This window comes from Caretta caretta, chromosome 8 (assembly GCF_965140235.1).
Source record: "Caretta caretta isolate rCarCar2 chromosome 8, rCarCar1.hap1, whole genome shotgun sequence".
In the NCBI taxonomy this organism is placed as follows: Eukaryota; Metazoa; Chordata; order Testudines; family Cheloniidae; genus Caretta; species Caretta caretta.
Genome location: NC_134213.1, coordinates 10,684,402 through 10,756,490, shown reverse-complemented (window position 1 = coordinate 10,756,490; position 72,089 = coordinate 10,684,402). Strand labels below are relative to the sequence as shown.

At 42.6% G+C, this 72,089-nt stretch overlaps 1 long non-coding RNA gene across 1 annotated transcript; it reads right to left on the bottom strand.

Moving 5' to 3' along the window:
• Positions 1-35,687: 35,687 nt before the first annotated feature.
• LOC142073072 (uncharacterized) lies at positions 35,688-68,104 on the bottom strand. Its single transcript, XR_012669760.1, has 3 exons — positions 68,063-68,104; positions 43,051-43,156; positions 35,688-36,668 (listed from the first exon to the last, which is right to left on the bottom strand). It is a non-coding gene; the product is annotated as an uncharacterized LOC142073072 (long non-coding RNA).
• Between the last annotated feature and the right edge of the window lie 3,985 nt (positions 68,105-72,089).

The window sequence follows — 72,089 nt, the reverse complement described above, 5'->3', positions numbered from 1 at the left end:
CCTACACAAATACAGAAAATCTTCTGCCTAAAATCAACCCAGATTCTTCTCTTTCAACACTTTTGTGGAGAAGCATATGTTTATAAAACAGTGTGTAAAATGTATTTCAGTGCTGCCAACTCTTGTGATTTTATCATGAGTCTTGCAATATATTGCTGTTTTCTTAAAGCCACAACTCCTGAAGGCATATGATTAAGTGAGAATTACATCTTCCATTGTTTTAATAAAGTATATTTCTAGGCCTCATGGTTGCTAAGAAAAGCTTGAAATCATGACCCAAATGCATCCTAAAGGCTCAAAAAAAAAAAAAAGACAAAAAAAAAGAACCCAACATTTAATGTATTTTTTCAAAATCTCATGACTTTTTAGAGCCTGACTCATGTTTTTTAACATTGCAGGTTAGCAATACTGGTGTCTACCTCTTTTGTTGTAAAAGCTCTAGAGTAGTCTTCCAATGGGTTCATGGGGATTCCAGCAGAGATCAGCGTATATAGACTCAAACCAACTTTCTTAGAGTTAATAAATGACTTTTCACAGAATTTAATGGGAGCTGGGTTGGGTTATAAATGACAAAAAAGGCCACTAAGTCAAAAAAAAGAAAGTGCAAAGACCTAGTGTTTGACCTTGAGAGACAGTGAATATCAATACTTATTGGATTTATTGGCTTTGTTGACAGAAGTATACCTGGCTATGTCTATACTCGCAATTGAACGACAAAACTTTTGTCTTTCAGAGGTGTTAAACTCCCCTGCACCCTGACAAAAGTTTTGCTGCTACAAGCATCAGTGTGAACAGTGAGTTGTCGACAGGAGTGCTCTTCTGCCGACAACGCAAACACCGCTCATTGAGGGCAGAAATGTTTTTGTCAGCAAGAGAGCCAACAAACAGCAGCTACATTGCATGACTTTTAGCGGCACGGCTATAACAGGACAGCCATGTCGCTAAAAGCTGTGTAATGTAGACATAGCCTCAGTAACTTAATTAAACTGCTTAACCGTCCTTATTTTTCATTGTGAACTCAAAAGCTGGATCATTTTTGAGAAATGCTAAGTTTGTGAATTTTCTTTGAGTGACAATGGGGCCTCTCCAAGTTCTGGGAGATTCATTCCCATGTGAATATAGGTCTATTTTTGAGTGAAGATTAGCCCTGAACACATGCAAAATTGTGTGTTTTCGGTGTGGACAATACTCATATTGGGGTGTTCCTGTATGAGTAGCAGTTGTGGAAGCCAAAAGGAAGCTGAGTAAAAACAGAGAGGTATTTTGCATTCTCAAACTGGGAGCAAATACAAATCTGACCCCTTCCCCAAACAGTTACAGTGAAAAAATCCGTTCGACATTTCCTAAGAGTAGATGACAAGCTTTTCCTACAGAAAGGTGTCAGACAGTTCAGCCCATCGAGCACTCTGATTGCTGGCAGAACACTCTGGGGTGCTTCATAATTGATAGAATAGTCAAAGATGACACGAGGAAAGGATTCAACCGTCACATTGTGCATCAGCTATATTCTGCCCTGGGCAATGGGCATAAAGGGAAAATTATCTTACTTATTTTTTGCTGCTTTTCACTTATTCATTGTAATTAGTTGTTCTCGCCTCCCTGATCACTGTCACTTGTCAGCATTCTTTGAAGTGTCAATATACTATCGTTGGGTGATGCCCTGTAGATGCATTATTAAATTGTTTTTATTTTTAATATTCCCCATAGTTACAGCCCCTATTACACTGAAAGTGCAAATCATATATTCATCTTGGTGTTATGATTACTGTGCACACTGATTGGTGAAAGAGCTTGGAAATTAGCTTGGAGGTTTTGATTTGTCCCTCCTCATTCAACCAGGGTTCATCCCATCCACAGGTGAGGAGCCACCCAGATGATCCTAAACCAGATATACAGGCTCTTAAGAGAAGCAGTCTGCTCAGTGTCACTACCTGGCCGACAACATTCCCTTTGCCAGTAGTTTCAACAGACTGGCCTTGCTCCTGCTTTAGCCTGTGTCTTTTTTCATGCTAGGAAGCCCCTTTTCCAGCCTACCCCTGCTCCTGCCTCAGCCAGGCACAAGCTATTGAAATGTGGGACAAAAGACAAAAATGCAGAACACCCAAGTTTTGTTGCATGCCATAGTTGGCTAATTCCAGCGTTGGGTGGTTTGATTTTGTTTTGTTTTTTGTTACTGGAAAACCTGTTTTCAGGGATGTTTCTTCACCTTGTAAATTTAGCAACCAAGTTCTGTTATGTGTTACAGGTGGTGAGGGAGGGTAATTGGGAAGGGGGCCCTGCCAAGTTACTCAGAGACTGATAGTTTCAGGAGGGGAGTTCCTGGTGGGATTTTTTTCAAGAGCTGGAAGAAGGGGGTTAGGGGAAAGCCCAAGCTCTCCCCAGTACAATTAATTCAGGCTGCCCCTACCACACTAAAACTAATTCAGGCCTGGCCACCCGCTCCTTGATAAAATTAATTCAGTCCCTTCCCTCCCTCTTCCCAACTCCACAGGTTCCACCACTGCCCTTTTGCTGTTCTGGAGAGCACAGGAGTGGCTCATTCCTGCTTCCCACAGAAGTAACTCAGCCAAAAATGGGCAGGGGATACGAATCACCCATGGCCCTACCCTCCCTCTGTCTGACAGAGCAGAGCCAGTGCATCAGGGGAACATTCTGCAGCAAACTCATAGCTGGTTCAAAATACGCACACCCATATGTGCTGGGAGCAGATCTGGGGACGACTGTGCTGCGAACAGGTAGTCTTCCCAGTGCGTCTCCAGGGACAGGTGGCTCTGCACATCTCCCTACCCTGAGCTAAATGCCATAATTGCACCCTTAGATCACAGTTAGGCACCCTATTATGTGTGCAAAACTGCAGGTGACCAGAGCAGGTTATCTACTTGTGCATGTATTCAGTAAGTGAGTCCATATCGGGCCAATATAGTGCTTTACATCTTCAAAGCACTGTACAAATGTAAACTAATTAATTATAGATCTGAATAGACAGTCCCATTTCTTGCTGAAAGCATTTAGAAAATAAATTTGCCTCCATTATCATGTCTCAAATCATGAAATATCACACAAAGGTGAAGCTCTGGTGTCTAAATAAATTATAAGTCAATCTCAAGTATCGCTGACTACAATTCACAAAAAAAAAACAACAAAAAAAACCCCAACCCACTAAAGATGTATCAAAAAGCAGAAAAATTCAGAGAGCTGTAACCCGGAAATTATTTGTCTTTTGGTTTTTGTAGAGATGGGCTCTCACTGCAAAATTCAGACTTGAAATCCAAACACACGCAAATTTCAGGGGAGTTTGAAGCAGTGATTTGGTTCACACACATCTCTAGAATTTTATTTTTGGCTCTCCATGCTCCAAGGATAAATACTTCACTTTCTAAATAGCTAGAATGTCTTGTGCTGCCAGAAATCATCTTTGGGGAAGGAGGGTTCTGTACGGAAGACAACACACTGGGACTCAGGAGATTTTGGTACAATTCCTAGCTTTGCCACAATTTCTATGCATGCTGCTGGGCAAGTAAGTCAAGCTCTCTGTGCCTCAGTTCCCCCACCTTCTTCATATTACTTCCTTTTGTCTCACCTTTTGTTTGCCTTGCCTATTTAGATGTTAAGATCTTCAGGACAGGGATTGTCTCTTACTATGCTTCTGTACAGAGCCTAGCATAGTCAGGATTTTTGATTGGAGTTTTAAAGGCTACTATAATACAAATAATAATCTGTAAAGAAATCTACAAAGTGTCTGAAAAGCCCCTATTTTCACAATACTGTCTTAAGGCATAACTATCACTGTTCTACTCAATACAAATCATTCTTTTGGGGGATACAATCTTGGCAAATGTACATGGTCTACATTTTAAGGGACAGACACAGATTTACTTCTGATATAGACAAAATTCTGAAATTCTCCATTTTCCATGCACAAATAAAGTTGTGTATATAACTCATCAATGGCAAATCAAAGCCAGCTTTTCTCTGTCCCCTGATTCAGAAGCTGGAACCAAACCAGATTTTTAAAAAAGGCACTAAAAATCAAACAAATGATCACTTTCAGCGTGTTAAAAAACAGTGAAGATAAGATAATCAGCAGAGTGTACAATTCTTAGGGGCAGAAGTCCTGACTATGAGTGAGTGGGGAAAGTTGCACATTAATGTGCATTTCAGATGGGAGAGAGTGAAATTCTTTTGAAGCTGAAGTCTTGAAAACATGTCATGAGAAGCCTATTCCTAAATCCCAGAAACGAAATTCTACAAAAACTGTAAGTGAGGTGATGGTCTAGCTTGGAAATCCCAATATCAATTATACATCGCAGATAGGTGACTACTGCAACATTGTTCAGCAAATACTGGTTCACATTTTAAAACACAGGTACATAAGAATTGCCATGTCAGATGAGACCAGTGGTCCATCTGTTCCAGGACCCCAGGCTTCAAAGGGATGGTGAAAGAAACCATATGCTAAACTACTATGGATTAATGTGTCCATATGGAATGTTCATTCCTAACCCCTGTGTTAGTGATTGTTTTACACCTCAAGCTCAAGGGTTTATATTCCTAAAATTTTTGAATGTCCTATCTAATGTTCTTATTGTCAATAAAAATCCCTAATTCCTTCCAACTGTACTCAATTCTTGACCTCAGTCCAATAAATTCCACAGGTTGATTATGCATTGTGTAAGAAAGCATTTCTTTTAGCCTTTCAGTTTCAATGAATGTGCCCTTGTTCCTGTATTCTGAATCAGAGAGCACCAATTTAGCTCCTCTGTAGCATTAATTATTTTATATACCTCTATCTCACTTCATAACTCCATACCAATCTCATCTTTCCACAAGGTCAATGATTCTTGTGTCTTTTCACAGATTAATTGGAGGTACTGTTAACAGAAATGCTTGTGGAAGGACTAGTATCTAGGGGAGCATGACTCTAAAGCTAAAATTAATATGATGAGTTCCTGAAGCTACTCAAATAAAATGACTAATAAATAAAACATTTAAATTAATAGCTGATATTGTTAACAACTTAGAGTCTCATGTACGGCCAGAAGAGAAGGAGTATATATGAGAAATCCTGGCTTTGTTGAAGTCAATGGGAGTTTTGCCATATAACAAGTTATCTAAGTTTTCCAGAAGTGTTTTGAAAATCTTGTGCGGTGGCCTTAATCTTGTAGTCCTACTGATATGTGAAGAATCATGTGAATTAAACATAGAAAACACCTATTGGATTTATTTCTCCAACCCCCTGCCAATGCAGGATTGTTTGCTACAATATACTCTTCAGTGCTTTATAGTTTTAAAGGAGAGAGTTTCTATTTCTTTCCTGATAAGAATTCCACATGCTAAAAGGTCTCACCATCAGGATGATTTACCCCCTGTTCTTTAGTATATTTTCTTAGTTTCATCCCTGATACCACCTCTAAGACACCCTAATTGATCCCTTACCCTCGTTGGGGTTACTTTAGTCTTCATTTATGGGATAACTGTGAGGGAGCCTTAGTTTCAGTAAAGGAATATGCATGAACAATAACACCTATTATATCTGATCTACATGAAGCCACCTAAATGCATAGTCTACTTTTCAGGGTAAGATTTATATTGTAAATGAAAACCACCAAAGTAGCATGATGAAAGGATTTTACTATCAACATGCTAAGAAACTCTCAACACTCCCTCCACATGTTCTTGACATTAATTTTCCCTGTCTTTGGTTTTCTCAATAGGGTATGCCTCAACCCTTGAATTGCACCATCCACTATGAATGTTCAGCTTCATTAAACAGTGAAGTCCACTCATTCTGTAAACATACATGGCAGCATTTGGTGGCAATTGTACATTTTTTCCTCTTTAAAAAACAAAAACAATTTGTTACTGTGACTAGTGTCTCAGGCATCAGCCTGGACGCCTTCATTACTTTCTTGTCATACAATTTGTTTTGCTTTCAGTCTGGCTACCTGAAACTAAAACCGTGCATTCTAAAATTGATGGAAGCTGCTAGACTGAAAAGAGAATTTCTCATGAATCTTCATATAAATTGCTTTCTACTGCCTATTTGCAATGCATCTTTCTTTCTCTGAAGTGTCCCTGTTTTGAGAAAATCCCAACACGTAAGGTATGTAAGATTTCACTTCAACTTCGCTGATTGGTAAAAACCTGCATCTTATCAAACTACAAGAATAAAACAGGTGCAGGATTATTTCTTTGTTTATTGCTTAGATGGGGTAACTCTTACCAAGAAAAAAGACTATGGAGTAATAGAACTGGTTTCTCTTGCTGGAATTCTCCTCCATATCTGTGAGAATGTCATGACCAAGTAGTTTCAAAAACTGAATAAAAAGTAAGAGAAACAATCAAAAAAATCCCCACCCATGTACTGTGTACTTGTATTCTTTTTTGACAGAGCACTGAAAATGATCAAGTATATGGAGGCTTGAATAAAGCAGGACAATGTTTAAAAACACTTTCATTTCTTTTATTTGCGGTGTAGAACAAACAAAGTCTGACCCTCCCACACCAGGACACAGATGTCTTTGCCATGTAATTCATTTCCTTGAGCCATCTAGTGGATCACATCCGTAAATGTTAGACTTGTCCAGTTTATAAAACAGTTCAATCTTCAGAGCCACTTTGCCACTTGAAAACTAAACTGATTATTTTTACTTATATTCAAATTTTGCTGCAATCATACCTCATATCTTCCCTGCTTTGTTTAATTGTATTGTGTCTTGTAAAAAACTAGCCATCAGGCTTTAAATAAATGAGACATTTGGGACTCCATCCTGCAAACCCAAACTCTTGTGAATTGTCCCATAAGTGCTGCTAACGTGGATCCCTCACAGTGCAAAGCCAACTGAAACCAATGGGACTCTTTCCATTGACTTTGATGGGTTTGGATCAGGTCCATTAGTAAGGACAAATCACGTATCTATATTTTTGCAGGATTAGATCCTTTTAGATAGAGATTGTGGTACCGCTCTTAGAAATAGCAAGACTCTAACACGCGATTTAACATAAGACATGTTCTCTATTGTAGCTTTTCTAATTGCACTGCAGAATCTGGCCCTGTGAATGACTAAAATCCTACCCCTGCTGAAGTCAATGGCAAAACTCCCGTTGACTTCAATGGAGTCAGGATTTCACCCAACGTTTACTGCTTTCACGGAGGTTTCAAAATTAGCTCCTACCTGAGCTCAGGTAGAACACACATCAGTTTATATACTGTAGTCAGTGTTCATCAGCAGAGCTGGTTGAAAATTTTTCAATTAATGCTGATGATTCCATTAAATCAAAATGTTTCACAGGAACATATGGATTTCATCAACATTTTTGATTGGGAACTACTGAAACATTAACACTATACTACATAATATACAGTGTAATATATATCAAAATGTTAACGTTGAAACAAAATGTTTGTTAGGTCAAAACAAAATATTTTGGAATATTTCATTTCACAAAAATACCAACTTTTTGCCCCAGATGGGGACAAAAAAAAAAGGGAAGAAGGAGGATCCTGGGAACTACAGGTCAGTCAGCCTCACCTACGTCCCTGGAAAAATCATGGAGCAGGTCCTCAAGGAATCAATTCTGAAGCATTTAGAGGAGAGGAAAGTGATCAGGAACAGTCAGCCTGGATTCACCAAGGCCAAGTCGTGCCTGACTAATCTAGTTGCCTTCTATGACGAGATAACTGGCTCTGTGGATGAGGGGAAAGCGGTGGACGTGTTGTTCCTTGACTTTAGCAAAGCTTTTGACACTGTCTCCCACAGTATTCTTGCCAGCAAGTTAAAGAAGTATGGGCTGGATAAATGGACTATAAGGTGGATAGAAAGTTGGCTAGATTGTCAGGCTCAATGGGTAGTGATCAATGGCTCCATGTCTAGTTGGCAGCCGGTATCAAGTGGAGTGCCCCAAGGGTCAGTCCTCGGGCCCGTTTTGTTCAATATCTTCATAAATGATCTGGAGGATGGTGTGGATTGCACCCTCAGCAAATTTGCAGATGACGCTAAACTGGGAGGAGAGGTAGATACGCTGGAGGGTAGGGATAGGATACAGAGGGCCCTAGACAAATTAGAGGATTGGGCCAAAAGAAATCTGATGAGGTTCAACAAGGACAAGTGCAGAGTCCTGCACTTAGGACGGAAGAATCCCATGCACCGCTACAGACTAGGGACCTAATGGCTCGGCAGCAGTTCTGCAGAAAAAGACCTAGGGGTTACAGTGAACAAGAAGCTGGATATGAGTCAACAGTGTGCCCTTGTTGCCAAAAAGGCCAATGGCATTTTGGGATGTATATGTAGGAGCACTGCCAGCAGATCGAGGGACATGATAGTTCCCCTCTGTTCGACATTGGTAAGGCCTCATCTGGAGTACTGTGTCCAGTTTTGGGCCCCACACTACAAGAAGGATGTGGAAAAATTGGAAAGAGTCCAGCGGAGGGCAACAAAAATGATTAGGGGACTGGAACACATGACTTACGAGGAGAGGCTGAGGGAACTGGGATTGTTTAGTTTGTGGAAGAGAAAAATGAGGGGGGATCTGATAGCTGCTTTCAACTACCTGAAAGAGGGTTCCAAAGAGGATGGATCTAGACTGTTCTCAGTGGTAGCTGATGACAGAACAAGGAGTAATGGTCTCAAGTTACAGTGGGGGAGGTTTAGGTTGGATATTAGGAAAAAACTTTTTCACTAGGAGGGTGGTGAAGCACTGGAATGCGTTACCTAGGGACGTGGTGGAATCTCCTTCCTTTGAGGTTTTTAAGGTCAGGCTTGACAAAGCCCTGGCTGGGATGATTTAGTTGGGGATTGGTCCTGCTTTGAGCAGGGGGTTGGACTAGATGACCTCCTGAGGTCCCTTGCAACCCTGATATTCTATGATTCTATGATTCTAAAGCTATATTTCAAAAGCTCAGAATTTCCATCAGGGGTAAGACAAAACATCATTAGAAACAGTGCAGTCAAAATTGGCTCTATCTAGCTCCTGCCCTATTCTGCTGAGAGGGAAGGGGACATATTTTCCCTTCGCTGTCACTGAAGTTAAAACTGTTTTTCTCACTATCTACTGTACTAAGAGGAGGCTTTTATCACTTACTCGCCGTACTGCAACAAGTCCACTCAGGGATGCATATATTTTGTTTTCCTTAGGCATCTTCATCTCACAGAACTATCAAATCACATATTGCCAAATTCTGCCCCAGAGACATGCATGTACTTCCTATTATTATATATTTCAGTACAACACACAAGTATGCCCTTGAATTCAGTATTTGGCCTACATTATACCATCCTTTCTCCTCTGCTGTAGGCAACCATATCTCTTTAGTTTCAGTGATCAAAATACATTTATATTCAGTGCACTGGAAAATATGTAGATCTGTAATCTACATGTATATGTAAGTTGTTTGCAGAGTACCTGCTTCGTTCATGATTAGCAGTTTTAAAGGGAATATACCTAGGGAATTTTCCATTAAATGGGCTACATAGAAATGGTCTTCAATTTATTTTGTTATAACTCATCCCATGTCATCACTGTGATTGCTTAGATGAAATTATAGATGGATTCAGTTTAGTTTTCCTTATTTAAAGAGACAGGACTGAATTGTTTGATTATTTGATTTTACAGTTGAATCCAGTACCATTACAAAGTAGTGTGAAAGGGAATTCTTTCAAGCAATTAATTTCTAAGTAATCATTTTTATAATGTAATCATGTTTGTCTCTGCCTCAGGCATTCTGGCCATGGATTTTTTTATGTGGAAATTCAAGACAGCAAGGAATTCAGAAGTGAATATTCAAAGAGGATATCTGATGAGTTATGAGAATAAAAACGTTGTTATAAGTAATGGAAAACTAATTATACTAATTATACTAATTATACTAATGGCCACTTCTAACCTTAAAATCTATCATTCTATGAACATTTCCTAAAATTTGGTCACAATGTCAAAATAGTATATTGTAACCAAGCCTGGAATTTTTAATGTTATCAGGCAATGGGGAAAAAAGAGAAAAAATATAATCAGATATTATGGAATATAAAATGAGAAGAACTATAGTTAAATTATTAAAGCTGTTTAAAAAAATTAAGGAATGTCCAATATGAACGTAAACAAATGGAGAGGGAAGGAGGAAGAATGAAAATGAAGGTTACAGTTGAAATGATTGAGAAATTCAGTTAAAATAAGCAACAAAAAGTTCAGGTGGCCAAATTTGTCTGAGATCACATCTCATGTAAACTCCAACAAAATCAGTAGGATTGAATATGGTCTAGGCCAAAGCAGGACTATTTCCAGATCCTTATTTAAACTTCTCAAACTTGCTCTTTAAAGAATTACTGACCAAATCTTGGTGGGCGGGGGGTGTGAGGGAGAATCCACTTATAAGTTGGCATTTAAACTATATCCAAATTTCAGCTTCAGTGAAGATGTCAGGAAATAGATATTCATTGGAGTTGGTTAAAAATGTTCCATACAAATTTTTCAGTTAAAAACTAAGAACTGAAAATTGTTTCCCTGCTTTCTCTCCCTGATTTCCTCTGTACTCCTTTTTCCTTCCTGCCCACTTTTCTACTAGAAAAGGGGGGAAATGGAGAAAAGGGGGGGAAACCATTTTTTAAATTAAAAAAAAACTGGAAATTTTCAATAAAAAAAAATTCCAGTCCAGAAAATTTTCATTTAGGAAAAACAAGGCCATTTTTCACTGATAACATTTTCCAAACAATGCATTTTTCCAGCTCTAGTATTAATTCATTTTGAATACTTTGGACTGTTGAGTCACATTTACAAATATTGAAAATGTACTGACCTCAGGGTGATATAACCAGGATGATTTGCTTTCACCAAAGGCCTCAAACATGGTCATATTCTTCCAGAAAACAACCTTCAAAGACATAATGTCAATTCAGCCAAGCTCGCAAAAGTTCTATCTTTATATAGCTGTTTCTTGGAAAATATTTTGATTTATCTAACTCTTTTTCTCTTCCATATCAGACTACTTAATGTGGCAGCCGTGGGTGTCTAATTGCAGTGTAGATCTACCCCAGAACTGGTCTTGGACAAGACTTAGGTATTCCCTCTTTTCTCCGAAGTACAAATTCATAAATCCCAAATACATGCTTCAGAATCCTCTTAATTAGTCCAGGTAACAGATTTCGTCTTTTCTCCACCCACCTGGATACTAAAAATTCAGACATTACTTTTCCTGCTCTCAGTTCTCCCATTTTACTTCTCATTTGCATTAGGCAGGGCTGATCAAAATAATTCTGTCAAAACTGTTTTTCGATAGAAAACTGGGTTTTTGAGAAACTGAAATTTTCCACAGAAAATTTCAAGTTTTCAATCAGACTTTGGGTTTCCAGACAAGAGTTTTCAGTTTTTCTAGGAAAAAAAAAGAGACAGAATATAATGAAGACATGCCTATCAGTCCACAAAGAACTTCAGACTCTCTTCAGCAAATGCCTTGCAAGATGAATATTTCTATTGCAAAGGAAAAACATTTAGTCATTGGGCATATCATCTAGTTTACCAGCATAAGAACATATGCCACTCAATGACATTATAATGCTGGGATGTAAACAACAGAGGGTGAAATTTCAAGTGGCACCTTCCAATGCTTGCACGTTCAGCTGCATGCCCGGACTCTTCCAAAAGCAGTTTTACTAATTAGATAATGTGGTAGCCTGGCTTACCACAAAGGATGTGACTTTGTGCACATACTGATGATCAGAGATATCATTAATAGCTAAATGAGCATCCAGCAAAATGAATCATCTAATGAAAAACTTCTGGGAAGATCTGTATGTAATTTAAAACATAGTCAGCCCCATAAGTATATCTGAAGAAGATTTATTTCCATATTAGAGGACAGTTTTATGCCTGCTGAACTTTGGACTGTTCACAATTTTTCATACAAAATGTCTGTTATTACTTACAGTGATTAGTATGTGCCTGACACTGCTTTACAGATATGTCAAAGGGTGAGGGACAGAATCTGCTCTCAATTACAACAGTGTAAATACAGAGTCACTCCAGAGAAGTCAATAATATTACTCTTGATAAGAGCTGATCGGACAAGATGTGTCATATTATGCACTAATACTACTGGTGTCATGAAATAATGAAAATAATGTGAAAAATAATGAAAATAATGTAAAACTTATATCCGCTATAAGAAATTTCCAAATGGAAATGTCATTTTGAAATAGAATTTTGAAACTTTTCCAAAGTAAAAACTCTTCTGAATGGACATTTTTTTGCATTTGCATTTCATGGGAAACTTTGAAAATACTTTTGTTCCCATTCAGACCGAAAACAAATTTTAAAGTATCATTTCCTGACAAATGAAAATTCTAGGTTTACACCAGGTTTAGAAGGTCCCTGAACTGAGGATCTTACAAACTGGAACTCGGATACACTGAAAGAGCAGAAATGAAAAGATGGAAAGGTATCCTCACAATACAACAAGGCTCCACAAAAGAAGTGATTTCTAGGCAGGATTGGATGGATGAACAGAAAGTCACTTGGTCTGTGAGATGAAGGAAGCAGTTCCAGGCATAGGTGGATGACATGAAAGATGGCAAAATAATAAACCAAGTTAGAAAGAGGATGTAAAGTGACCAGTTAGGAAGTAGGCCAGAGAAGAATGGGGTAAGATAAGATGAAAGCAAAGACGTAGGCAGGGCACAATTATGCAGGGCCTGGAGAGAGCCTGGTGCAGAAAAATAAATGGAGTTAGTGAAAGGCTGCAGACAATATTTTTATTTTATATTTAATTTTATTCATGCAAATCCTTTTATAATGGCAGCTTCCCTCATGGCAAAATATTTTGATACTTGTATGATTAATCCTCTACATGTATTCTCCAAAATAACTACCCAGAAGAGCAAAAAAGCTACTAGATTTCAGTTCCGGTGAAGCAACAAACTCAGGCAGTTGAATGTACAATAATCGGAAGTGGGTATCCTTTGGGGACTGAGGGTCTCTTCCCTTCAGCTTCACAGAAGTTATTTTACTTCGTCACCTGGGCAGAGTTTCAGCAATACTTCACTGCACTAAGACTGACCTTCATTGGCCTGCTTAATGAGTTGTGTCCATCACTGTGAAATTTGGAACACGAGCAGTCAGAATATGTGCTCGTACCAAATTTGTCATGCCAGCAAAGAATTCTGATGCCTACCTGGCAATTGTAATGAAGAGGCTATTCAAATAAAATAGTCAAAACTTCAAAGAATAAACCAGCTGAGAGAACATTTTCTAGGCAGAACCTACACAGAAATATATTTTATGCCAATGCCGATCAAAGGTGAGGAAAAATTCTTCCTCTACAAGATAAAATGTAAGAGGAAATTAGCCTATTCAAAGGAGTAGCTCTGTTTAATCAGTTGATTTTCTCAGCCTCAAACTGAAATATATTCCACTAAACCAAAGAACCAGTTTAAATGGATACCTTTAAGTGCAGAGATCCTATGAAATAATATATTTTTGTGCAATTTAACACATAAGACCTAGATCAGTGGTTCTCAACCAGGGGTACATGTATCCCTGGGGGTACACAGAGGTCCTTCAGGGGGTATATCAACTCATTTAAATATTTGCACAGTTTTACAACAGGCTACATAAAAAGCACTAGTAAAGTCAGTATAAACTCAAATTTCATACAGACAAAATGAGAAAGTAAGCAATTTTTCAGTAGTAGCGTGCTGTGACATGTTGGTATTTTTATGTCTGATTTTGTAAGCAAGTAGTTTTTAACTGAGGTGAAACTTAGGGGTACGCAAGACAAATCCGACTCTGGAAAGGTTGAGAACCACTGACCTAGATTGTCCTTAGGCACTGAGCAAGCGTATGTGTTGGGCAGGGAGCCTCTTCCCACCACATGCCGTGGAGCAAGTTGCCTCAATAAAGGTGCAAAGGAAGTGAGGCCATAGCTTCTCCTCACTTCCCCTCTTCCCCCATGGAATTCTGGGAGATACTGTACCTCCTTACATAGGGTTCCCTGTGATTTACACAACCTTCCCCTCAGTGGCCCTATCCAGAACCCCCATTTAAATTAATTCCATTGGCATGAGTGGTCTATGGATCAGGCCTCTAGTGCATGATGGGGTTCTCATTTACTGGTCTATCAGCGATATGGTGAGAATACTGGATAATAGGAATATCAGATAAACATTTCTCAGCATTAGAACACAGCACTATCAAAAATCAGATTTTGTTTCTTCTTTGTAACATTTGTCATGGCTAAATTCATGAAGTTGAAGAGAATGAAATAATCTAAAGGACTAAAACACTTGTATGGATGTGAGGCAAGGCTTAGCCCTTCACATTTTGACATAATAAAACAATCTGTGCTTGTTTTCCCAATGCCACAACCATTTTCTAAGTGCTTATCACTTTATCACTTGGACACAGTAGACTAACTTTCTAAAACAAATGAATAATTAATAAAATGCTCAGTGGCTTTGATGAATTGGCTCCAAACACTGTACAGATTACTTTGAGATACTCAATACACAATGTATTTCAAAAAAGTAGAAAATGTATAGTATACATTAAGGATGGGAGCTTTGGGGCGGGAGGGGGAAGAAACTTGTCTCCCCAAACTTTTGTCCAGTTTTAGACCAAACTCTTTTTCAAGATTTTGATTATTTAGTTATTTTTAGATAACTCACATTCAGATTCCCAGGTTTCAGGCCAGTGTCAAAAACACCAAAATATCTTGAAAAAACCACTTTTTTTTTAGATGCTTCTAGCCTGTATGAAAAAAGGGACTAGCCTGGATATATGCACAAAAGCTTGTTGGTATTTAAGGAGTCTCCTCTTTTGACTAATGAAAAAGAGCTCCAGTTGCATGCTATGCATGTGCCTTCACACAGCAGGCCCTGTTTTAGAAATCTAAAATCCTTCAACTGAATCTTCATTGATGGAACAGCATCCCTTCACTTTTAAAATGGAGACATTCCCAGCCACCACCAGCAACACTTCTTTAATCCAGTGGTTCTCAACCCATGGCTCACAGGCCACTTGCGGCCCAATCAACACACAGCTGCAGCACATGTGACATCTTCAGGGCCACACAGGTAGTAGATATATTGTGTAGGTGCAGCACACAACACAAAGAGAGCTGCAAATGTGGCCCACAACCGTAAATAGATTGAGAACCACTGCTTTAGTCAAATACTTGAAAGGGCATGGAACACAGCTGAATTCACTTTTCAGTTTAAAATCCATTAAATCTCACATCTAATCTTCAATATTCTCCGTGAACAAGCCCACTGCTCTGAATCATATCTTTAAACTTATTTTTTCCTAACTAGTGCTGGGTGAAAATATTCATGCAAATAATTTTTTGTTGAAAAATGAACATTTGGGTCAACCAAAACAATTTTCAAATTCAAATCGATTCTGGAAAATTGTTTTGGTCAAATAAAAAACAAAATCAGAAATATCAACAGTTTGTTTTGGCATCTCCAAAATAAAACTTTTGACCTTTTGTTTTGGAAAGACTTTTTGTTTCTGAATTTCAATGAGTTATTTAAAAAAAATTAAAAGGTTTTAAAACTGTGAAAACTAATGGATCCAAAACATTTCATTCGGCCCAAGACCATTTTTAGTTCTTTGTTTTTACTTTGTTTCTCTGGAAAAAACTTAAAATAATTTGTTTGGCTTGGTCTAAACCATTTTTTTTAATGTATCAATTATTCCCTCAGCTCTATTCCTATCCTTTGTGCTGCTCTTTACAACCTGATACAAATATGTCCAACAAGATGACACCTGCACATGTGGAGGGTCTAGAAACCACATACGGCATGGATTCTGCTGCACAAGGTGGAGGATATGGTAGATGAGTGATTGAATATCTTTTCTCTCTCTCTTCATGAGTTTGTGGCTGCGGAAAACATGGATAATACTGTGTGTACAGTGCCTGGTGGTAGGTATGTTTAAGTAGCCTGCTTTGCACACATCACTCTGATTCTGCAGCTCTCTGTCATCTGAGCAGTTCAGCTGAGTTTTGGGACTCCCAGCCTGATTTCACTGGCTACTTCACTTCTGTGTGTAACAGCTGCAGAATTTGGCTCTTTTATGGTACAGAAATTCCATAAATAAATCAAACCAGAATGAAAATGACTTCTCTTTGACTTTTGTGAACCTTGCTCAAATATATGCCATGTCCCTCTCTGGTGGTTAGTCCATACAGAGGTTAACAACAAACTACTACTAGAAGCTAATGGCATTACTCCTTTATCTTCAACAGGTAGAGGGGCTTTGTTGCTGAATGTCCAGAGTTTGAAGGCTGCTGAGAACCCACACTGAGGCTCATTGGACAGGAATTTCAAGTAAAGCTGGCAATTTGTTTTTTATCTGCTTCAATGTTAGAACATTTATGTCAAGCAAAAACTTTTCTGAAGCAGCAAAATTTCATAGGTGTGAAATGGTGTGAATTTTGTGGGAAAAGAGAGGGTGTTGTTCTGGGATGAAATTATGGTACAAAGGATTTGTTCACGAAACAAACTGTGCCCCAATCACACAGGCCTTTGTAGGCATTTTTAGTTAGTGGGTAGGGAGATTTCAATTTTTTTCATCTAAAGAAGCTTTGAATAAAAATGACCCAAAACAGCTCTCATGTTGGTATGGTAACAGAGGAAAGACACATCTTTGCTCATCATGAGTAAAATGCTGGCAAAGATTCTGAGAAATCATATGGTTCAATACCCTTGACTTCCATCTTTAAAATGGCATGAAATCTTTGTCTTTGAAAAAAGCAAGCAAACAAAAATCTGAAACACTCAGTGTCCCCATGGAAGACACACACAAAGATTCACCATGGTTAGACTCATCTCATTAAATTATGTCACTTAGTTTCTCTGTTATTAAAGGATCAGACATCTTGATCTAACACATTGAAATATCCTTTATTTGAATGCACTGCTATATTTAACAGCCTAATTTAACAAATCAAAGATTTTTTCCCTTCTTCTTCTGTTTAATCTATATTTCCCTGAAGGAATTCTCCATTTCACTAACAAGATTTTGTCTCTATTTCCCTGTACAATTGCTAATACTCTTTTCTTCCTCTACTTAAAACCCCACAATCCACAAACTTATCCTTAATATATCTACAATAAATTGAATTTTTAATAACAAAAATGTTAATGATTGGAAAAATAACATTTCTTTAATCATGCTCAATCTATGGCTTTTGAAAACTTTAAATTAAGATTCTTCTTAAGTGCTAAAAATCATTATTTTTATTTATCTAAGTCTGATCTCATGGGTCTAATTTATCTATCCATTCAGCCTTTTGCCTGAGGGGAGAGGATTATGAAGAAAAACTTCAGTCGGGAAGAGATTCTAATTTGATCAAGTATTTTACAAGATGTGATGGGTACCCTGCTTTTTTAGTGCAGTAAATGTACCAAGCACCCCGTGAACTGACTCATTTTATAAACAGAAACATAAAACAAACACGTGTTCTCTGCAAAATACCAAAACATGGGTACAAGTAATGTTCTTAAAAGAGAGAGAATGAGTAAAAATAAGTACAAAGCGCTAAGTGTTTTAAAATAAGTCCAGTGAGATTACTCCCCAGGCTGATTGTTCACAGTTCCATGGTATTTCAGAGTGATTTGCTTCAGGATTTAATATTAAAAATGGAGCTGGCCGGCAGTTTGAAACTCCAACTACTCAACAGCACCCAGAGTGACCCTCCAGAAAATGACAAGTAAATTGATCCAGCAATGACCCTAACATTGTTAGGTCAGCTCTCAGAAAATGAATGTACAGCCTGATGCAAAGCCCACAGAGTGAATGGAAGTCTTTCCAGTGATTTACATGGGCTTTGGATCAGGCCCTTATGACTCAAACAAGGGTGTCTGAAATTGGACCAGTTATAGTCTGATCTATATTCAGAAGCACCAATGAAATGAAAAAGGAGAAGGAGAGGAGGAAGCCAAAACATAAGGAAAGAAATCTTAGCTCTTCCAAGGAGCACCCTGGCAATCCAGCTGACATAAACGAGCATATAGCTGATTCCTCCACAGAATGCCTGAGGTACACCCCATACTGCTGTGCGTATCAAGCAGGGAGGTATTAAATACGATGATACTATTTTAACAATTAGAACAGGAAAAGACAGTTCATACAGTACAGCTCCTTGCCAGTGCAGAATTCTTCTCCAGTGTACATTTCCAAGGGCCAAATGCAGCCCTACTGCAACTCCGCTGTAGTCACTAGAATTAGACTAGGCATGAATATGGACCTAGACCCAAATCCTCAAAGGGTATGTCTACACTACACTACAATTAAAACCTGTGACTGGCCCGTGCCAGCTGACTTGGGCTTACGCAGCTCGGGCTAAAGAGCTGTCTAGCTGCAATGTAGACGTTCAGACTCAGGCTGCAACCCAAGCTCTGAGAGCCTCCCACCTTGCAGGTTCCAGCCTGAGCCCGATTGTGTACACTGCAGCTAAACAGTCCCTTAGCCTGAGTCCCACGAGCCCATGTCAGCTGGCAGGGATCAGCTGCAGGTGTCTATTGCAGTGTAAACATACCTAAAGAGACTTAGGTGCTGAGCTCACAGATAACTTTTATGTGCATAGCCATCTAGTGGAACCCTGGGGTAGGCACCTAGGCTCCTATACAATGCATAGAAAGAGAGAGAGGCCTAAAATCAGATCCATAAGCCAGCACAGTGGGTGGGGGAGCCGCCGAAGCTAGCTAATGGCAGATGCTGGGGAGAGGGATAAGTCCTCTCAGGAAACTAGGTAGCTATGTGTGGGCTAGAGGGAGGTGCCTATCTGTGCTTGGAATCCACAGCTGTGAATCCCCTCCTGGAGTCAGGCACCTATGCTGTTTCTGCAAGAATGGTGGCTATACATGCCTAACTCCACACAAAATGGCTGAGGGGAACTCCCTTGTAACCTTTAGCTTAGTGGTTAGGGCAAGACCACAGATCAATTCCCCCGCTCTGCCTGTGGAGAAGGGATTTGAACAGGGGTTTCCCACCTCTCAGGTGAGTTCACCTTATTTCTTCTAGTTAAGCACCCTTTTATGGAATTATCACTTCTTCTCCCTGCTTCATTTTTATACCCTACGGGTATGTGAACAAGACAGTGTTCCCTCGTCGTTGTCATTAAAAGAGCTACATTTGCATAGCTTGGCTCAATCTCTTCTAATAAATCACTCCTTCCATCCTCCTGATAATTTTTGTTCCTCTCATCTGAACTCGCTTTCTGTTAATGAGCTGAGGTGCACCAGAGCAGGACTAATACCTTGCTGATCAGGGACATGATAGCTGGTTGTGTATGCGTTGCACTCTGAACGGAAGGGAGGAATATGTAAGCACAGAAACTCTTGGTAAGCTGAACAGATGTTAATTGCAATAAGAATGAAAGTCATTTTCGGTAATTTCTCCTGATGCATCCTTAACTTGTCTGGGCAGTGCTCTTCTTTCTATACAAAGCTCCTCCAAACCTCCATTTACCCTGAACTGGATGTAGAATGGGTTTCACTGACTGCACAACCATTGGAAAAGTCCCAGACATCTTATTTCCCCCACCCCTCAATCATTCTTAACCAAGCCTTCACTGGCCATCACCTCTCATCCTATTTTTATCTTACTTGGTCAGTTTTTTGCCTCTATCATGTCTCCCCTCCCAGAGTGGAGCTGCCAGTTTGCTAGAGAATACAACGTGTTGCTCCCACCATTGGTTCAGTTTGGAACTATATCACTTTTTAATGGCCCCTTTGAGCAAAGCACTCAGTTTTACATTGTTGTACACATGTGACTAGAACATGAATAATATCGACAAGGCTTTATATAAACACCAAGCCCAAAACTAAGGTCTCTGTCTTCCACAGGACGTTATATGTAGCTCACAGCAGAACTTGCCTTTTCTGTGCCCATATCGCATTCTAAACTCATGGCTAACTTGCGGTCCACTCTACCTCATTGACATTACTGACTCCAAAGTCTCCCTGTCCCGTTGAGTGCATGTGTTTTTGATTATGCAGCTTTCATTTTCCATGTTAAATCTCATTTTCTGCTTCTCACCCTCACCCTTGTACCATTTCTTTGTCCTCAGTGCAACTAAATTATTATCTTCTCTGAATGACATTAACATGTTTTTAGCCCCTGGTCCCAATAACTAATGCCAGGGACTTGTTACATGTACCAAGGACAGCAGCCATTTTATTAGCTGGCCCAAACACCCTTAAAAAGGGGGTTCTGTAGGGTGTGCTATAGGAAGGGGACCCCTATTGCTGCTACTGCAAGCCCAAAAATAGTGTGAGCACAGGTCTGAGACAAGGGCCAAAGGAATTTGGGACAACCTAGGAATGAGGGGAATCCCCATCAGAGCTACATGAAATATTTAAATATTCAATGTCAGAAAAACAGACTGTGTCCAGTCCAGTCCCAATTCTATTCTGTAGCTGCTCTTGTATGGCCCTCATCGCCACAGTATCTGAGTGCATTCCCGCAGTGCGTTAAGTGACATGACTCATATCTGACACATGTGGCTTTTTCCTCTCACCCTCTCCCCAGCAAGAGAGCTGTGTGTGCAGTGGAGCATTTTGTTTTGTTGTAAATGTGCACGTGACTCTGTGTTTACGTTAGAAAAGGCAGGTCAAAAAAAGTGAGCCTGGCCTCTGGAGCAGAAGGTAGGGAGGCTTGTCTTGGTCTTTAGTTCCTGAGAGAATTGATTCCACAGTCTGGGACCGACCCGCAAGAAAGCTCTATCTCCTCCACAGATGAGCTTTACCCTTATGGTAGAAAATTCCATTGGACTAGAGAAACAGAGGGGTAGATCACAGTCTTTATCCTGGAGCTTTAGATCATTTTAGGTACCCTTGGCCAGGACACTGAGCACCAGAAAGATAAGGACCAAGTCCTTGAACTTGACTCGATCTTCTATGGGAAGCCAGTGTGGAGAGCAGAAGACAGGTCCAATGTGCTCCCAGTGGCCTGTGTTACTAAGGAGCCATGCTGCAGTGTTCTGTACTCTAACACCACCTCTGTTATTACCTCCCTTTTTACCAAATAATCCCATAAAGGAGAGGGACAAAAAATTCTGTTTGTTTGTCAGCATGATTTTAAATATCGTTTTCTTAGTAGGCTGGGGTTTGCTTGTTTTGTAGACTTCTGACTGTGACACAGTAGGGAGCAGGGTGGATTGACCAGGGAGTGTCGTCTAGTTCTGCTGGGACTGTCCGCATGGGGGATGGGAAAGCAGGGGATGACTCCACTTGAGTGAGGATACCTGAGCCTGTAACCTGAGCTGGGAGGGGTTTGGACCCAGGTGACACCTTTGCCTGGGAAACTGAACAAAGGCTGGAGGAGGAGCTGGGGGAAGGAGGAGTGAGACTGCGGGAGGAGGGTTTTTGGTTTCAGTTTTGCGCTGCGTGGTCAAACACAGGGAACCCCAAGGCTGGGGGTCTAAGCTCCCTGCCCCCCAGAAGAACTTGACTGAGGGTTCCTGGTTGTACCCACAAGCTCTGTTTTAGACTGTGTTCCTATTGTCCAATAAACCTTCCGTTTTACTGGCTGACTGAGAGTCACAGTGAATCCCAGGAAGAGGGTTGCAGGGCCCCGACTCCCCCACACTCTGTGACAACTGGTGGTAGCGGTGGGATCTACTGCACCCTGTCGACGGCGCTTCCTAGAGTAAGTGACTGGGGAGCAGTAAAACGAAGGGGGATTGACAAGGACCAGGTGTGCTGAAGGCTCAGAGAGGAGCAGTTTCGGGAGGGGCATTTAACCCCTGGGAGTGGTGACCTCAAGAAGGGCTGACACACTAGGGGTTCTCCCTGGAAACTGTGGGGAGTGGCAAGCACACAGGCCTGCGAGTGGCCAGCAAGGAGATGTATCGCAAACGCCTTAAGAGCAACTTGGTGGAGCTGTGCAAGCAGAGAGGCCTGCGCATTGGGAGGCTCACCAAAGAACAGCTGATTGCCCAGCTGGAGAAGGGAGATCTCTCGAACAAACTGATCCCTGAGGGGAAGCAGCCTGGCAGATGCTGCGCAGGCACCGGTGTCTGTCCCAGTGGGGAGTAAACAAGCGGCTGCTAAGAGCTTCCCGAGACCCCTCCTACCTATGCCTAGGGGAAGGGCTGGGAGGAGCCCAGCGAATACTGAGGGCACTGGGACCCCTGCAGCCACCAGGAGATCCTCCCGGCAGAGCTCCCCATCCCTGGAGCTGAGGTGGCTGCACTGGGAGAAGGAGCTAAAACTGAGAGAGTTAGAGCTCAGGCAGCGGGAACTGGAGGAGGAGCGGGAAAAGCGGGAAAAGCAGCATCAGGAGCAGGAAAAGCAGTGTCAGCATGAGCTGGAGGAGAAGAGAAACAGAGGCAGCATAAGCTGGAGTTGGGCAGGCTGACGAGCAGTGAGCCCCCAGCTGCGGTGAGTGATGAGGAACCCAGGACGTCACAGAGCTTTGATAAGTGCCTCCTGGCCCAGCGTAAGGAGGGGGAGCACATGGATGACTTCCTGGATGCTTTTGAGATGGTCTGCGAGCTGCACCAGGTTGATCATGCAGACAGGCTCCGGTTTCTCACCCCCCTTAATGGACCCCAAAGACATGGCATTGTACCGCCAACTGGAAGGGGCGGAGAAAGGGGACTATAAACTATTCAAAAAGGCCCTACTACACAAGTTTGGGATGACTCCTGAGATGTATCGGGAAAAGTTCCGGAGTCAGCGTAAAACCCCTGAGGCCTCATATCTGCAACTAGCGGTCCACATGGAGGGATAGGCCACCAAGTGGGCAGTGGTGGCCCAGACGAAGGAAGACCTGGTTAAACTGATCATACTAGGGCAACTGTATGAGCAGTGCCCATCCAACCTGAGGCTATAGTTGGTGGACAAAAAGCCAGAGAACCCACGACATGCATGGCGGCTGGCCGATGAGTTTGTGAAGAGCCGGACGGGGGTGGCAGGGAGGAGTCCCAAAGGAACAGGCCCATCATGATGCAGAGAGAGAGTCACCATGGGACCTCCCAGCAGGGAAATATGGAGAACCCCTTCTCAAGGGAAACATCCAGCATCACAGCCAACCAACCAGCTCGAGGGGACCAACGGGACATGGGCTGCTATTACTGTGGCCAGAGAGGCCACATACGGACCCAATGCCCCGAGCTCAGTGACAGACTGAGCAGACCGAACCCACCCAGGATTAACTGGGTAGGGACCCAACCGGATGAGAGGCAGGCTTCCCAGGCAAGGGAGGCTGGTAGCTTATCAACTGCTCAGGAGCGGGGAGGGGCCCAGGCCAGCTCCTGTGGGGGGCTGGATGCCCTGGACTCAAGGTTCTCCATTTACTGGGTGGGCACGGGGCTGTCCCTGTGGAGCAAGTGCCTTGTTCCCCTTGAGGTGGATGGGAGGAAGGTCAATGGATACTGGAATACGGGCACGGAAGTTACACTGGCCCGGTGCGAGGTGGTGGTGCCAGATCAGGTGATGCCCAACACTTACCTGACCCTGTCGGGGGTAGGCGGGACTCCATTCAAGGTGCTGATAGCGAGGGTACACCTGAAATGGGGGGACCAAGGAGGGCCCTAAGTACGTGGGGGTGCACCACCATTTGCCCACTGAGGTGTTAATGGGAGGAGACCTGGAGGACTGGCCAAGAAACCCCCAGGGTGCCCTGGTTGTGACCCATAGCCAGAGCCAGCGAGGGGCACTGCGCCATGACCTCAGGGAGGGTACCTTGCCCGAGGCACAGGACCCTACCCCAGAGGGAAGGGAGCACCAAGGGGCACGGCTCAGAGAGGCTGTGGCCTCAGACCAAGCCAGTGAGAGGGAACTGGTCCCCATCCCTTGCCCAGCTGCTGAGTTTCAGATCGAGTTGCAGAAAGATCCCTCCTTGCGGAAGCTAAGGGACCTGGCCGACCTCAGTGCAGTACAGACCATGGGGAGAGGTTGAAAGGAGAGGTTCCTGTGGGAAAAGAGGTTCCTGTACGGAGAATGGGCCCCCCCAAGGGAAATGGAGTCATGGGGGATCAGGAGGCAGCTGGTGGTCCCCCAGAAGTTTTGCCACAAGTTACTGTACCTGGCCCATGACATCCCTCTCTCAGAGCATCAGGGAATCCTGCACACCAGGCAGAGGCTGCTACAGAACTTTTACTGGCCTGGGGTCTTTACTACTGTCCAACAATATTGCCGATCCTGTGACCCCTGTCAGAGGGTGGGGAAGGCCCGGGACAAGGGGAAAGTGGCTTTGAGACCCTTGCCCATCATAGAGGAGCCTTTCCAGAAGGTGACCATGGACATAGTGGATCCTCTTAGCAAGACGACCCGGTCAGGGAAGAAATACATTCTGGTGGAGGTAGATTTCGCCACTCGCTACCCCGAGGCAGTGCCCTTAGCTTCCATTGAAGCAGAGACTGTGGCAGATGCGCTGCTGATCATTTTCAGCCGAGTGGGGTTCCCCAAGGAAGTCCTGACAGACCAAGGGTCCAACTTCATGTCGGCCCTGCTCCGGTGCTTGTGGGAGAAATGTGGGGTCCGGCACAACTGGGCCTCTGCACACCACCCCCAATCCAACGGGCTGTTGGAGAGGTTCAATGGAACACTAAAGATGATGCTGAAAACCTTTATGAACCAGCACCCGCAGGACGGGACACGTACTTACCTCACCTGCTGTTCGTGTATAGGGAAGTACCCCAGGAGTCTACTGGGTTTTTGCCTTTCTAACTGTTTTATGGCAGGAGGGTAAGGGGGCCCCTAGACCTGATGAGAGATGAATGGGAAGGGAAAGTCACTCCCAACAGAGAATCTGTGGTGGAGTATGTCCTGACCTTCCGAGAAAAACTTGCTGAGTTCGTGGGCCTGGCCAGGGAGAATTTAGCCAGAGCCCAGAGGAAGCAGAAGGCCTGGTATGACCGCACGGCGCAGGCCCGCACCTATGCCACCGGGGATCAGGTGATGGTTCTCAACCCCATGAGGAAAAACAAACTACAGGCCACTTGGGAAGGTCCCTTCAAAGTTGTCAAGCAGCTAAATGAGGTAAACTATGTGGTGGAGCTTTCTAACCAGGCACATCACCACCGGGTGTACCATGTGAATATGATGAAGCCATACTATGCCAGGGGGAATGTGGTGTTGGCCATGTGTGGACATTGGGAGGAGCAGGGAGATGTCCCAGGGACAAGATCTACTAAAGGGTCAAGAGCTGGTCCCCCCCTGGAAACAATTCCGCTCTCGGATCAGCTAACCCCCGCCTAGCAAGCTGAGATCAGAGTGGTGCTGCATCTGTACCGACAGCTGTTTTCCAACCAGCCTGGATGCACTAATCTGACTGTCCACCGGCGGCAGACAGGATCGCATTCCCCTATAAGATGCTCCCCCTTCTGCATCACAGGGAGAACTGCTCAGGACCTGGAAAGAGGTCAGGAACATGCTGGCTTTGGGGGTGATCCAGCCATCTTCCAGCCCTTGGGCCTCACCGGTGGTGCTGGTCCCCAAAAAGGATGGGTCAATCCGGTTTTGTGTGGACTATCGGAAGCTCAATGCCATCACTATATCTGATGCCTACCTCATGGACAGGCCTGACAAGCTCCTAGACAAACTGGGAGGAGCCCAGTACCTTACCACCATGGACCTTACAAAGGGCTACTGGCAAGTGCCACTGGATGCAGAGGCCAGGCTGAAATTGGCCTTTATCACCCCTCTGGGGCTCTATGAGTTCCTGACCCTGCCTTTCGGCCTCAAGGGAGCACCAGCCACCTTCCAGCACCTGGTGAATCTGCTACTGAGGGGGATGGAGAGTTTTGCCGTGGCGTATATTCATAGAATCATAGAATATCAGGGTTGGAAGGGACCTCAGGAGGTCATCTAGTCCAACCCCCTGCTCAAAGCAGGACCAACCCCCAATTTTTGCCCCAAATCCCTAAATGGCCCCCTCAAGAATTGAACTCACAACCCTGGGTTTAGAAGGCCAATGCTCAAACCACTGAGCTATCCCTCCCCTCAACAATATTGACGACATCTGTGTCTTTAGTCAGACCTGGGAGGACCAAGTGTTCCAGGTTAGACAAGTGCTGGACTGACTCCAGGAGGCGGGGCTGACCGTAAAAGCTGAGAAGTGCAAGGTGGGGATGGCGGAAGTATCTTACCTAGGCCATCGGGTGGGGAGCAGCTGCCTAAAGCTGGAACCAGCCAAAGTGGAGGTTATCAGAGACTGGCCCACTCCCCAAACCAAAAAGCAGGTCCAAGTCTTTATTGGGATGGCGGGGTACTATTGAAGATTTGTGCCCCATTTTAGCACCATAGCTGCCCCCATCACTGGGCTATGCAAGAAGGGGAAGCCAGACAAGGTGGTCTGGACCGAGCAGTGCCAGAGGGCGCTCTGCATGCTGAAGGAGGCTCTGGTCAGTGGCCAGTTCTGGCAAACCCAGACTTTGACAAGCCCTTTATGGTGTTCAGCGACGCCTCAGACACAGGGCTGGGTGCTGTGTTAATCCAGGAGGATGAAAAGGAGGAGAGAGACCCCATCGTGTACCTGAGCAAGAAGCTGTTTGCCCCGGGAGCAAACTACACGGCCATCAAAAAGGAATGCCTGGCCATGGTGTGGGCCCTTAAGAAAGTAGAGCCATATCTATTTGGGCAACACTTCACTGTGTACACCAACCACTCTCCCCTGACCTGGCTACACCAGATGAAAGGAGCCAACGCCAAGCTCCTGAGGTGGAGCCTGCTCCTGCAGGATTATGACATAGACGTGGTTCATGTGAAGGGAAGTGCCAACATGATAGCGGATGCGTAGTCCCGGGGAGGGGGCCCTGAACTTCCCCAGGTCACGGGTCAGAGTGACCCCGCTCAGTTCAGTCTCGAAGTGGGGAAGAGATGTGACGCAGTAGGGAGCAGGGTGGATTGACCAGGGAATGTCATCTAGTTCTGCTGGGACTGTCTGCATAGGGGATGGGAGAGCAGGGGATGACTCCACTTGAGTGAGGATACCTGAGCCTGTAACCTGAGCTGGGAGGGGTTTGGACCCAGGTGACACCTTTGCCTGGGAAACTGAACAAAGGCTGGAGGAGGAGCTGGGGGAAGGAGGAGTGAGACTGCGGGAGGGGGTTTTTGGTTTCAGTTTTGTGCTGGGTGGTCGAACACAGGGAACCCCAAGGCTGGGATCTAAGCTCCCTGCCCCCAAGAAGGACTTGACTGAGGGGTCTTGGTTGTACCCACAAGCTGTTTTAGACTGTGTTCCTATTGTCTAAGAAACCTTCCGTTTTACTGGCTGGCTGAGAGTCACGGTGAATCCCAGGCAGGGGGGTGCAGGGCCCGGACTCCCCCACACTCCGTGACACTGACGAACTGACATCCAGCAGTTTAATGCAATTTCTCTCTCTTTCCATCATATGTATAAATATTTATCTCCATCTCACTCTCTGCATCCCTGTTTCTCTCAGACACAAGGGCTGTTCCAGTGGAGTTAGAAGGAAAACTCTATGATCAGATATTTTCAGGGAAAATATAATTGTGAGCCGTGATAATATTGGATGCTAGAAGGTGAAAAAGAAAGACAAAGGTGATCTATGATCATAAAAACTGCCTGTGGCTTCACTGCTAGGCAGCAGTTCTGCGGAAAAGGACCTAGGGGTGACAGTGGACGAGAAGCTGGATATGAGTCAGCAGTGTGCCCTTGTTGCCAAGAAGGCCAATGGCATTTTGGGATGTATAAGTAGGGGCATAGCGAGCAGATCGAGGGACGTGATCGTTCCCCTCTATTCGACATTGGTGAGGCCTCATCTGGAGTACTGTGTCCAGTTTTGGGCCCCACACTTCAAGAATGATGTGGATAAATTGGAGAGAGTCCAGCGAAGGGCAACAAAAATGATTAGGGGTCTGGAACACATGAGTTATGAGGAGAGGCTGAGGGAGCTGGGATTGTTTAGCCTGCAGAAGAGAAGAATGAGGGGGGATTTGATAGCTGCTTTCAACTACCTGAAAGGGGGTTCCAAAGAGGATGGCTCTAGACTGTTCTCAATGGTATCAGATGACAGAACGAGGAGTAATGGTCTCAAGCTGCAGTGGGGGAGGTTTAGATTGGATATTAGGAAAAACTTTTTCACTAAGAGGGTGGTGAAACACTGGAATGCGTTACCTAGGGAGGTGGTAGAATCTCCTTCCTTAGAGGTTTTTAAGGTCAGGCTTGACAAAGCCCTGGCTGGGATGATTTAACTGGGAATTGGTCCTGCTTCGAGCAGGGGGTTGGACTAGATGACCTTCTGGGGTCCCTTCCAACCCTGATATTCTATGATTCTATGATTCTATAAAGAAAACATCTTTAGTCAAACAGGCTTTAACTTTATCTCTATGTCATAATAACCAAACAGGCACCCAGAATTCATCAATTTTCCCCATGAGTCTTCACGAGAGAAATCGCTTCCTGGCATTAATCAACGCTCATGAGTCTCACATCCAGACAGCACTGAGGTTCCTTAAATATGTGCCACGTGGTTGCTGAAATCTAGATGTACAGTTCAGCCTTCGCATTTTCCAGAGTGGAGGGGCAAATACTTGCCTTTCTAAAATTTACTGTTAAACAAATGTAGTGCTCATGAAAGCTGCAGGCTTAATCATTCTGCAGACTGAAATAAATGTATCCATGAAACAGGGATGGACAAAAGGTGGTTCAAACTTCCCTATGCTATGCCAACTGTCCCAAACCAGCCCAGGACAGACATCTCTAAGCTTCCCTTACATTTGGTTCAAGCTGCTCTGAAAGGTGCTCGCTGCAGTGTGGACATGCCCAGTGACAACTGGGCTGAGACTCAGTAAAAAGAGTCATATTTTTAATCTTTAGCAATAAATTACTCCAAAGATACTCTCTTGCATAGTCCCTCTGTTTTGTGGAATCCTCCTTTAGGGGACTTCCAGGACAGCAGAGGCCAAGGCGAATGAGGTGGCCAGAAAACCCCAAATTTATGGTCAGGGAAGAGAGCCTCTATGTAGATTACTTTGGCCTGTAGCATATTGCCCAAGATCAATGGATGAATCCCTCCCTTCCTTCTTCCATATGAGCAAACCTCACCCCCTTTCTCTAAAGGATAGATCTGGTGAAAATGCCATGGATTTGGCTCTCACTGATCCCCTCTCAGGATGAAGCTAGAAGTGGGGGTTCTCAGGACAAATTATTTGGTAGCCTCAAAGAGTGGCCACCAACTCTTGCTCTTGCGCACTTTTTCCTAAAATACTTAATTAGCTTTAGGAAAAACAAATAAATATGCACTCCAAATGGCTGTAATTTATTGATTGCTACTTACTAAGTCTGCTATGAAAAGTGATGTTAAACATACAAGTATCACTTCACAGCAGACTTACTCAGCTGGGGCTGAGTAACACAACACAAGTCTGGGGCCAAATTAAGCCCTGGATGGGAAATCAGGGAGGCAGCAGGGGCTGGGTAATGGGAGGGGCGGTGGCTGGTGAAGCAGCAGGGGGCTGGAGCCTAAAGCCCCATGGGGGACAGAACCCAAAGTGGTGTGGCTGGAGCCCGAAGCCAGAGCCTGCCTCCCCCCCACCCAGTGGTGAGCTGGAGCTGGTTTGCACCGGTTCGCGTGAACCGGTTGTTAAATTTTGAAGCCGGTTTAGAACCGGCTGTTAAAGAATGCAAGGAACCAGACAGTGTGCTGTGAGGCAACTAGAAAGCTTTTGAATGCTGTAACAAGAAAACACTTAAGCACATGGTTAACTTTAGGCAATTTTTACTCACTCAGCAGTGCTCTTGGTCTTCGGCAGTGGGTCCTTCACTCTGCCGAAGACCCGGAGCAACTGAATGATGTGCTGCCAAAGTGCCACCGAAGATCCGGAGCGACTGAAGGAACCGGTTCTTCAGCTTTTGGCAGCTCATCACTGCCGCCATCCCCAGGCTGAAGCCCAAAGGCTCAGCCCCACTGCCCCTGGGAAGGTGGGGAACTCACCCGCTGCTTGCTCCTCCAGCATTGTACCCCAGGTGTTTCCAGAGGGGATCAGGGCCCAACCCCTGCTGGAAGCCCAGAAACCAACACCAAGGTGGTATATCCAGCAGCACCAGGGAGAGGGAGGGGCCGCTGCTTCTCCAAACCCTGCCCCCCAATCACAGCCCAAGAGGCTGTGGCCGCAAGAAAAGCCCCTGGTGGCCGCATGCAGCCACAGTGGCCACATCTGAGAAATGCTGGGCTAGAGCTGGAAGAGGGCTTAGGCATAAGGAATGCAACCTAGGCCTTAGTATTTATTCCACTCTTAGTCAGGCAAAGCTCCTCTTGATATCATTTGGATTTGGTATGTCTTCAAAAAGCAATTGAGTTATACAGTGCAAAAAACATTGCATTACATTTTAAGTGGTTTTAACACACTTTTGCCATATGAGATTTAGCTGAAAAATTTCAGTTGCATTCTGGCAGTTGTTCAGGCTGGTGGGGAGGTCTTTGGAGCACAGCCCTCTCCACGTGGACTTCTTCATTGCTCTCATGACACATGGTGTCTAAATTGCAATGGGATCCAGCAGCATCTGCTCTCTCCCTTTCCTGGTACTTTGCCAACATGCCAGCAGCATGTTATAGAGAAATAGCAATATACATTTGATCCAGCTGTATCTTAGCCTCTGCATGAAAGGAAGAAACAAGAGAACATTTAAACATCCTTCCTCAGCGAACTCAATGGGTATTTTGAGTGAGGGTTTCAGGATAAAGAAAAAAAAATCACACATAAAAAAGTCCTCAACAAGTATCTTTATCAAAATGCCAGTGCTGTCTGCATTCTCATTAACACAGTGCTGGCATACTGGCAACCTGCCTGGAAGAAGTAAGCAGCCGCCTTTGGATTCCGTTTCAGGCTCCACAACCTGATAGGGGAGGCGACTGCAGTGAAGTCCCAGCCATTGTAGGAAACACTGACTAACTAGGGCATTTATTTGAACGAGGCTACAGAAACAACATTAAAAAGAGTGATTTATCAGTGATCCATTGGCTAAATGAAAGAGCTCTCTTATCTCTTAGTGATCATATTAGACTGGGAAATATCAGCCATATGTGTTCCTCTTACCATCTCACAAGTAGCAGGTACCTTGCAGAGGAAAGCTCTACTCCCTGGGAGTGAAGGTGGTAGACTCATGCCCTATATTATTGTTGCAGTTTGCAGAGGAGGAGGGGATATTCTTATTTTTTCCTTAAGTCTTTTTTGACATATATCAATATAAGAATTTACCCTCTCAATCATTTAAGTCTGAGGTATAAACAAAAGGCCTCTGGCTATTTTCCATCAGTATTATTCACTGGACAAGATTTCCCCTAGAGAAACAGGGACTAGACAAACAGTGAATTAAAATATAAAGTGACATTTATAAAAATTAATAACAGACTTGCTTTTATCTTGCATGCGCGAGCTTTTTACAGCCAAAGTGATAACTGAGGCTCAGTTGGTCATCCATGTTATCAAGCAGGGTTAGTGAGTGAGGGGAGTAAAGGTATCAATTTACCACCATGTTCTTGAAGAACTGTCAACACTATTTCTACCTAAAAATCATTAACGATAAGAACTATAGTTGTATGATGATACAGAATAATGCAGACCAAAAGGGACAATTCAACCAGCATAAGAAAAAAGTAAATCAAGAACATGGTCATTATGTACCCTGGTTACTAGAATTGATTTGATTGCATATTAAAAAAGGCAGCTAGGAAATGAGATTTGAGTCATAACAACACAATCAATACAAAGCAAACACTCCCCAAGAAGCTGAAATAAACACATGAAATACTGAAACATGTTTCTTCACTAAAATGCCTGAAGGGTACATGGTCCACTGATTTTCAATGGTTACTGCTCTGATGTTGTTCCCAGTAGGTTCATTACAACTGCTTGCTAATGTCGAATCTGAGATTGGAAATATTATTGTCCTCACGTATGCGGAGTTACTGCATCTCTTTCTGTTGAAGCACGTTCACCCTTTTTGCAGCGACTACGTAGAATCAAACAGTGACTTTACTATTCAGGGGTCTAGTGTTGTGCAGTTATATAACATATAGACAGGTTGTTATTCCGTGTCCTGGAAGATCTCCAGTTATCGTCAGAGAGATTTATACCAATATAGCTTTTTTCCATAGAAGGATTACAAAGGACTTTTACAAGTTACAGACCAGATCCTATAGTCACTGGTGGCGGGAGTATTTTATTTGTAGCTTAATAATGCTCTCTGGATGGAGTGTCCACCCCGAGGCCAGATAGATGCTGGACTCCCGTGCACGGTCTGGACACCTGCACCGGTGCTTGAGGTGCTTCCAGGTGTACTGGAGCAGGGTCCGGAACTATGTATTAGGGTGCGTGTGTCAGCTGGATTTTGTCATCTTTTTTCATGGGATAAGGACTTCCCTACAAATGCAGCTACTGCCTCTTTCCCTCTCTGCTGCGCTAATTTAACTCTAACTCCACCCCTTTCAGCGTCCCAAATGTCAAACTCAGAAGTCGGTCTTCCTTAGTCCTCAGCTAGGTCACAGACTTCTCCCTCAGGGTTGCTATTCAGCTCCCACCCAGTCAGGACACTCCCATGATGCACCACAGCAGTTCAACCAGTGTGGAGACAGCAGTACATTATAGTAGTGCAGCCAAAGAGCTCAGCCCACAGAAGAGAATGGGGGCATCAGACAACCAAACTAAACTCCCATGAAGCACTGTGATAGCTTGCGGGGGTGAGGGGGCGGGGCAGATCAATCTGGGTCAGTTCAACAGTAAAGTGTTTTGATACACTTCAACTAACCAAAATGTTTTGATTGGGGTTGACCTGACCCAAAACCAAAAAAGTTTCATTTTGATTTTTCCCCCAATTGGGGGGTGGGGGGAAAAGACACACAAATATTCCCCAAATTGGAAAACTTCAGTTGTGCTGCAATTGTATTTTCCACTGAACCCACACTTCAGTGGAAATTTCCAACCAGCTCCACACACTATCTTAGCCTACAAGTGCTTAAATATTACCTGTACATGCAGCTCACAATGAGTACGAGTTTTCTGTAGAGACCTTACATGTTACTCTTTATGGATAGATAGCCTGCAAGACATGTGTTTGGTATCGTGTATTTGTCAGATCTGAAATGAGAGATGTTTGCAAAGAACAGGAGACCCTTTGCCAAAGTGTTCGTGTCACAGCAATGAAGTGACACAAACCACCCTTCCACAGCTCATTCTCTGCCAAGGGCCTGGAGCTTACTGGTTTTGCCCACTACAGGTGTGGGGTGTCAGCCAAGGACGGAATGGGGCTGGAGCACCCAGGAGCTATTGGACTTGATGGGCTAATAGTGTAGTGTTGTCAGCCTTGTACTGAGTGACAGGAGGCATCTGCTCCTGGCTTGTTTCTTTGCACTGAGCAGTGAGAGCAGCTCAGGAGAGTATTTGAGGCGGATGAAGTGAAGCACCATCACCAGTAGGTTTCCCCCAATCACACAGCACAGCTGTGTCTCATGGCAGGACGCTAACAAGCCTGTGTAAAAACCCTTGACACAGCAGCCCGCCATCTCAGACAAACCCCACTGGAGCACTCCAGCTTACCCCCCATTCATTGCCTAGTGTTAAAAGTGCTGATGTGGGACAGGGCCAGTATCTACTCAATGCAGCAGCTATTATTTGCCATGAGGATTAGGATTATTTTCCATTTTGAGCAACACAGATTACGGTCTGTCCATACCATCGATACACAGCAACTGAATACCCAGCTGCCAACAGTCCTGAAGTGATTAGAATGGTCCCTTGTTTTACAAACCTGTCGTGTCCTGGATAACGAAATTCTCCCCCCTCCTTGGTTTGTACTATTCATTGTCAAAAAGAATTTACACATTTCTAGTCTTTTTTTTAAAAAAAAAAAACACACATCTTTATGAAAATTCACATTTGCAAATCCAGAAGCTCAAATCCATAACAGTGCACAAGCAAAGGTGCATACCAATCTTTGAACACTTGATTGGCAAGCACTCACTATTCTCATGCCACAGGCAAGTAAGGGATTTGCAGACATGTATGTATATGCTCAAATGCATATGCAAGCTCAAATCATGCACAGTATGTACTCTTGTGAATCTCTTTTGAAAATGTAAGTGATACTGCTTAGACCAGGGCAGTATTTCCATAAGGGAATATTTTTCCGTTTAATTTCATATGAAAAAAGTTTTACTCCTTTGTTCCAAAACTATAAAGTGTTCAATTCTGTGCAGAGCCTTCAGGATTGTAAATCTAAATAATGAGGATCCTAAATATTTGTGTTATCCATAAAAATAATAATATAATAATTTGTTCATCTGTAATAGTCATTTCTGAATAAGATATCCAGTTAGCAAGGCAAAGACCAGCTAGCAGCATCCAGCACTGTAATCTGATATCAGATTTTAGCTCAGCTGAAATTATAAGAAATTATATAATTATCAGAAAATAATAAAGTATCATTGCTGAATCAGTCAATTAGGAAACAGAATCCCTCCCCTTCATATAAGAGAGAGAAAGTAAATGGATTTACTAATGTCCCTTTTATTTTTTCTAAAATTATGTTTGTTACTATCAGGACTACAGATCTATATTAACTGAAGAACAGTCAGCTGTCACTGCAATACAAATGCAAATTGCAACCTAATGTCTGAACAATTAAGATCTAGCATACAGGCTTATTGCCACGGGAGGAGCATAATTGAATTCCTATTGCTATCAGACAGGTTGGAAATTACAGTAATGAAGAACATCAGTTTTCTACTCTCCATCTCATTATTTCAGCTAAGGAGCATCTGTCTGAACAATATTTCACAAAGCTGATCAGACAGTGATAAAAAGGGAAAGACTTGCCAGAAGGAAACCTACCTGTCTTTAAGGGGACATATTAGTAACAATGCTAAGTGTGATCATTTATACTCACGAAATGAAGAAATTTAGAATTATGCTTCCCACAGCAAAGTTGATTCTGTTACTAATCAGTATGCGTATGATAGGGTCTTTCATTGCATGATCACTCAAAACTGGGCAACATGACATACAATCTGATCTTTGCATACAATCAATCCCATATGCATCAATTCTAGTACAGTTGTGTGACACATGGCAAGGAAGGGTTAAACATCCTGCAAAATAAATAACCCTCAAAAGACATGTGGGGAGATAATTATGTTTTTGTGCATTTACATACATATGAGTAGGGTCGACAATGTAATCAACAATCCCTGTCTATGCTGTATTCTGTTAATTCAGAGGTCAAAAGAACATCCTAGCATTTAAATGAATTCTAAATATGGGTTCTCTCTCTTTGAAATATACTGTCAATGGTGGAGGAACAAGGAAATGGCCTTATGTTAAATTGTATAGCTAAGTACTGGTGATGGACCTCCTTCAAAGTCATCCTAATTGCCTTTATTCTCTGAGGAAATCCCAATTGTATAAAAGCTCCTTGGTCCTGATTCTGTCATCTCAGATCTGCTAAGGCTTCATCAGGGGATGTTTGAGTCGCAAGACTGAGGTCCCAGTTATGCTGCTATGCTCTGAATATGAGATTTGGGCATTGGACTATGACCTATGAACTGAATTCTAAAGGAATTCTTTGCAGCTACAAAGCTCACCATCTCTGCTATTAATTTGCACCTCAATGAATTGAACTCATATCTGTATGTATATTGATCTTTTAACCATACTTGCTCTTTTGTTTTTTAAAAATTTTTAGTTTCGTTATTAAGAATTGGCTGTAATATGTATTTGGGTAAGATCTGGAATACTCAATAACCTAGGAGGTAATGTGTCCGATCCTTTGGGATTGGTAGAACCTTTCTTTTATATGATGAAATGAGATTTACAGAAATTTTCATCATATTTGATGTGGGTACCTGGTTGGAGGCCTGAGGCTGTATCGCTTTAAGGGAACTGTGTTGTTTGGACTTCTGAGTAACCAGTAAGGTAATAAAGAAGCTGTTTTATGCTTGCTTGGTAAATCTAAGTATTGGAATATCTACCAGCTTTATGGGGATTGTCTGACCCATTCTTTGCAGTTCACCCTAATTGAGTAACCACAGTTGGCTCCCCGCTAAGGCCCCAGTCACAGCTAGAATAGTTAGAAAAAGAAAAAAAACACTTTGTGATCAAGTCTGCCCTCAGACACTCCATTACTTTTCCATAATTCTATTAATCACTGGCCAGAAGCTGAATCATTGCTTGTACATGTTTTACAAGATATCCTCTTTAAAATCTACTTCTTCCAACAGCTTCATTTTCATAGAGGTGTGTGTTTAAAAATTTAACCACAAACACCTTATTGGATCAGATAATTTATAAAAGATTTGTATCTAGGGAAAGACAAACCATTACTTTAAACAATATATAGTTGTTGGCCCTAACTTCAGCCCTTCCCCATTCTGAACTGAACCCAAGCTATTTTTTGAAGTTTGGACCATTAGGGATAAGTTAGTCCCCATATTCCTCTTTCTCCACTGCTGCCCTTTAATGAGGGCCTAACCATCCAGGTGCTGGGAGGGAAGCTCTCCCTGAATTGCCAACCACCCCAGGCAAGGGGAGCAGGCAATTAATGGGCTCCTCTAAGGAAGAGATGCAATACATTTTGGGTCACTCAGAGGGAGACATCACAGCGTGCACAAAATTTGAAGGAGAATTTGGTTCTGTGTCCAGCAGAGATGACTCTTTAGTTGTCTGACCATAGAAGCTTCCATAAAGATTGTCCAAGGGTATTGCACTCTGCAGGAAGAAGAAAATTACATTCAGGGCCAACCTTCCAGGAAGGTGACATGGGCGACTCCCCAGGGTGCTGTGGTCAAGGAGCGGGGTGGGTCTGGGGTGCGAAGCCATGGAAGGGAGTTCAAGGCAATGGGGCGAGGGGTAGTCTGGGGAGGCAGCAGGGGCCAGGGGCAATGGAAGGAATGGACTGGGGCCAGAGGCACCAAAATACAGGTTCTTCCAGCCATTTTCCCTAAGGCCAGCCCTGTTGCATCTTAGGGTGTTTGTTTTTATATGAAGAATCAATAGTGTGAGTGACATCAGGGAAAACTGCTTCCTTGTGCCCCAATCTAGTATAAAATAAATAGATAAATTGACAACTCTAGTCACTGTATCCCTGCTGTTCTATAAAAATGGAAAATACTTCTTTATTTTGAACAGCTGCCCAGCTGTTTTCAACTTAGGGTAGTTCAAAGTATCTCAGATAAGAGAGGATTTTCAAAGTCAATGAGGAGAGTGAAGGTACTGATCAAAGTTTTGCATCATAAAGTTTCTCTTTTGATCAACAGGATAGATGAAGTAATGTTGGACTTTACCATTCCCTTATCCAATACAAGCTCCAATACAGCAATATCAACTACTCCCATGTTAGAAGTGAAGCACGTTCTAAAGTGTTTTGTTGGATCAGGGCCAGAGGGCTGTATTATGGAGTTTATCAGATTCTAAAAAACTGCTTTCATTAGTAATATTTCATGATTGGTTTATTCTGTTTAATTCATAATTAATGGTTCATCTCTGGCCAACCGTATCTTTCAGCACGTGAAATCTGAAAAAGGAACAGATAGTGGGGAGAGCAATACCTAGAATATGAAGCAGTGACGTGCTGGAATTGTTTGAATCATCCAGTTATTTAACTATTTGAAAAACTGGGAAGTAGAGAACTAAAAGCAAGTTGATGGGTTTATAAAGTTTCCAGAGTGGACTTCCAATCTCTGTTGATGCTATATCTGTTTAATGTGTGATTATTTATCCTTCAGCTGGGGGGGGGGGGACAATAAACAATAAATACTTTGTTATTTTATTTTTACAGGTGGCAGCAGCAACTGTTACTATGCAAAAAGAAGAGGAGTACTTGTGGCACCTTAGAGACTAACAAATTTATCTAAGCATAAGCTTTTGTGAGCTACATGCATCCGATGAAGTGAGCTGTAGCTCACGAAAGGTTATGCTCAAATAAATTTGTTAGTCTCTAAGGTGCCACAAATACTCCTTTTCTTTTTGAGAATCCAGACTAACACGGCTGCTACTCTGAAACCTGTTACTATGCAGTTTTCAATCTTTCAGGAAACATCACATCAGACAATAAACAGATCAAAACAGAGTCTTTCATTAGAGTCCTCCAGTGTTAAGAATTTTTTGCTAATGAAGATACAATAAATAGACATCTTTTGGCAGAAAACCAATTACAATCTCATAATTGTGGACTACATCCCAATAGCTGAATTGTTCATTGTTATTGGCATTAGGATTTTTTTTTTACACTATGACACACTAGACAAATATGTTTCATATAACTGACATGAATGCAATTTGTAATTTTAAAATTCAGTTTACAGGAAAAAATGAATAGAAATATAACCCAAATACCCTATGTACTGGCATATCGTGTATGGTGTTTGAGGAGCCAAAGTCACAGGACAGAGCAGCTCAAACTAAAATGCCTTTACTCTTTATAGAAATGTTTCAAGAGTACAAGCAATGTCTCTGATGAATACTGTTTGTCGAGACCAGTGGAATAACCCTGAGCACTAGAATGGCTCCCCACTATGCCAACCTCTTTTTGGGCCACCTTGAAGAAGAATTTCTGGACAAATGCACCATGAAACCAATTATGTATTTGAGATACACGATGATATTTTCATGCTAAGGAGAAGACCGCTTAAAGTCACTGTCAAGGTTCCTCCCCCACTCTGAACTCTAGGGTACAGATGTGGGGACCTGCATGAAAAACCTCCTAAGCTTATCTTTACCAGCTTAGGTCAAAACTTCACCAAGGTACAAAATATTCCACCTTTGTCCTTGGATTGGCCGCTACCACCACCAAACTAATACTGGTTACTGGGGAAGAGCTGTTTGGACGCGTCTTTCCCCCCAAAATACTTCCCAAACCCTTGCACCCCACTTCCTGGACAAGGTTTGGTAAAAAGCCTCACCAATTTGCATAGGTGACCACAGACCCAAACCCTTGGATCTGAGAACAATGAAAAAGCATTCAGTTTCTTACAAGAAGACTTTTAATAAAAATAGAAGTAAATAGAAATGAAGAAATCCCCCCCTGTAAAATCAGGATGGTAGATATCTTACAGGGTAATTAGATTCAAAAACATAGAGAACCCCTCTAGGCAAAACCTTAAGTTACAAAAAAGATACACAGACAGAAATAGTTATTCTATTCAGCACAATTCTGTTCTCAGCCATTTAAAGAAATCATAATCTAACACATACCTAGCTAGATTACTTACTAAAAGTTCTAAGACTCCATTCCTGGTCTATCCCCGGCAGAAACCAGCATATAGACAGACACACAGACCCTTTGTTTCTCTCCCTCCTCCCAGCTTTTGAAAGTATCTTGTCTCCTCATTGGTCATTTTGGTCAGCTGCCAGCGAGGTTACCTTTAGCTTCTTAACCCTTTACAGGTGAGAGGAGCTTTCCCCTGGCCAGGAGGGATTTCAAAGGGGTTTACCCTTCCCTTTATATTTATGACAGTCACGTATAGGTTTTCACCACAACTTCAACCACCACCACCCATCCATTAAATCTTCTCTTGAACACTCCCATGCTAGCATCAACTTCCGGGACACCACAATCAACTTCCGCAATGGATCTCTCTAGACAACCATGTACAAGAAACTGCTGGATCCCCACAACTACCTTCATAAATCCAGCAACCACCCCAAAACACACCAAGAAACCTGTTATGTACAGCCAGACACTCAGACACCACAGACTATGAAAGTACAAGATATACACCTTAACACACTTAAAACTGCCTTCACCAAACAAGGACACTCCACCAAAGCAGACAATTGCATCATGGAACAAGTCACCTAAATACCCCAAGAGAACCTGCATCAATACAGAAATAAAACCCCCTCTGACTTCACACCCCTAGTTGTCACTTACCAACCCATACTGTGCCATCAAATAACTACATCCCATACTTGATGGGGACTCCATTCTGAAAGAAATCTTTCCTAAACCCCCACTTCTGGCCTTCAAACAACCTCCCCGCCCCCAACCTCTCCATGTTCATCATCAGAAGCAAGCTCCCCACAGACCAGGACACACCAGCTCAAGACAGCACCAGACCCTGCCAGAACAGATGCAAAACCTGCAGATACATCTCCACTGCTACAATGATCCATCCGCCTCCCCAAAGATCCATGGGCCCAATACGTCTCCCAAAACATGTAGTAAATGCCCCCCAAAACAACTATGTGGGTTAAATGAGAATCATTATGCTTGTGAATGTACACTCACAGGAAAATGATAAAAGACAAAATACACCACAGGGGTAAAGACTTCACAAAGTGATCACTCTGTATCTGCCCTATCAGTTCTAAGTCTCAAAAGAAACCTGCACAATGCTACACAACCATATAATCACCGGGACAGGCTTAGTTTATTTCCTACAGTCAGCATATTCAGCAAATCTCTTTGCAGTCAAAGTTAATTACCCTTTTGGAAGGATACAGTATGGAATGTAATAGCTGAGGGTATATCACCACTTATTTACACTAAGAAACATACCAACTGGATTGAGCGGAAGCCGTCAGACCATTAGAATGAAGGCTATTGTTGCATTGAAGGCTCAACTTGAATTAAAGGGATCCTTACCTTTTAAAGGATGTGCTTGGTCAAGGGGGAAGTAGTGTATGATCTGCCCTCCCTCTGGACAATTACATAGGAGATAAAAATCCATTTAACTTCTTTATCTCAATCTTTAATCTGTCACTTCTCCCCCAGAATCTTCCAAATGCTAGCAGAAAAGATCAAAACTTTGGAATTTAATATCCATACAGAGATGAAAACTAGACACATTCAAAGTTCTGACCAATACCCCCCAAAAATCATTCCCTATGCAAAGATAAGCTATATCATTAGTCATCAAGTTCCTAGCTGGGGGGGGTTGCACTGAGATCAAATTGTTTTCCTCTGAAACACAAGAGAATTTTTACAATTTAACTGGAATATGTCAAAGAACATTTTTATTTGTTCATACCCTTACAGGGATGTTGTCTCCCTGTTGCAGGGCAGCTAACCTCTCAGATACAAGGAATCAGTGTTATGGTCAGCTTACTGTCAGCCCGTCAGAGGGTCCACTGGGGCTCATCCTATACATAAATGGGTTCAGTACATAGTTCCTATTCTTGTTTGAAAGAGTGACCAAACTACATAAGAAGGAAAACATCACAATACCACAGAATAACCGTGTGCCATTTTTAACCTGATTATGTAAAAACTGTAAACCACATATGTCTAGCTGTGAGGCAATCATCAACACTGGACCAGATGGAAAGATCCAAATGAAGCTAGCTTTGAAGGTGCTGTTCAGGATTTTAGGCCTAGCAGAGAACAAAAACACAAAGGCTTGCCAGAAACAAAAATCACAACTGCTTTAAGTTTATTGATCCATCCCATATCTGAAAGGTAAAAGCAAAGAAAAAAAAACAACCAATAGAAACAGCCATTTCTCTCACGTTTTACCACCCCTGTTCAAAGAGCACTATTTTACCACAGCTCTCTGAGCAAGGCACCCTCTGACTGCTTCCTAGCTTCTTTTTATGTGCCTCAGCACACCTGCTGGCCATTTGCTAGTTTCAGCTAATTAGCCACCAATTACAACCACTTACATTTTCAGCTGCTCCATTTGCAAATCTTTAACTGCAAGACTGCCCAGTTACTATACTTGGGCATTCCCTATGAAAGGGAATAGCTAGGCAGCCCTTCCGCTAAAAAGTTATTTTAACTTCTAGCCTTTCACGTTCTGCCTCAGCTGGTTTTAGTCTTTTGTTAAAAGAAATATATATTTTCTGGCAACAAATGTATCTTAGTACAGTGGCAGGCTGAACATTGCACTTGAAAATAGCTCACTCCTGGTGCCGGGTATAGTATATACAGAGTGCTAGCTGCTGCCTGGGAAACTGGAAGACCTATGTCATAAATATAAAGGGAAGGGTAAACCCCTTTGAACTCCCTCCTGGCCAGGGGAAAGCTCCTCTCACCTGTAAAGGGTTAAGAAGCTAAAGGTAACCTCGCTGGCAGCTGACCAAAATGACCAATGAGGAGACAAGATACTTTCAAAAGCTGGGAGGAGGGAGAGAAACAAAGGGTCTGTATGTCTGTCTATAGTCTGTCTTTGTCAGGGATAGACCAGGAATGGAGTCTTAGAACTTTTAGTAAGTAATCTAGCTAGGTATGTGTTAGATTATGATTTCTTTAAATGGCTGAGAACAGAATTGTGCTGAATAGAATAACTATTTCTGTCTGTGTATCTTTTTTGTAACTTAAGGTTTTGCCTAGAGGGGTTCTCTATGTTTTTGAATCTAATTACCCTGTAAGATATCTACCATCCTGATTTTACAGGGGGGATTTCTTTACTTCTATTTTTATTAAAAGTCTTCTTGTAAGAAACTGAATGCTTTTTCATTGTTCTCAGATCCAAGGGTTTGGGTCTGTGGTCACCTGTGCAAATTGGTGAGGCTTTTTATCCAACATTTCCCAGGAAAGGGGGGGGTGCAAGTGTTGAGAGGATTGTTCATTGTTCTTAAGATCCAAGGGTCTGGGTCTGTAGTCACCTAGGCAAATTGGTGAGGCTTTTTACCAAACCTTGCCCAGGAAGTGGGGTGCAAGGGTTTGGGAAGTATTTTGGGGGGAAAGACGCGTCCAAACAGCTCTTCCCCAGTAACCAGTATTAGTTTGGTGGTGGTAGCGGCCAATCCAAGGACAGAGGGTGGAATATTTTGTACCTTGGTGAAGTTTTGACCTAAGCTGGTAAAGATAAGCTTAGGAGGTTTTTCATGCAGGTCCCCACATCTGTACCCTAGAGTTCAGAGTGGGGGAGGAACCTTGACAACCTAGTAGAGCTCACTAGTGAAAGTGAGATTTCAAATGCAGAAAGTTTTGTGTGCTAACTCTATCCCTTCCTAAGGTGTTCCATAATTGACCATCAACCAGTCACCTATTCGTACTGTTGCATAACAGAGTGAGAGCAGTAGTTCTGAATACCATTCTGAGATACAGAAACATACTCAGCTATGCAGCTAATCCTGCTGATCCTGTTACTCCATTTCTCATTCTGACCAGCTTTGTCATTTAGTTTTCCATTTATTTATAAATCACCTGATCCTGTAAATCTTCCCGTGGGACTCAAAGTGACTTCAGTGGGAATTGTAGAGATGGAGGACTCACAAGATCTCAGCACAAACGTATGGTCCAAACAGAACTGCTAAAATAGAAACAAATAATCTTTATTGTTCTAGCTATAAAAAGCTCATGACAGTTAAGCATATATTTAAGCTTTTGCAGGAACAGAGCCATAAATCATTTGTGCCCCTTCCTCTTCATTTTTGAGGTATAACTTAAATGGTTTTCTTTCAACAATTTGTATTGTGCTTGTCTGTCACATTAGATGTACGAATTCCCTCTTAGCTCCCTATTAGCTCTTTAATCTCTGGGCTCTGGCAATCTTTGAAGGAGCAGGAACGTGACATCACAAATGGTGTTTGCAAACTGAACTGCAATCCCGCATGGTACTCAGGGCTATGCTGAAGCCAACACCTGAAATCCTGGCCGCACTGAAGTCAGTGGGAGCTTTCCCACTGACTTGAATGGGGTATGTCTACACACCTGTGGCAGTGAGCCGCGCAGCCTGGGTCAACTGACTTGGACTAGAGAGGTCACTGAAAATAGCTGTCTAGACAGTGCTTTGATGTTGTGGCTCACACTCTGAAGCCTAGGGAGGAGGCAATATCACCCAGCAGTCTTAGGAGTCTGCCTGTGTAGAGCAGTGTGTAGGATTGGGGCATAAGCCCTACCATTTTACCCACTTATTAGGAGATTCATAAAGGCATTAGACCTGTTTTTAGGGGCGCTCTCATTTCAAAATATCCCTTAGTGTAAAAGAAACATCAAAATTTCCTGGTTTCTCTTTTCCTCAGACAGGATGTGCACATTTAGAACATTCATGCCCTAAATATTTTCTTTTCCAACTCCTTCTGTAAAGGGAACTCCCATCACCGGATAAAACAACAAGGTCAAAGCTCAGCCTCGTATTGTGACTTGTCTATTACGTGAGATAGAATAAAATTAATGAGTTCCTCATAAAGCATATGGTAAAGCCAGATCTACAAGATAGGGGGATGCTAAATCCAATAACATGTTCAGCTATTACTTCTGGATGAACTCAAATGCTTATTAATATAACTTCAATACTGGACCCAGGAGAATAATTAAAGGGTTGCAGTCGTCAGTGTTGGAAAAATATTAATTCAGAACAGATTTTTCCTTGTTCTGTATTAGTTGGTATAATTAAGATAAACAGCAACAGAAGTAAATATTGTTTATTGCACCTAAAAGGGCTTAGTCTGAAAATGAACAAATAAAAATATTTTTAGAACATAAGAAGTGTCATTCTGGGTCAGACCATGGCGGCAGGCTCTGGTGGTTGGAGTTGTGGTCAAGTACAGGTACCAAAGGCTGCAGAGTCAGGACCGGGATGAGGGCAACACTAAACCAAGGTGTAGGGACAAGCTGCAGGTCAGAGTCTGTAGACAAGCCAAATCAGGATCATACTCAGAGTCCTGAAGCAGGCTGAAGGTCAAAGCTGAGTTGGAGCTGTACTAAAGTTTTCAATGTCAAGTTCTCAGGTCAAGAATGACAGGACACGACCAGATTTTAACCTCTCAAGAATCTATATAAATACTTGTGAGTTAGACCCAAGCTGAAATTTCACCCATAAAAACAATAAGAAAAGGAGTACTTGTGGTACCTTAGAGACTAACCAATTTATTTGAGCATGAGCTTTTGTGAGCTACAGCTCACTTCATCGGATGCATACCGTGGAAACTGCAGCAGATATTATATACACACAGAGATCATGAAACAATACCTCCTCCCACCCCACTGTCCTGCTGGTAATAGCTTATCTAAAGTGATCATCAAGTTGGGCCATTTCCAGCACAAATCCAGGTTTTCTCACCCTCCACCCCCCCCCCACACACACACACACAAACTCACTCTCCTGCTGGTAATAGCTTATCCAAAGTGACCACTCTCCCTACAATGTGCATGGTAATCAAGGTGGGCCATGTCCAGCACAAATCCAGGCTCTCTCACCCCCCCCCTTTTTCCGACACACACACACACACACACAAACTCACTCTCCTGCTAGCAAATACTCACCAACAACCACATACCACACAACAGAACCACTAACCCAGGAACTTATCCTTGCAACAAAGCCCGTTGCCAGCTGTGCCCACATATCTATTCAGGGGACACCATCACAGGGCCTAATCACATCAGCCACACTATCAGAGGCTCGTTCACCTGCACATCCACCAATGTGATATATGCCATCATGTGCCAGCAATGCCCCTCTGCCATGTACATTGGTCAAACTGGACAGTCTCTACGTAAAAGAATAAATGGACACAAATCAGATGTCAAGAATTATAACATTCATAAACCAGTCGGAGAACACTTCAATCTCTCTGGTCACGCAATCACAGACATGAAGGTCGCTATCTTAAAACAAAAAAACTTCAAATCCAGACTCCAGCGAGAAACTGCTGAATTGGAATTCATTTGCAAATTGGATACTATTAATTTAGGCTTAAATAGAGACTGGGAGTGGCTAAGTCATTATGCAAGGTAGCCTATTTCCCCTTGTTTTTTCCTACCCCCACCCCTCAGACGTTCTGGTTAAACTTGGATTTAAACTTGGAGAGTTGTCAGTTTGGATGAGCTATTGCCAGCGAGAGAGAGAGAGAGTGTGTGTGTGTGTGTGCGCGCGCGCGTTCCCGGGGGTGGGGGGGGGGGGTTAGAAAGCCTGGATCTGTGCTGGAAATGACCCACCTTGATTACCATGCACATTGTAGGGAGATTGGATGAGCTATTACCAGCAGGAGAGTGAGTTTGTGTGTGTATGGGGGTGGGGGGGGTGAGAAAATCAAGGTGGGTAAATTTCCAGCACAGATCCAGGCTTTCTAACCCCCCCCCCCCCCTCACCCCCAGGAACACACACACACACACACACAAACTCACTCTCCTGCTGGCAATAGCTCATCCAAACTGACCACTCTCCAAGTTTAAATCCAAGTTTAACCAGAACGTCTGGGGGGGGGGTAGGAAAAAACAAGGGGAAATAGGCTACCTTGCATAATGACTTAGCCACTCCCAGTCTCTATTTAAGCCTAAATTAATAGTATCCAATTTGCAAATGAATTCCAATTCAGCAGTTTCTCGCTGGAGTCTGGATTTGAAGTTTTTTTGTTTTAAGATAGCGACCTTCATGTCTGTGATTGCGTGACCAGAGAGATTGAAGTGTTCTCCGACTGGTTTATGAATGTTATAATTCTTGACATCTGATTTGTGTCCATTTATTCTTTTACGTAGAGACTGTCCAGTTTGACCAATGTACATGGCAGAGGGGCATTGCTGGCACATGATGGCATATATCACATTGGTGGATGTGCAGGTGAACGAGCCTCTGATAGTGTGGCTGATGTGATTAGGCCCTGTGATGGTGTCCCCTGAATAGATATGTGGGCACAGCTGGCAACGGGCTTTGTTGCAAGGATAAGTTCCTGGGTTAGTGGTTCTGTTGTGTGGTATGTGGTTGTTGGTGAGTATTTGCTAGCAGGAGAGTGAGTTTGTGTGTGTGTGTGTGTGTGTCGGAAAAGGGGGGGGGGGGTGAGAGAGCCTGGATTTGTGCTGGACATGGCCCACCTTGATTACCATGCACATTGTAGGGAGAGTGGTCACTTTGGATAAGCTATTACCAGCAGGAGAGTGAGTTTGTGTGTGGGGGGGGGGGGGTGGAGGGTGAGAAAACCTGGATTTGTGCTGGAAATGGCCCAACTTGATGATCACTTTAGATAAGCTATTACCAGCAGGACAGTGGGGTGGGAGGAGGTATTGCTTCATGATCTCTGTGTGTATATAATGTCTGCTGCAGTTTCCACGGTATGCATCCGATGAAGTGAGCTGTAGCTCACGAAAGCTCATGCTCAAATAAATTGGTTAGTCTCTAAGGTGCCACAAGTACTCCTTTTCTTTTTGCGAATACAGACTAACATGGCTGTTCCTCTAAAAACAATAAGCAATTTGCCCATCATTGCACCTAAATATTTTGTATTCAATTTAATCCAAGTGAAATATTTCCAGCCATTGATTTTATTTATAGATCCAGCCAAAGTTTTCCTACAGTGGCTCTAAGTACTGGAACAAGTGGAGGGAAGCTGAAGTCTGGGGATATTAGATTTCCCTGCCCACTTACAGAAGCAGATTAACCATTTAAAATCTCTAATGCGTTTCCCTTAATGAAGAGGAACACTGCTAGGTGCTATAGCAGCCTTCATATTTCTTATGGGCAAGCTACAATTGCTTTCTGGTTGAAAGAGAGCAAACGAAAGAATCCCTGTGTTATACTAGACTGTCTGGTCATGACAATAGCAATGAAGGGTAACTCATCGGTCATATTCAGAATTTTGTTTATTTAGTATTCTTCCTCCAACTCCCTAAAATGTCAATTACTCTTGTTGGCAAAGCTTTTGAAAACCTCATTTTAATTTGTATCTCAGACTGTCTGAATTTCTTTAAAGCAAATTCTCAAAGCAACACATTTTCATGTTCAAATGCCTCTTCTACAAAGAGATCTCTTCTGGAAGGGAAAAGACCAGCTTCCTCCTGAGGGAGATTGCTGGTTGTTCTAATTTTAGATAACAGTCAATAATAACAAGGGGCTTTGTCTGCAGGCTGCCTTTGAAAGAAGACAAACAGCAGCTCATTGTATTTTTGCAGCAACAACGCTGCACATCTGAGTTTGAATTTATGAACCTGACACCACGTAAGGATGATGAAGGTAGTGTCCATGTTATCTAGCTCCATGCTGAAGTACCCACAACACAAGTCTGGTAGCAATGGTTTGCTGACAGTTTTCTTTGCTCTCTGGACAAAGAAAATACATTTTATCCCAGTAGGATGATGCAAAGACTAAACATTAGAAAGATAGAGTGGTCAGAAATAAAGATTTACTGAGGCCTGAATTTCAAGCAAAGTGCATGAGTACTAGGGCAACTACCAATAAGCTTGTGACAACATATAGTGGTAATAGGAATACTGCATTCAGGGAATGGGAATTGGGGAGATATCGTGACTTGAAATGAGTAAGCAAATTAGAACTTGTATAGGTTTCCTTAGTTGAATCATGAATTGATGTGAGACTGTTTCATCATCACAAGTTTAACAGACTATCACAAAATGTCCAGTTCATTACCCATTACTTACCCAGCAAGTGATGCTGTTCAATATTATAGGGCCTTAAATCATCCAGTCATGGTGAATCTGAGTCCACACACATGTTGGAAGTCTCCCAAACACGAGTCAGTGCTCCTTAACTCAAGCTGAGCTACAGTGCTGTTAGAGTTAAGTTGCATAAAAATATGAAATTGCTGCATATTAATACCTGTAACACCATAACTTCCGATAGCTCTGCAATTAATTGATGCCATGACTGTATGATAGAAGCTTAGCCATTAATGGCTACGTCTGTTAGTTCCACTGGACTGCAGTCGTAGCTCTGTGTTGCATCGTGAATGTGCTTTTTCCAGTCAGGTACTAGTAATGAAAACTCCTCTTTTATTCTGTCCTTCTGACACACTTGTTCCTCAGCTTGGCTCTCATTTCAAACTCAGGCCAACTCCATGCATAGAAAAGGAGCACCCCAACCTCCAAACGTGGCTCCTGCCCCCACTGCACAAGTACACAATTACCCAGGCAAACCAGCTACTTTGGAAAACATTACAAATTTTAAAATAAGGGTGTATGAACACCTCACCTGCTAACAATAACTTACTACTTTAATCCCTGACAGCACGAACACGCTTGCTGGAGGGGCAGCGAAGTAGTAGAAGTGTGATGTGGCCTATCAGGCCTTCCCTACTTCCTGCTGACACTCCCAGACAAAGGAAAGTCCACTCAGATTGGGTGACCAATAAGATTGTCCTCCAGTGATCTAGAAGAGCCAGGAGGAAATACTGACCAATAAAGCACCAGCAGGCCAGTTTAACACACACACACACAGCAGCCATTGTGCAGGAGCAGTGCTGGGTGAGAGACTGGGACAGAGTACAAGCAGCTCTTCAGGGATGACCCAGCATCCAGGCCTGGGTCCTGCCCTGTGCACTGCAATGAAGAGCTTGCATTTTGAAGGGTTTTTTTCCCCCCTCTTTGGTTAAAAAGGCACAGACAGCCGAATCCAGAGTTATTTTCTTACTTGGATTTTTTGTCAGTCTCTAAACAAAGCTTACAGAACACATTACCCTGCCCACAGCAGGCAGCCAATCCTTGCAGACAACAGTGGGGAGTGCCTGTGTGAAGGGGACATTGCAGAGAACTGCTGCCTCCCACAAAGAAGAGACAGACATTGCTCCACAAAAACATGATCAGGCAAGGAATGCTAGCGCTGCCATCACAGCACGCGCGTAACTTTATTAACTTCCTTTATTTTTCAGTTTGTACACTAGCCAAACCACAAAAATACTGACACACGAGCATAGCAACTACACTTTCAACCTATTTACATTGTGTACTCTCAGGTTCCATAAGCTTCATTGCAACTCAGAATTGAACACAAATGTAAAACCCACTGATGCCATGCAGACATCCCTGTTCTTGGTAGATCTCATCCTTTTGGGGGGCAGCAAAGGGAAGCCTTTAAAGAAGCACATACATCACATCAACAGCACCATATCTTTAGATGGAAAGTTCATAACTTCAGCTTCAATATTTATGAGTTAATGGGATCCTGCATTAAATAGAAATTCCATATTCAGCTACAGAGAATAAATAATCCTTCCATTACACATACTGTTGACACAAGTTAATTTATCTCCTCCTGAGATATTGCAAAGAAAATGTTAAAGGCCCCCTACTGAAAATAGTCATTTGAAGTGCTACAGCCCATTGCTCTCTCTCAAGAGAGTTAATGAGTAAATGCGAAAAGTTTCAGTGTCAGTCTGGTGGATATAACACTCTGTCCCCCCAAGTAAGTAGCAAAGAGCTAGACAACATGCAGTTTATTCAAACATTATCCAAACTACTTTGGTCTCCAAAATTAGGCTGGAGATCTTATAATAAAAAGATATCAATTACAGCTTTGTTTCTTATAGTCCAAGCATATAGTTTTCAGTTGCTGATGTCTGAAATATTTATGAAGGAAAATGAAGGTTTTGCGCTTTTTGATTCATCCCTAAATTCAAGATGTAGTCATTGCATTGTGACTTTGTCTATGCCAAATGTTTTATGGCTTACACAAGCCATAAGACAGACATGTTGGAAAATATTTTCAGTTAATACAGCTGATTTAGACCTTCATCCGGCAAGACACTTAAGCATGTGCCTAACTTCAAGCAGTTACCTGTTCCCATTAAGCACCTGGGATCAAAGACATAGAAAAGATAAATGACATATTTGTTGAAGACACAGACGGGGAAAAATAAAAACCCCAGCCACAGAAAACTTCTTTTTCACACAAACACACACACCAGAGGCCATTGACAGTCTGCATTTCTTACATGTTATCCACATGTGGTAACATTCTATTATTTAAGAACATAACATAAGAACGGCCATGCTGGGTCGTACCAATGATCCATCTAGCCCACTATCCTGACTTCCAGCAGTGGCCAGTGTCAGATGCTTCAGAGGAAATGAACAGAACAGGCCAATTTGAGTGATCCATCCCCTATCATCCAGTCCCAGCTTCTGAAACTCAGAGGTTTAGGGACACCCTGAGCATCAGCCACACTATCAGAGGCTCGTTCACCTGCACATCCACCAATGTGATATATGCCATCATGTGCCAGCAATGCCCCTCTGCCATGTACATTGGTCAAACTGGACAGTCTCTACGTAAAAGAATAAATGGACACAAATCAGATGTCAAGAATTATAACATTCATAAACCAGTCGGAGAACACTTCAATCTCTCTGGTCACGCAATCACAGACATGAAGGTCGCTATCTTAAAACAAAAAAACTTCAAATCCAGACTCCAGCGAGAAACTGCTGAATTGGAATTCATTTGCAAATTGGATACTATTAATTTAGGCTTAAATAGAGACTGGGAGTGGCTAAGTCATTATGCAAGGTAGCCTATTTCCTCTTGTTTTTTCCTACCCCCCCCCCAGATGTTCTGGTTTAAACTTGGATTTAAACTTGGAGAGTGGTCAGTTTGGATGAGCTATTACCAGCAGGAGAGTGAGTTTGTGTGTGTATGGGGGTGGGGGGGATGTGAGAAAACCTGGATTTGTGCAGGAAATGGCCCAACTTGATTATCATGCACATTGTGTAAAGAGTTGTCACTTTGGATGGGCTATCACCAGCAGGAGAGTGAATTTGTGTGGGGGGGTGGAGGGTGAGAAAACCTGGATTTGTGCTGGAAATGGCACAACCTGATGATCACTTTAGATAAGCTATTACCAGCAGGACAGTGGGGTGGGAGGAGGTATTGTTTCATATTCTCTGTGTATATATAAAGTCTGCTGCAGTTTCCACGGTATGCATCCGATGAAGTGAGCTGTAGCTCACGAAAGCTCATGCTCAAATAAATTGGTTAGTCTCTAAGGTGCCACAAGTACTCCTTTTCTTCCTGAGCATGTAGTTACATCTCCAACTATCTTAACTAATACCCATGGATTGACCTATCCTCTATGAACTTATCTAATTCTTCTTGGAAGCCAGCTATACTTCTGGCCTTCACAATATCCCTCGTCAATGAGTTGTACAGGTTGACTGTGCATTAGGTGAAGTACTTCCTTATGTGTGTTTTAAACCTACTGCCTCTTAATTGCATGGGTTCTTGCATTATGAGAAGGGGTAAGTTACAGTTCCTTGTTCACTTTCTTCATGCCATTCATGATTTTATAGACCTTTATCATACCCCCCTTGTCTCTTTTCCCAGCTAAACAATGCAAGCTTTTTTAATCTCTCCTCATGAAAGCTGTTCCATACCCCTAATCACTTTTGCTGCCCTTCTCTGTACATTTCTATTTCTAATATCTTTTCTAAGATGGGGTGACCAGGACTTCACATGGTCTTGACAGTAGGGTGTACAATGGATTTATATAGCGACATTGTGATATTTTCTGTTTTATTAGCTATCCCTTTCCTAATGTTTACTAACATTGTTAGCTTTTATGACTGCCGCTGAACATAGGGAGGATGTTTTCAGAAAACTATCTACAATGACTCGAAGATCTTTCTTGAGTGTGACCAGATTATTTAGATCCCATCATTGTCCGTGTATAGTTGGGATTATGTTTTCCAGTGTGCATTACTTTGCACTTATCAGCGCTGGGTATACCGTTAGTTTGAGGCTCTATTGTGGTATTTTTAAATAGTTTTCATGCAGCTTACAGGCATTTTACTCTTGTGACAGTTCCTTTTAAATTTTTATTTAACTAGCTTCCCCATTTTGCATAAAGTTCCCCTTTTTGACATTGAAGTCTACTCTGGTGGGTTTCTTCGGTATTCCCCTCTTGTCCCTCCACCAAGATGTTAAATTATGCAAAAAGAAAAAGGAGTACTTGTGGCACCTTAGAGATTAACAAATTTATTTGAGTGGTTGAGTTATATTCGCCTCTTGTACCAGTGCCTCTATCAAATTTTCTGGCTTTTTTGGTGCATTACAACAGTTAATCTGCTTTCCATAAAGTATCAGTTTCCTAACTGTGAATGGTTTAAATCTGTCCCAACATGTAATTCGCACTCCAAGCAATTTACAGCTACAGCTATAAAAGGGTACTGTATCTTCCAGATTAATACTTTAAAAACTGTTGAAACAACAGAATTGATTGCCAGTTGTCTTGTTACTGGTGAAGCAAGCCAAGATTTTTCAGCTTGTGCATAGGGAAAAAGAACCATCACTGCAAATATACACTATTTTTCTTTTAAGATAGAAAAATGGATTGATACTTGTTACATGTGTTCAGGTATTAAGTGGTTAAATCCCGGTTTTGTTAGGAAACTATGGTTCCTGCTGCCTTGTGATCTGAATTTATGTTAAGATATTCAAGGACAGGAATTTTATTTGAAGGTGTTCAGTCACCATTTGTACATACAGGTAGAGCGCAATCCTTCCCTTGAAATCAATGGGAGTTTTGCCATTAGTTTCAACAGGATCAAGAGTGGGCTCTTAGAGAACTGTTTGGTTCAATAAGGACAAAATCTTTCTAAGGAAGCCAAAAACTGCATTATAATTTATAGGCTATAAAGGTGTCTTACCCTTGATAATATAACTATAGAAGGTTCCTGGTTTTGATATTCCTAGTTTAGTCCTTTTCACATTGCAAATTCCTAATTCAGTTCAAAAGGAGCACTGATTTAGTGTAGAAATGAATTACCCAGTGTCCTACGCATTCAGATTCAGGCTAAGGTCATTCACTGATGAAGCATTGTAATGAAACTCATGCTGCAGCTGCTTGCACAATGCTGGGCTTATGGACACGTACAGCTTTTTTGCAGATTCACTCTCCAACGTTTACGGAAATAGATTATTCTGTAATACTGTATTTCATACAGAGGGTATGCTGGCCAATGAAATAGAATGCAGCACTCCCATAACAGAGAACATAAATTGTCATTTTGGAACATTATTACTAAAATTATGAATGTGGCCCTCTTCTCCAATGAATTTATTATGCAGAAAAAATATAAATATAGTTCATAAATAAATTTCTTCAGTATGCTACTAATCCATGCCACACTCACATACTTAACGGGAGAATCAATCAAAGCATCAGTATTCTTAGTAAGGGTTTCTATTAAGAATTAATATCATGCTGGTCAAAACTCTATTTGCAGACCCAGGTGTCACAAAAACAGATCAAACATAGGGTCAGTGAGCACCCAATCTTTTTCTGTTAATAATAATTTACCAATGCTGAGCACTTTTAAATATGGTGATCATGTGACTTGCATCCCTTTTTTCATCTGCCACCTTAACTTGATTATATTTTCTGTTATAAAAAGTAATAGACTATTTTTGAATGTGTTATTGTAGCCATGTTGGGCCCAGGATATTAGAGAGACAAGGTGCTTGAGGTAACATCTGTTATTGGACCAACTTCTGTTAGTAAGAGTCAAGCTTTAGAGCTTACACAGAGCTGACCTGCAGAAGATCTCTGTAAATTCAAAAGTTTCTTGTCTCTCTTTTTGACTCTGACAGCCTGGCCCAGCAAACCCTTAATCATGTTCATGTCAGTGTGGTGTGAAGAATTAGGCCACATAATGCTGTATCTTAGTTGCCATAATGCACAGTCCTCTTCACATCTAGTCAATAGTCCCATTTCTAGCACCCTTTCTACGGAACTGCATGTGGCTTGGAGATGGCAATTCCTCCGTTCACTCATATGTTTGGATGTCCATGGGGAGGGCAATCTAGACCAGTCCCTAACTGTCATGCCCTTGATTTTCAGATTTGAATTGTGAGCATACAGATACCAAGTATGATAGGATGGATATAGGCTACTATTCCCACTCAGTGCAGCTCTGGAGAGAGCACACACATCCTTTGTCCATTGTCGTGTGAATGAAGTATCTGTTTTATAATCTATTAGGAGAAAGATTATAGTCATTCTTCGTGTTGCATTGAAATGTGTCTAATGTCATATTTAATGTGGGAAAAGCCAAATCTACCTTGCACCAATGTGTAATGTAAGCAGCCCACCACATTACATTGAACATTCCATCCTTTCCACCCCCCCTGCAGTGAATAGTGGAATATCTCAACATGGCTCCTATTTCATTTTATTCTGATGAAATTTCTGGTCATAGAATAATAAAGGAATGGTGCACTTATTTATTATGCATTTCAAAGCCAAATACATTTCATTCTCCTTTGACTCACAATTTGCCTTTCCCTGTTCTAAATTGGACAGAAGAGCATTAAAGAAAGAGTTGTGACTACCAAGAGGACTGTATTCCATAGTAATTCTTCAAAATAGAATAGTATCCAGCATTGTTTGGCATAGTCTGAACCTTCCATACAATTGGTAAACTAAATTGTTTTGTTTAGTAGAAAAAGCAAGGGATGTTCAGTAACAAAGTTCTGATGAGTGGTTAGAGGTAGTTGCTTATTCCCTGAGTTGCATCAATGGGATTGGATGGTAAAAAGTACAGCCTTTGAACAAGATGCAGCCTTGCCGAATTATTTTTGCCATGGTAGCAAATGTACAGCTATTAGTTTGAAATCTAGTCTTCAAATTTTGTAGCTCAGGCTCATTGAAGTTTTAAACCCCTCCACAATCTGGGTAGTCTGGATTTCAGGTTCAGATTTCAGTGGATACCTAAGATTTGAGTTTAAAAAAAAAAGGGGGGGGGGGCTAACCCTAATCTGGTGTAAGTCACTGTAGCTGCTTAGATCCTTGGCTGGTGTAAATTGCCATAATTCTAGTCAATAGAGCAAGGGCAGCTTCCACCAGTTGAGGATCTGGCTTGTGTTTTGAAATGCAGCATTAATTATTATTATAAGTCTTTGCTAGCAGTGGTTCTGCTTACTGCAAGTCTATCTTGAAGATAATTCCATTGATTAGGCAGGAGTGGAGAAGGAACTGTTGTACAATCACAACTTTTCTTCTGGAGGACAAGAATGGTATCACCTGCACACAGTACCAGTTCTCACTGGTCCAACCATGTGCTCCTGGGAGGAGCTGAATGACCTTGACTCTTGGTGTAGCCAAGCTCATCTGTTTCCTGCAGCCACAGCAAAAATAAAGGCAGCAACCACTGCAGCATATGGGAGTTTTGCCACTGACTCCAATGTGAGAGGACTGGGTACTCAGCACCTCCCAGGAGTTGCTCAGTATCTTGCATAACCGGGCCCTAGAATGCCATTATACCTTAGAAGACATTGTTCTGCCCTTAAACAAATGTGACTTTTGCCCTTCTTTTACTTATTTTATCCAGTGACATTTGGCCATTTTCAAACAAATACCTTGAAAGCCTCCTTCATTGGGGGGATTCAGCTTTATCTGGCTGTGCAGCATAAAATTCCTGTACTGCCTCTCTTGAAAAAGACTCCTGTGTCAAAGGGCAGGTTTCACTCTGTGACAGGTTTCAGAGGAACAGCCGTGTTAGTCTGTATTCGCAAAAAGAAAAGGAGGACTTGTGGCACCTTAGAAACTAACCAATTTATTTGCTGTAGCTCACGAAAGCTCATGCTCAAATAAATTGGTTAGTCTCTAAGGTGCCACAAGTCCTCCTTTTCTTTTTACTCTGTGACAGGAGCACCGTAGGCTATAGCTGCTACTGATGTAACTCTAGGCTTCTGACTACAATGCACAGATCTTCAAAGTTGGGTAGAAAAGCACGAGCATGGCAATCTTGGTTTTGGAGAGAGAAAGGAAAACTTTGGTTAAGATTTTCAGGGCCATGCATGCCATAAAATGGCTTTTCTGGCAGCTGCAATTGCCATATTTAACAGTATCAGGGCCTCCAGTATCTGGATTTTGTACTGCAGGGTATTTATATTGCAGCTTGAAGATGCACAGATCACGGACATATTCTACATCTGTTTGGAGAGGAGTGATAAGTGAGACTGCTTTACATTGATGTACATTCTGGCTATTTTCCTTTACTGCACAGCAAACACTGACTGGGGACTAAAAATCCCAGTGAGATGAGAGATGTTCTGGCAGCGTAAGTCTATCTAAGGGCTCCCTTCTGAGCTGGCAGAATGCAAGTCTCTGAATATGGTAGTTAGACAATTATTTGCTGTAGTTGGCCAGCAGATTCTGCCTGGCCCTATGGTGGGTGCACAGAATGGGAGGGGAGCTGGTAGGGGGAGGGGTACAGAATAGAGGAGCCTGGTGTCACTTATACACCCTGGAGAAGAGCCTGGCATCATTTCACTCAATAGACTGGTGATGCACAATGCTCCAGACAAGGCTTCCCAGACATACACACCAGTTAGTAGAGGTGGCTGGCTGCACTGAGGGGAGGAGAGGAGAGAGTAAGAGGATGCTGAACCAACCACAGCCCCTGCATGCTGGAAGATACAGGAACACTTCTGTCAGTGATGATTAGCCCAGCAAGTGACACAGCTTTGCCATAAAGGGCAATTACTGAGCCTAGCAGCAAACTGTCTCACAGGCAATGAAGTACACTCCTGAGCAGAATTTCCCTGCAATCTCTCAAATATCAGCATCCTTATAGAAGGTAATAGGGACTGCACAGTACTGAATAGCTTCCAGAACAGCATGGGTGATATTAACCAACCAGATGCCAGAAGCATAGTTAACCTTCTGGAAAAAAAAATCTAAAATATGTTTTCCTAATGTCACTAACCATTTTCTTTTCAGCCTCTCTCAGGTAGTCACTATGCATGTCAATGTGTAATTCTATTGATTTGCCCCAAATATAACTGTAAATTCAACATTCAGGTGTAGCTATTCAAAGCAGCTTGCAGGGATTTAGCCATGTAATTTCTTCTGACAAGAGTGAGACGTGATTAAAACCTAGCTCACGGCTTTGAAATTGTACTTCCTGGAACTGCGTTTTCCTCCTATAGTGGCATCAGTGCTGTTTTAATGTAACCTTGGCTGCCAGAAACGGATGAGCTTGAAGTAAGTGAGGTGACAGGGTTGTGCGGTGGCACACCAGCAAAGTGACCCATTACCTCTGTTTCATGCAGATTTCTGGTCCTGCTACCGCCAGACACAGTCAGCCAGAGTATCTGCTTTGCAGAATTGTGATCAGCAAAGCAGAGCAGAGGTGGGGATAGCTGACAGAAAAGTTCTGGTTCCCTAATTTTCTACCCAGCCCACAGTCTCAGCTACAAGAAGAAAAGGAGGACTTGTGGCACCTTAGAGACTAACCAATTTATTTGAGCATGAGCTTTCGTGAGCTACAGCTCACTTCATCCGATGAATACATCCATTGAAGTGAGCTGTAGCTCACAAAAGCTTATGCTCAAATAAATTGGTTAGTCTCTAAGGTGCCACAAGTCCTCCTTTTCTTTTTGCAGATACAGACTAACATGGCTGCTACTCTGAAACCAGTCTCAGCTACGTTACTCTAACTTGAGCTATCTGGCAACACAATATCTAAGGGATCATCTGGCAGCTGAGCATAGCCAAAACAAAAACCACTTTAGCCGCTCCTTCTCCACTATCCCTCCTAGTGGTGTAGGAGGAGTATGGCAATACTGGCTCCATGCCTGTTAGGGATTCTGATTGCTCAGGAAACCCCAGTCTCATCTCCCTTCACATCACCTGAGTAGTACAAGGTGAAAATAGCAGGGCACAGAATCCATTCCAGTGGGCATAGAAAGAGTATTGGATAAGGGGGCCGTTACTGAAATGGAAGTTAATCCAAGACAGACGTGCACATGTGCCAAGTCAGATTTCCATAAGGAAAGCTATAGAAGTCCTGCCAGCGCAACTGACTGGGAGACAACCAAAGTTAGTGGATACTTTTGAAAACTGAAGCCTTGACAAATGCTTGCCCCTCCCTTCACTCAAACTTTCACTTCCAGTCTCTCCTGTTTTCTTTCTTCCTCTTCTCCTTCCATTATTTCTAACTTCTCATTTCATTCACTCATCTCAGGATGATGATTGTCCTTCAAAACTCTGATTTGCTTAGGAAACTAAATGTTACCTCAGAATTCCCCACAGTAAGAATAGAGAATACTGAAGATATGGAGGGATGACTACTGTAGTTAGTCAAAGTAAAACAGAAACCAATTAAGAGTTACTACAGTCGTATTTCCTGCCTTTATGGTCTTTTAACACACACACACGTATGAACCATCAGTCTCTAGGCTTATTTACAGCACTTTCCAAATGACACGAGAACAAAAAACCCCACACACTCAGAAGCTATCTTAAACAAGAACTACAATCACCACAAGCCAGAAAAGATATTAACCCAGTCTCTTGCTCTGACCAGAAACATGGCAGTTATTCAGGAGCCCCTTCTTCCAAGAAGCACTCTGATTTAGAACCTTGAGCATTGCTCCTGGTGTAATTCCAGATTTTAACGAGACTAAAGAGTAACCCAAAAAAAAAAAAAACCCCACACCCCATACACATTCTTGATGCAAGTAACATTACCCTTGTTACTCATTTTCTAATGAGAACAGGAACATTTGTGAGCTATAGATAAATTATCCACTGTGTATGTATGAATGACCCACCTTGTCAATGTAAAGCTGAACTGGGAGATGGTATTCATAGCTCCTCAGTAAAGAGTTATGCCTTTATGGTTTTAAGGAGGCCTGTTCAAGCGTCCCTGGATGAATGTGGAAGAAGATACTTTCAGTAAGAAGAATACAGTCCCAGATTCTCTGTAGTATCCAAAGAGTGCTTTAGTGCAACTCAAGAGGGATTAGCAAACATGACTTTAGGCAATATTTCTGCTCCCTCGGTCCTGGGCTAGCTGTTCACTAGGTTGATCCCCCTCAGCATAAGTTACAACAGCATTCAGGCTGCTCTAACTTGTGTAGGCTGCAAACAATCTCAGTGACCTTTTACAGCAACCAGATATCAGCAGGGCATAGGCATGCTTTCCCTGCTTAAATCAGCTCCACATCCCTACAGGCTTACCTTACATGACACCTCCATGGCTAGCAACACTGGTTCTAGAGTCACTTTGTGCCAGTTGCCCAAGATCTGGGCCATGGAATTCTCCACCATTCTAGCTGGCCCCTTTTATAGCTCAGCTACTGCTGAAGACAGACAACAATGCAGCTTATGACGGTAAGCAAGGCATTTGTGTTTGTAATAGTGCCATAGAATATCTTCATTGGATTGGTAATGTTTTGTTCATGCTACACTAATCTAACATAATATTACTTTCATACTGACATAAGCCACCGACATGTAACAATGCTGGTGTAAAAAAATATTATCTGAATAATATGAACAACACAATGGAGAATTGTATAGTTTAGAGACACTTTGTCAACCCATTTTGCTGGCAGTTTTCCCCACAGTGCAACTGAATGTTTGGGTTTAATTTACTGGAGTGCTAAGAGACAGCTGTGAGCACTGGTATAAAACAGTTAATCAAATTTTAAATCCACCTAGCAAGAAGATATTGACAGTCACTACATTTATGTGCTCTGGCTTTGTACATGTTACTCACTAGGACAATGTTCCAACAGGGTTTTGAATTCTTCATTTAGCTTTATAGCATCAATTACAATGCACTAATCAAGGAGAGTCATTTACAATGAAGCAAGATAAATTGTACAATGTAAACCATAGATGCAGAGTAAAACATCTGAAAAGATAATACAGTTCTACCTGGCTAAGCAAAGGACAACCACAGCTTTTTATATTCCAATATTAATTTAAAGGTTTTCGTAATATCCTAATTCTAATGTACTCTTCAATAGCCCATAATTACTGCAGCCTCCTAAAAGCAAAGAAAGCCAGGGCTGTAAAGCATGGCTCACCTCACACTGAAAGCACAAAGTTCATTTTTCCCCTTTCCATTCTACTTTTATACAACCATGTAACTGAAATCTGTGCTGCACTCCAGCAGTCAGGTGTCATAGCCAGTTGATTTTTTTTTTTTGCCTTGAAAATAACAAATCAGTCATACTTTCTGGGCCTACCATAAAGAAGTGGCATCCATGCGCCAGGTTTTAAAGAATTCAGCATCAGCTTTCACGAGATAAAGGGTGAGATGATGCATCCTGCTGATCATCTTGTAAACGTCAGAAAGGTTTGGACTACTTGTCATGTCTTGTTTCAGACTGTTTACAGCCACTTTGGGGCAGAGGCTGTGGCAATTATCAGGAACTGAGTCACAGTGCTGAATTGAACGGTGTCTTCAGATCAGGTTCTCTCATCTAGCTAACAATTACTTCATGCAAATAAAACAGAACTTAATTTCCTAAACTGTGAGGTAAACTGTCAGACAATCTGCTTTCTTCTTGTACTAGTAAAGAGCACATATTGTATTATTTCAGTGTCACTTCATATGCTGAATGCTCAGTGAATTCCTTGCTAGTATATTTTATTACAACACGGTGAAATAATAGGAAAAGGTTTACGTGGTAAAAATATGTACTTGGTAATTTGGGTCAAGCCATCACAGACACTACCAAAGGCATGCAAAACAAACCAACAAAAACCACTGACCTGTGTGGCATTTGCTTTGCCCTGATGAAATAAGGTGTAAATCCTCAGAAATACTAATGCAGGAAGATAATGTAATTACGCAGGAAAGGTTAGCCGTGTTTATTCTTATGACAGTAAATCGCATGGGATTAACAGTTCAAATGTATTGCACTCTTGCCGTAGCATTGTACTGCTATGAGGAAAAGAACAAACTGAAGAGGACCCAAACCAAAACCTTGGATCTAAACATCCTTAAATGTTGAGGAGACTCCTGGGGCATAACAGGCAGGGTCCCAGTCCCTTGGCCAGGTCTGAACAGAGACCCAGCAGCCACCGCCTCCCCTTGCCATGCCGGAGATAACAGTGCAGTGCAGCCCATAGCTGGGAACCTCCTAGCTATGCAGAAGCCCAAAATGGAGGAGGAGGAGACCCTGCTGGAGTCCTGGCACTGTGGACAGGGCAGTGGTAGGGAAGGGAGCTGCAGCCTACAGGCTTTTCACAGGGAGCAGGGGTGCTGGGAGCCCCATGGGACTGTTCTCAGGGCTATGCCCTGCCCTGGCATGTCTCAACACTTTCTTCCCTGGCTAAAGCCTCCCAAATGGGCTTGTGTCTGGTTCTGACCTCTACAAGCTGTGAGTTAAGCTGAGCCATGCCTGTAGGGCACCCTGCACCCCACTGTCTTTGCTGCTCTGGGACAGGTGCCTTAGTGGAAAGGGGTCCTCTCTCTGGGCCCCCTCTTTAGGAAACTTTTGGTTGTGCCCCTGGGAGGCTCCCACCAGCAAAAACAAAAGTCAGCACCTGTGGAACAGATTATTTCAGAGAACTATCCACAATGACTCCAACATCTTTCTTGATGGGGAGCAGCTAATTTAGACTCTTGTCATTTTGTATGTAGAGTTGGGATTATGGCTTCCTATGTGCCTTTATCAACACTGAATTTCATCGGCCATTCTGTTGCCCAGTCACCCAGTTTTGTGAGATCCATTACATGTCACAGGAGAAAATGTTGATTTCATAATATTTTATCATTGTGACCACAGCTGTTCCGTTTGTACCCCATGTCCCTACGTACTTGGGCATATCCACTTAGAGCAACGAAATATACTGCCCTTGATGGGCAGAGGTGCCTCCTCCCCTCACAGTGGGACATATGAGGACCTGCAGAAATAATCCATCAAGGCTGATGCTGCCGTCATGGAGCAGTCCTGCATCTCTTTTACAGCCTCAGAGGGATGACTCCTTTCTTCTGAATTCCCCCACCAATTTGCCCAGCACTCAGCCCTGCATCTCATTTTGGGCACTGCTAGGAACAGGATTAACTCTCCCTGCCCTTCCCCTAAAATATCCTGAAAAATGAACCTGAAAGCTAAACACATTTAACTCCGGCACCACAGAAAATAGGAAATCAAGTCTAGCTGCTTTTAATAAAAAAAAAGTGCCCCATTTGTCTGCACGTCTTAAAACTGTTGCCACATGGTATTGTTGGCCTGTGGAAGAGCATCAGAGACATCACCTCAGAACTTCCATTAACCTAATAGATCCATTGTATATTGTTGTAGAGGGACAGCTGCCTCACTCTGGGAGAACAAGGGAAAAGAAGCCAAGCTAGGCTGATTGGGGAAGCAGCCACAGCTGTGGCCAGCTCAATTAGGGCCCAGCTGGCCCTGAGAAGAGGGCTGTGGGCCAGGAGCTGGAAGAGTCTCACTCTAGCCCTGGAGTGGGAAGGGCTAGCTGCCTGAGAGGCAGGTACTGGAACAAGCACGGTGCTGGGGAATAGGGCAAGGGAGCTCCAGCCTGGGGAAAACCCCAGGCTGCAGGCCTTGTTGAAGGCCTATCAAAGGTACTGGGGCTGCAGAGATACAGCCTGGAAATAGGCAAAGGCAGCAGGTCCCACCCCCTTGCCAATGATGAGTGGCCATTACAGACTGCAGTCTGCCCTAGTGAGTGGGGGGTTAGATGATGACTGGCCGTAGCCATGGAGGCAAGGTGGGTTTAGAGGGTTGGGGGTTCCCCTGGGAGGGGAAACCCAGAGTAAGAAGGTACTGCTGGGGGCAGAACCCCCAGGTAAAGCGGTACTGGGGTCCAAGCGGGATGGGGCCACTGGCAGGTGAGACACCAGCCTGCAGAGGGCACTCCATATGCTGGAAAAGAGCTAATTACCAGCAGGAGGTACCACACCAGTGAGTCTCAACCTTGCTACAATTGTTCTTTTAAATATATAATACTAGAGGCTTAAAGCACATGCTGTCACGCAGTTGTGTAGCAGCTGGGCTAAGATATCCACTATCTGTGCAGTGTCCCTCATAGAGCCAATGCAATGTTGCATTGCAAATTAGTTGGAGTGTAAGGGTGGTGATTGGTTGAGTAACCTCTGATATCACAATGATCTAGGCCTTTTGGCAGGGGATAGATGTGCCTTACTGTAGCTATACACTACACAAATATAATTTGTAAAGTCAAAATGGCTGAGAACCTAAAAATTGGTGCTATTAAGCAGCCATGAATCCCAATGGATTACTGAACCTCGTGATAGTCTGAACAAAGAGTTCTGATCCATGCTTATAGCTGATTCCATCACTTCACACTTACTCAGATGTTCTAGGCCTCGGAGTCTCAGACACTGAGTGACAATCCTGAAATCTTACATAGATAGCAATGCTGCCTTGCAATGAAAACATTAAAATTAAGAATTGATCCAAATGAATATCTTCCAACTACTACATTTGGGGCAAAATTCATTCCTTAGATCTACAGGGTGTGCTTCACCTACAATTTCTGTTTCCAGAAGTGCAGAATACCCATTGGCCTTAAATTCTGTGGCGTTCCTAGAATATTAGAATCCAAATCCACCCACTGATTTGAGAAGAATTTGCTCTTAGAAGCTGAATTTCCTTCAATATTGTGCATTTTCTATTTGGAAGTCAGTTTCTGAAATCATGCAAAATAAGAAATTAATGTGTGCTCCTTATTAAACCTTGATTTTATATTTCATGATATACTGAGTTTTCTGTTGACTCTGGCCTTTTCGAATTTCATTTTGTGTTGAATTCATGTTTCTGTTCACAGCTACATACCAAGATGACCAAGTGTTCCATTCTGAAATTTACAGAACAATGGAGTTGACATTGCTACTGCCTTTGCACTGGAGAAATTAATGGGCCTATCTGCAGAAAAAGGTACCCCAAATTGTGAGTAAAGATATCTGAATATGGGCCTAAGGAATCAGAGGTCATTTTATTTAAAAATTCTTTGTATTTGAACAGATCATTTTCCACTTGTTACAAGCGGAGTTGCAGAATGTTTGTGCCATTCTTCAATAACTTTGGGAATAAACTTAAATTTGTCAGTTTTTCAGCAATGTTAAGAACCGCATTATGATACTTACTGGGTTATGTAAGAGAAATTTCAGCTAGTAGCTGGGGGAGAGGAAGTGGGGGGGGGGCAGGAAGTCTCTTGTTAAATCCTTCATCTAAACAAATCTATGTTAGAGATGTTTCAGAGTAGCAGCCATGTTAGTCTGTATTCGCAAAAAGAAAAGGAGTACTTGTGGCACCTTGCATCCATTGAAGTGAGCTGTAGCTCACGAAAGCTTATGCTCAAATAAATTGGTTAGTCTCTAAGGTGCCACAAGTACTCCTTTTCTTTCTATGTTAGAGAGCAAACTTGGTTCATAGGACAGAGAATAAAAATCATCCATAGTCAATTTGTTTATCTTTCATCTAGCCTTGAGATTCCACAGTTAACTAGCTTTCATCTGGGAAAGAGTAAGTCTGAGGGGTGCGTACTATTAGTTCATGCATTCAAAATTGATTACACTTCCTTCTGAGTAAAAACTTCAGACAATATTTTATTTCCCCTTTGCGTGAAGTCCAGGATGACTGCTACTGAGTCATTCATACTCTAAAATTGTAGTCTAAAATTAAATAAGACTGGAAAAACCTAGAGGGTTTCACAGGGAGATTTGAGAATGACATAATACATGCTTTAGTACAATCAGGGAAGTGTAGTTAATAACATTTTCTCTCAAATTTTCTTCAGTGTATATTATCTTAGAGCTACAGATAAAAGAATGAGACGAAGTGCTTTTATAAAGGAAGGTAAGTCTCATTATGCCCATTTTACAGATAGGGAACCATGAGGCACAGTGAAATACCTTATTCTAGGTCACACAGCAGAGTCGGAACTATCACCCGGCTGTTAGAGTAATTCACAACCTTGGATAAAATGATTGATTATATATGGCCAGATTCTGCCATCCTTATTCCCATTAACAGTAATAGTCTCATGCATTTCAAAGGGACTTCTTGAGGTGTATTTCTACTCAGTCTGAGTAAGAGTATCATAAACTGGCCCACATTGGGTTATACATGTGGGAACCACACTACCATGCTCTAACCATTGTTATCAAATATGTATTCATATGGTTTAATGTGCTTTATGCTTAATCTAGCAAGGTTCTGAGCACCTGCTGTGAGATCTTGAGCACTGTCAATCCCCATCAAAGGGAAGATGAACACACTCAGACCTTGCAGGTTGAGGCCCAGAATGCACACATCTGGGAACTGGGCTTCCCAGCAACGATGACAAACCAAGAGTGTGTTGTCAGATCCTATTTAAACCTTTTTAAGTCAAAGCATCTTCTAACATGTTTACAGAAGAGCTTGCTTGACATTTAGTCACATTACAGACAAATTTACAGACTAAGACGCTGTCAGTGGTGTTGGAACAGATAATATTCATGATTTTGCCTATTCCCACATCCCTTGGGACAACAATAAGCATGTTAATGGCAAAGGGGAAGGCCAGCGACACAGGCTTTTTGCACGCATCCTCCTGTGCAGGCATAAAATGCACTTCCCACAAGCATTTGAAATGGTCATGCAAACGTTTGTACAAAGTGAGCCTAAAAGGGGTATAAAATACGTCATGAGTTAAACTAGTTTAAAATTCTGGTTTTCAAGAAGTGCTTTGCAGTGTCCACCCAGCTGTGTTCTTTCCTAAACTATCATAGTTTCCTAGCCTAACAGTGAATGTTCCCGTTACCTCTTAGACAATACATGCTCACAGCTGCTTCAGAACCACAGAGATGATATGAGCAGTTACCACAACAAGGGATCCCTTCACTACTTCGTAGCTTTGCTAAGTCAGTAATGGATTTATAGTGTCACAGTTTCAGGGTAATTGCTCCTGCATTCCCCTTCGGTGGTCCCTCAAGGGCACCAACTCTAAAGGTTTCTGGCTCCACTCCATCACTTCTTGTGGGCAGACTTGCAGCTCCCTCTTTTCTGAGCAGGGTTTTTCTAGGCTGCAGAGTTCCGTACCTACATGGTGGTATTCCCAGCAAGCCAGGCTGCCAAAACAGGACAGCATGTGCTCTTTGCTTTCTTGCCAAAGGCCATGAACAGCATGTTGCCCAGTTACAGGCTACTGCATGTTTTTTTTATAAGCAAGCCCATTTATTCTTAAGGTGACACCATTACAGAGAAAATACGTTTAAAACAATAAAAGAACCTACATGCATACCAGAAAGCTTACCAGAGGTCACGTCAACTCAGACCTTGGTCTCTGGTAGGAGACAGTCCTACAAGACCCACAACTGGGTTTTCCAAGGTTATGAGTTCATAATTGTCTCAGATTCAGAACCATAACACAGGCTGGGCAGGTTTTGTTTTTTTGGGTTTTTTTTTGGTTTTTTTTTTACACTACAGCTCGAGCCTTTGATCTCAAGTCTCTGGGAAAAGAGATCAGTGGTTCCCAAACTTGTTCCGCCGCTTGTGCGGGGAAAGCCCTTGGCGGGCCGGGCCGGGCCGGGCCAGTTTGTTTACCTGTCACGTCCGCAGGTTCGGCCGATCGTGGCTTCCAGTGGCTGCGGTTCACTGCTCCAGGCCAATGGGAGCTGCTGGAAGGAGCACAGGCCGAGGGACGTACTGGCCGCCACTTCCAGCGGCTCCCATTGACCTGGAGCAGCGAATGGTGGCCACTGGAAGCCACGATTGGCCGAACCCACGGATGCGGCAGGTAAACAAACTGGCCCGGCCCGCCAGGGGCTTTCCCCGAACAAGCGACAGAACAAGTCTGGGAACCACTGAGAGAGGTAATGAACACTCCTCAGGGTGTAACTCCCAAAGGCTGGGTTTTGTATAACTGGAGATAGGGAATTTGCATTAACTTCTCCCTTGGTAGTCCCCGGGAAATTCACTTCACACTTATTGTCCCAAAAGTCCATTCCTATCTGGCACACTTTCAGTATAGTCCTTTGAACTCCCAGGCCACACATAACATCTCTTCCCTGGAGACATTACATACAATCTCATCCCACAATAATACATAAACCATTCTCTGTCGGTGCACACTTACCTCTCATGAGCACCTCCTGATGGGTGGGTGCAAGTCTGCACTCTCTCTTCACAGTGCCCCCTGTCAGCTGTTGCCCTCATCAGCCCTCCAGCTAAATCACACAATAGCTAAAATGGATTAAACCCTTCTGAGGTAACACAATCCAACAAATGGCTGGCCCTCTCTGTGGTCTTCAGCCCTGTCTCTAGGCCTATTTAAAGTCTAGCCCCTTTCTTGGGTTTCTAGTATGGAGTCTTATTGCTGCCTTGGGGCTTAGGCCCCTTCCACAGTAGCCAGTGGGAGGACCCAGGCCCACCCACTACTCCAGATCCCAATCCAGGGACCCTACAGATAACAGCCACTTGTTTCTTTCTTTAATAGTTGTTACTGCTGTATTCCCTGAGCTGCTTCCCACTCTGTCCCATCACCTTCTTGGATTCTCCATCTGTCCCCTGTTTGAGTAGGGTATCGCCCAGGCCTCCATGCCTGGAGAGTTTCTCCTTCTCTGTCCTAACTTCTCAGTCTTCTCTCAGGCCTCTTTGCCTGGAGAACTTGTAACATTCTCTGCCCCCTTTTTAATCAAGAGTCTCTGTCCCAGGCCTCTGTGCCTGGAGAGTGTCCCATCCTGTCCCTGCATGAGCAGGGTTGCTCCCCAATCGCTTTACCTGTGGTGTTTCACAGCCTTTCAGTCCGTCTTCACCCTTCTGGTTCCAGTCAGTAACTGATCTTAGCCTCTGCAGCTCCTTTTTATCTGAGACTACTGTGCTCTGATTGGCTGATTCCCGGCAGCTTTTCCAGGCGGGCCTGGAAGACTCACCTTCACTGCTCCTTTTCTGGGGTGGGGTGTGGTAGGACTGTGAGGCCTCCAGCAGGAGGCTTCAAAGAGCCTGACACACCACATTCTCTTAATACAGTAGACTCCAAAGATACTTAAACTCAATAAAATCTCCCAAGGATATTGCAGGAAATTGCCATATCTGTCACACAGCGCTTGAATATTTATTCCTCCATGTCAACAGTGGATTCCCACCTACTGCAGTCATTACGAAGCCTCCCAGTGAGCTGTTACAAAGCAGACAGTTTTGCATCTGCATCTCTTCCAAGGGGTGATGTGCATAAGGAAACATCTTCCATTATTTCAGTCTAGTGCACCTTCCTGGTTCTTTTGTCAGTTTAAGGAATCATGATTCGGATTTGAAAGCATGGTGCAAATTATTACCACTCATTTCTCTACCCTGGATGATGTGCTACCAAAAAAGATGATAAACCCATTTGAGACCGAATAAAGAGTAAACCCCTCTGAAAACTTATTGCACAGTTGCTCCACTAACTATACTGTCTAGCAGAGGATTGTTCAGTGCTGAACATACAGAGCATCAGTCCTTGCAAATCCGAAGTCCCTGGATTGCCTTTCATTGAATCCTAGAATCATAGACTTTAAGGTCAGAAGGGACCATTATGATAGTCTAGTCTGACCTCCTGGGATAACGCAGGCCACAGAATCTCACCCACCCACTCCTGTAACAAACACCTAACTTATGTCTGAGCTATTGAAGTCCTCAAATCATGGTTTAAAGAATTCAAGGTGCAGAGAATCCTCCAGCAAGTGACCCGTGCCCCACGCTGCAGAGGAAGGCAAAAAACCCCCAGGGCCTCTGCCAATCTGCCCTGGAGGAAATGATGGAATGAGGGCGAGGGGGGGGGGGGGAAGAAAAACACAGGACACCAAAAGCCTTGGAACTTTTTCTCCATATTGGTGAGCGCTTACTGACTTCCGTGGACTCCTTATGTAACTAAGTGGTCATTAATGTGAGTAAGCATAGGCACTGACTCCAGCCCTAAGAAATGTGGGCTGGGCAGATCTTGACAACTGAGTGTTTACTTTTTTGATTTTGAGCTTTAGATCTAATCCATACTGTGAAGCAATGACATGCTAGCAGGTTAACTCCAGTACCAGCTGGTTTATCATTTACACTATTGTGCGAGCCTATTCTTGTGTGTAGTGATGAAAGGAAGGAATTACAGACTCTTGTGCAGCCCTGGCATCCTGTTCCTTTTTAATTCGGGCACTGTGCCTTTAATCGCTGATTGTCATCTCATAGCATATGATTAGGATGCTAGCCATGCAGAGGAGGAGGTTTGAGTACACTTGCTCTTCTGAGTTGGAGGTAACTTTGGTTTCATTATCCCTAGCTTTTTTTTGTTTTTAATGAGTAATACTTTAAAAGGATGGCAGGTTTTACTGGACTTTCTTGAGCAGCATTCAGTTTGACTGACATTAGTAGGCAAACTCGCCAGTCTAACTCAGTAATAGCATTTGCTGATGCACGACTTGAATGAATTATTTTATTTAATTGGTTGAGTTACTGGGATTATTCTCTCTCTGGGCAAGAATCTGGAGTTCTGGGTCTGTACAAGTGCAGAGAATCATTTATTCAATTAATGTCTTTTTTTTCCTCCCCCCACCCCAAGAACAACTTGCGATTTTTGCAAATGTGTTTATTTGAAATGTATTTTGCAAATGTATTTAAAGCTAATTGCATTCTTCAGTGCACGGCTGAACTGGGAGCTGATTCTGGCAGGGAGGGTTAGATGAAATCAATGGGAATGCAGGATAGGCCAAATTCTAGTAAAACAATGATTTCAGTGAGAGAGAGGTGAAAACATCACTTATCACATTTCCTCTTGGGTTGTGTTAATATTTGCCTTTTACTGGATGATCTCCATACTTTAGGATTTGCACAATTCCCAAACAACTTTTAGTTGTGCAAAAGTAGCTCAGCTCAAACTTGTGAACCTCTTATTTTGGGTGGGGGCTGATTTAGCTTTTCTAAGGATCACTATTTAAAATTACTATTAAACATTATTTTCTACCTTGGGGTACCCCTGGACAGCCATCAAGACAGTGCCACCAAGGTTAATTCAGCGCTGAAGAATGAAACTGCTATTCCAGTGAATTGGCTCTGCTGCAGGTAGTACAGCGGAGACAGCTTAGTTTAGTTTAAGCAGGCTTAGTGGTGTGGATGGACAAACCAGCTCAGAAAAAAAACCCAGACTGGTAAATTGGGTGGCCTATATACAGCAGGCTACTTCCTTTGCTGCTGAATACAATGGACTCCAACAGAGCTACATTGATTTACTACAACAGGTGAAGCTTTGGCCTTATATATTTTTTTCACTTGAATTTCTCCCTCACCTTCTCTACTTTTTTCCCATAGTCTGTGCTCCCCCCCCCCCCCAGTTCTCGCTGGCATAATTTATTGCCTTCTCTCCTAACAAGAATTGTAAAGTAATGACTCAAGGCTGAGCTGAATTTCTGAACCATGTTATTGGGGTGGGGTATCATCATGAGCAAAACAAGCTTGCCATCTTTAGTTTTTACACATGTCCTGCAACTGTAAGTTTTAAAATGCAGAAGATTGATCACCTAGGAAATTATTATTACTGCCACTACTTTTAGATTAGCACTGCAATTGCAAATGAGTGTATATGTCAGGATATTCCAGTGAAAGATAAATAATGGGACATGGATTCCCATAAAAGAAGGAAAGCATAGACCCACTCACTGACCAGTTTTTTTCATACAGCATCAGTACAGAGTTTTACCACACAAACACTTATTTGTGATACGATATATGTAAAGGAAGCTCAAAGAGATAGGAATACATTGTAAGCAGAAAAGCCACTCAGAAACAGAGGGCTATAAAAAAAAAACACCCATTGTAACAATATTCTTTAATGCCTCGTGAGCTTTCAGTTGAAGAGAAGTTGATGCAGAGAGCCTGCAGGCATTATCATTTAGTGCTGTGATTCTGTCATACCTCACAAGCTAAACAATGAGAGCGACAAGGTGGGTGAGGTAATATCTTTTATTGGACCAACTTCTGTTGGTGAGAGACAAGCTTTTGAGCTTATACAGAGCTCTTCTTCCTCCCCCACCTTGTCTCTCTAATATCCTGGAACCAACACATCTACAACAACACTGCATAAGCTGAACAATGTCAGCCCCTCCCTATGAACTTGCATGGTGTTCTCAGTTTCATATTCTCCCTTGTAACTATCACTTGTTATTGTAACGTATGAGCCATATTTTTATTATTGTGTATATTTTGTTTTCCATATTAAAAAAAAAACTGTAGAAGGCTTTTCATCCTCTTCAATTCCTTGTGATAAATATATCTGCATGTTGGTACTTTCCCTCCAGGGCTATTCCAGAATGCTATTTGGGGAACAAAAATCACCAAATACATACAAAGAAAAGGAGTACTTGTGGCACCTTAGAGACTAACCAATTTATTTGAGCATGAGTCTCTAAGGTGCCACAAGTACTCCTTTTCTTTTTGCGAATACAGACTAACACGGCTGTTACTCTGAAACCTGTCAAATACATACACAAACTCTTGATTTCTTTAAGAGGGTAAAATTGATTGATTTTGGGTGCCCCAGCCCCCGCTAGAATTACTATGGTTTAGGACATGACCTGCACTTTCAGATAAGTATTCTACAGCATTGCTTCTCAACCAGAGATACATGTACCCTTGGGGGGTACTCAGAGGTCTTCCAGGAGGTACATCAACTCATCTAGATATTTGCCTAGTTTTACAACAGGCTACATAAAAAGCACTAGTGAAGTCAGTCCAAACTAAAATTTCATACAGACAATGACTTGTTTATACTGCTCTGTATCCTATG